The sequence below is a fragment of the Siphateles boraxobius genome, unplaced genomic scaffold (assembly GCF_051911475.1).
Source record: "Siphateles boraxobius isolate OS27281-9 unplaced genomic scaffold, OSU_SipBor_1 2, whole genome shotgun sequence".
Classification (NCBI taxonomy): domain Eukaryota; kingdom Metazoa; phylum Chordata; class Actinopteri; order Cypriniformes; family Leuciscidae; genus Siphateles; species Siphateles boraxobius.
The window spans coordinates 11,730,494-11,802,582 of record NW_027508810.1 but is presented as its reverse complement, the minus strand read 5'-3'; the positions used below and the strand labels follow the sequence as shown (position 1 = coordinate 11,802,582).

The window sequence follows — 72,089 nt, the reverse complement described above, 5'->3', positions numbered from 1 at the left end:
ACAAGGCTGTTCAGTGAATTTATTTGCAATAACTTTATATTCCATTTTGATTTTTCAGTGCTTTTTCCTTTTCTCCCTGAACGGACAATCTCGGTATTATGACATTAACAATAAAAATATAGATATAGCTGCCTGTTTTTTGTATGACTGACAACATAAATGCACATGACAATTTCAGTTGATTTGGGTTAAAGAGGGGCATCGATATTGTCTATTACCATTAAGTCTCTATTACGTCCAGTCAGACAGAATGAAGGGCAGCTTCACATTAATTTCATGCTTTTCAGTTCTCCTGGACCTTTGGATCGAACACAGACGGACATGAAATGGAGTGAGGCACGACTGATGACAGCTGGGATGAGGCTCTTCTCCACAGACACAGGTATTCAGATGGTTTGCTTTATACCCTCCAATCATCCATGCATGAGGGGGGAACCAGAAACAGTCTTCTCAGGGGTATCATTTACAAAGCCAAACCAGTGCTGACAACAATATCTATAGTTTTACTCAGTGCTATATATTTTTAGAGAATAATTTAATATAAATTAAGTAAATAAAATAGGTCAGCAACTATAGCTATATTGTATAATACAAACAGCTCAGACAGGGTTGCTTATTGACTGAACCTGTCTGACATACAGAGAAACTCCCTTTGCATGTCTCTGTATGGTGCAATATGCAAATATAGAATTTTCATATTCAAAAAAATGTTTGCTGACTGTCTTTTAAACCTTTCAGAAGTTCATGAATTCATGAACATGTATGAAATTTTATATATATATATATATATATATATATATATATATATATATATATATATAAAGTAGATACTGTGAATAAATAGATGCCATAGCAATTGCTGTTTTTTTCTTTCATTGTAATTAAGTTACAAAAGAAAATGCCAGTGATGACATTATATAAGTACAAATATGAAATTTTGAAGCACAATCAACTTGGATGTTTAAGTCATTTCAACTTAAATTACATTAAACTGAATCTTGTATAGGCTAAGTTATAAAAAAGTTCAATATTGCTTATATTGGGCTACTTATTTTGACGAGTTAAAGCAATGTAAAAACTTGTTATCATAACTTATTGATCATATAATTTTTTGACAGTGTATAAGAGGTTTTACACAAACCCCAAGAAGCAAAAAAAAAAGCACTGACTGCAACCTTCTTTGTAGCCTACTGCTTGGTGAATCATTCATAAAATAATTATGTATATTATAAAACTATTATCATTGTCAACAATATCTATTGGAAGCTATTTTAACATTTAAGAATTCTGTAATACTTAAAAAAAGATTAAAAACAGTATTTATACACAGGTTTAATTTTTCTTATTGAGGACTCAAAAAGACTTGCCTAATTTCTTTAAACTGCCCAAGAAGTTAAAGGCGAATGTTTTGCATTTAGGTCTAAAGATTCTCTAAAGACAGAACTCTTCTACTAAAGACTCTAACAGAGAGAAAGAGTGCTAAACTGAGTCTTATTCATGAGCAAGAATCAATGAGAGCAAATTAAGTGAGTCTTAAAAGGCATGAAAGCCAATGCAATTATCTCCCCTGACAACATACAGACTCTACTAATAAACTTTATAACTCAATTGTATCTCTTTGTCACTGGGGATATGGACCGTGTCTTAAAACCTAGAGAGCTGCTTACCTAGATAGCCTCGACTGCGTCCACACGGCCCAAAAATGCTGTCTAGGAGGGCAACTCGCTTGGATTGGAGACACAGCCACAGTTAATTCGTCGGCGGGCTCTGCATATCAATGAGGCGCTCGAGCGTGTGTTTATAGAAGCTCAGCGCGCCCGAGAGCGTCTCATCAGATTTAAAGAGCGCGTGCAACGCTGTGCCTGACGTCTCGCGGAGCACTTTCAACCTGCTACTGACATCAAAGAGACAGAGACCGGGTTTATCATCAAACTCACACTGTTTGAGGATCTCGATTATTGGATTTGAGTGGTACAAACAGACCGGAGGCTGCTGCTGGAGGTTCTCAACCAACTATCTGGGATGAATCGCTCTACGGCCGCTTTACTTTTGCTGGTGATCGCCGTTTATTCACTCAATACAGAGGGTGAGTGTGTGTGATGTTTTTTTTTGTTTTTTTTTAAAGTTATGTTTATTCATTGAGTTTGCGAATATGTGTTGCCTATACCAATACAGAATTCAATGTTTTAGCTTTTATCCAGAGTGAAGAGTAGCCTACATGGTTTTAGTATTTAACAAATATATATATATATATATATATATATATATATATATATATATATATATATATATATATATATTGTTCTATCAAATGTTTACAACTTTTCCCGCAGAATAACAGCGCATGTTGGTGCAACTATCAAACATCTCTTCTTTTCTGAGACAGTCTAGTTCATTCTAACTAGCAAAACTTGGCCAGTGATAGTAAATAGTGGCTCTTTGTGTTGCTGCTTGATGAGTCTTGTTGGCTTCTGTCCTGAGATGATGCTGAATGGAGATGAGAAGATTGATGAGGGTTTAGATGTGGGTCACACGTCTTTCAGCAGCTCACCTGCCTCTTAGCCAAAGGGTTGAAAGAGAGTGAAAACAGAAAATGCCACTTTAATGAATCACCACGGCAGTGATGTGCTGTTTGTTGATTTTGCACAACCTCGTTTGTCAGTTCAGTTTTGCAAGTGTTTAAAAGTTAGAGAATACTGGAACCTGTCAGAAAGCATCTCAGGAAGAAATGTCCATGTCACATTTCACAACACAAACTAAACAAGAATTATGGCTGTTTTCATTTCCCTCACAAATTCGCATTACTTTATTGCAAATAAAAAAAATACATTCTCTTTAATATGAAAGTCATTGCCTAAAAGTACCATGCATATTAAACAGTTGTAGTACTTACTTTACATTTTAAATAAATCACATGAATATTAGTAACAATTAATTTGTTTATAAAAATATATTTTGTTCTTATATTTGTAATAACATTTTATTAAAGAAGCACATGTATAAGTATGACACATTCAATTTGGTTTTAAATTTTTCTGTGTGTACACACGTTCCACTTTCTTTATGCAATTATACTGTTCTTTCTATTCTCTTTTCTTTTCAAATATAATTTTTGGGTGCAAAATGAACCAGAAATCTCTTGACAGTTGTTGTTGTTGTTGTTTTTGAGACTCACCTGTCTACTGCATGGTTTTTCTCAAGACTAAACCTTGCCTTTTTATTCATTTCTTAGCATACAAGTGCAGATGCACAAGAAAAGGCCCGAAGATCCGGTACAAAGATGTACAAAAGCTGGAGATCAAGCCTAAACATCCGTACTGCCAAGAAAAGATGATATTGTGAGTTGGAAAAATATCTATCTTTTATTTCCTTGTTTTGGGTCTGTAACGTAATTGTGTTACTATATTTATGACTTCCAATTGAAATAGGTTAGATAACTGGATAAGAAACAGTAATATTTCTTATGGGCTTTGATGGACTAGTTTAATAATAAGATTTTGCAAAGAAATGAATAATGTAGAGGAGAGCCATTTCAAGCATGTGTGTAGACGTTAAGCAATTGTCATTGCTGTAAAAATAAATAAAAAAATAAAGTGCCATCTGCTTCAGAACCTGCTTGAAAGGTCAAGCATGGTCATCCAGCTCAATCCAGTCCCGACCAGTTCAACCAGCTCGAACCAGGCTGTAGCTGTCTGGTAATGCAGCTGATTGGCCACCAAAACAATTTAGACTAGATAATGAACATAAATCACCATCTTAGATCAGCCAAATATCCAACACAATTAGCTGCCAACAGAAGATGTTTTAGCTGGATTTTCCAGGAGGATGCGTATGACAATTTAGTGGCGCACTTGCAGCGTAGGAGAGAGCTTAGTCAATATAGACTCAAAATTACTCAGCGTGGTTATGTTATGACAATGTATTCTGTCCATGAAGCCTATAAGATCCAAGCGTGATTTAGCCGATGTAAAGCAAACTTGTGTTTGTGATAAGCTTGTCTTTTTTATTGTCAACATCACTATACATTATTGCTCCATCTGCTGCTCATATTAGGTATTGCAGTGCATTTACAGAGCTGGAGATTTCTACACTTTAAAAATGATTGTTGGTTTAACTTAAAAAAGTAAGTTACCTGGTTACCTTAAAATTGAGTTCATTGAAATAAAAAAATTAAGTTAATACAACAAAGGCAATTGGTTTGATAAACAGAAACTAAAATAATTATGTTTTCTGAACCACATTAATTATACAAGTTGATTTGACAAAAGCTAAGTTTGTGATAAATCATGAAAATAATTTTTGTTTCAGTGTAGTAAGGTTGTGGGAATATTCTGAAATTCAATCAAGCATTACAACGTTCTTATTTGTAAAATTAAATATTTATTGCAATAAAATCTTGTAACATGGATCAGAGAGAGAGAGAGAGAGAGAGAGAGAGAGAGAGAGAGAGAGAGAGAGAGAGAGAGAGAGAGAGAGAGAGAGAGAGAGAGAGAGAGAGAGAGAGAGAGAGAGAGAGAGAGAGAGAGAGAGAGAGAGAGAGAGACTGGAGTAGTTTAGATCCAGAAATGTTGCTCTAAACTGTGAATTTCAAATCAAAGTGGTCGAATGTGAAACTTATTATTTGCTTTATTCCTTGAAGTGCACAGACATTCTTGATTCAAGTGCTGTACTGTTGTAATCATTTGAAGATTATGTAATATTATGTAATTATAGCCTAAACCTACTGTATATAATTAATATTTAGTGCAGAAATATATTTTACATATCAACTTTTTTGTTATCCTTTTACAAAAAAAGAAACAATTCTGCATTTATTAGATTGGCTCACTCAGGTTTATTTTAACCTCAAAGTTTTTGCTAACAATCCGTGGCCATTTAGCTCATTTGTCTGGATTTGCATTTGTGAGCTCTGACCTCAGAAAAAAACAAACCCAGTGGATTGTGCTGAGAATGTCCCTTCTCTCCAGTAAATGGCACTGGATTCTGAGTGTGAGTTTAACATTCTAGAAGCTTCTCCAGTCTCACAAGAGCTCCTGTGAGTTTAGAGACAACAAACATGTTCTTTTGGCTGCACAGGTGAATAATAAAGTCAAAGGAAAATCAAGAAAAAAAGACTAGGGACTCTTGGTCAGCGTGATTCAGTGACTCCAGCAATGTGGTAAACATCTCAATAGGAGAATTTGAATTGAATTCTGCTTTTTTTTGTTTGTTTTTTGTTTACTGGTCACGTGTTCAGCAGAGCATTCTGTGGTCATGATGATTCACCTCAGAACGTTTTGTTTGGATGTCTATTTTCTACCATCTACTAATAATTTGAGTGATGATTTTTCTAAAATCTCTAATTCGTACAGTGTTACATACATTTATTAACAAAAATGATGATGGATGAAATTCCATGCATAATGTGTTGCTGTTTGACTAATGATTTCCCCTTGTCTCATCCTGTTTACCCATCTTCCCCTCCCATCCACTCATCCATAATTTTCCCCATGTGTTTATAGTGTCACCATGGAGAATGTGTCCCGTTTCAAAGGTCAGGAGTATTGCCTGCACCCCAGACTCCAGAGCACTAAGAACCTTGTCAAGTGGTTCAAAATCTGGAAGGACAAACACAGGTATCGTTCAGCAGCAGACGATGTCATGAGATCTGAAACATCGCTTCTACATTGATATACACGATGACCTCCAGCACAGCGAAGTCAAAAACAGTTTCAAACCCAAATTACTCATATAAAATGAAAATTTTCCAAAGTTAAATATTAAACAGATATTCAGTGAGATGGATGGTTGTGGTTGTTGCAAAGGGAAAGAATAAGAGCAATTTGCATCGTCAGTTGAAAAGGAAAGCTCTTTCAGAGGAAGAGCAAAGTTATTATAGTTTGATTAAAAATTATAGACAAACTTTTTATTATTATTATTGAAATTAAATGCACTTTTTGTGTACAATAAGATAAGCAATTTTGATTTTATGTTGACTTTGAAGGTTTTTTGTTCTTTATTAAAAAGGTTTTATTAAAGCTGCAGTAGGGAGTTTTGAGAAAATGTTGACTTAGCCTGAAAGTTTGAACAAGCACAACTTACAGGTCCAACCCCCTTGCTCTCTGCTACGCTACAGCTCCTCCCCCACAGCTCCTCCCCCACAGCTCCTCCCCCACAGCGGAGCCTGCCGTGAACGCGCAGGCTAGTAAGCAGGACCACCGATGACGGCGGATTTTAAACAGTTATGGAACATTCACTAATAGGGACGAAACATCAACAATATGCTTTACATTGACTATGGCCTGCCCATACTTTGACTACAAGCTTGGTCCTCAAATCATTATGTATTTTGCAATACATGTAACTTTATAACGTTGCACTCTTTCTATAAGTTATAAATAGCTAGTAAGATAACGTTAAAGGATTAGTTCACTTTAAAAAAAACTTTTGCTGATAATTTACTCACCCCCATGTCATCCAAGATGTCCATGTCTTTCTTTCTTCAGTCGAAAAGAAATTAAGGTTTTTGATGAAAACATTCCTGGCTTTTTCTCCATAGAATTGACTTCAATAGGACACAAACATTTCAAGGACCAAATGACAGTTTCAGTGCAGCTTCAAAGGGTTTTAAACGATACCAGACGATGAATAAGGGTCTTATCTAGTGAAACGATCGGTCATTTCAAAAATAAATAAAAACCTTTAAGTTTTATAAGCACAAATGCTCGCCTTGCTCTGTTCTGTGATGCACGTTCGTGAATCTCCTGTTCGAACTCGTTCATCAAAATGAACAAATCTTTTTTCGAGTCATTTCGTTCATTGAATGAATGAAATGACTCAGAAAAAGACTCATTCAAAATGAACAAATCTTTTTTCGAGTCATTTCGTTCGTTGAATGAACGAAATGACTCGAAAAAAGATTTGTTCATTTGGATGAACGAGTTTGAACAGGAGAGTCACGAACGACGGTACGCGCTCGCGCTGTGCAAGAGAGGGGTGATCAGTGCGTACACGAGCGTGATTGACACTGCTAAGACATTCCTCCTGGCTCTGATTGGTTGTTGCTGACCGGGAGCGGTGTATTTCTGCAAATGGCAATAGGACCACAGGGAGGAGCCAGAGGAGCTTGATTTTTTCACAGATTATCTGTCTCATATTCTACTGTCAGGACATAATCACAGTTTTAACAAATATTTGTTTACAATAGCTACCTACTGAAGCTTTAAGAGGAAATTAAATGATACTCTTGAAAAATATGTTTACAGTCACCGTGAAATCATAACTGACATATTTCTTTTATGCTGCAGTGTTTATTATAAATAATACAGTGTTTATAGTGTTTAGTATACATTTTCACTCAGGTATACATCACAATAGGGGCTTTCACACCAGCAAACATTGGCAGAAGTAGCCGCTATTTGGCTTGTTCACACCTTAGGATCTAGGAACGATTTTAGTCATAGGAATGCCATTTGGAGGGACTAAATTAGCTTTTACTTCAGAGTAGGGTCTAACCCAGCATTATACGAACTACCAGTGCCGTAAGTGTACGCTGATTGGCTGACCGCATGCCATACGTAACACCAGCACCTGCCATTTTTTTAATATGCCGTGTGATCACACAGTTAACATCTACTTACTCCACGAACTAACTCCATGAATATAAAAAACAGCAATTAGACACAAACACACAGAAAGCTAATGGGTTCGTGTGTTCTTTTCTCAGCCTCTATGATATGTACGTAGCACGGCTAGTTGTCATCATTTCGTCTCTTAGCCTTCCTTTTTGCTATTTCAATAGCATAACTTTCGCATAAACCCATGACCCACAAAAAAAAAAAACATATCTCCGATCAGTGTCCTTTATATAAATAGGAAAATGGCCCTACTGGGAAAAATTTTTATTTGGGGACTGCCTTGGTGGCCTGTTCCTATAACTGAGCTCCTATAACTACCTGGTGCGAAAGCCCCTAATAAGGAAGAAAAGACTGTTTCTGTTTCAGGCTGACTTTAAAACCATGTACACTCACATGAGATGAAGACTCCACACCAGTAGGAGTCACTATAATCCCGAAACTACTGGCATATTTGACAGCACAACAGACAAAAAATAATTTATGCATCTTTAAAAAGGCCAGTATAACCCCTCACAAATGTTTGTTTCTCGTCCCTTTGTAGGGTGTACGAGGCCTAATCGCTCTACATTATTCACGAGGCTGAAACCGTTGTGGGATGCACAGCACTACCAGTGAACTGTGGATGACCAGAGGACCAATTTTTTCAAAGCATGACAAAGCATATACAAGACAAGCTTATAATAAAGCACATCAGTCCATTTTATTAAGTTATATCAATGTGGAATAATGTATAGTCATACGAAAATGTTTCTTATACAGTGTAATTATGAGCCAAATGTGCAGTTATGGCAGATAAACGTTTCTGTGAATCAGCGCCATCTATAAGAAGTGATCATTACATTTTGCATCGTGTAATGTTTTCTGAAGCATCGGTTTTTGGTCTGATTTATTGTGTTGTGGCATATAAAGGGGTCCTGACACTATATTTGGATACTGTCTGGTTTGAAACTACTGTGATATCCACAAGTGTCAAAAGTAGGTCTTAGAGTTGTCACAGTATAAAAAGAACAGAAATATAGAGGATGTGTAAATAATATCTTATTAGGGGAAGGAGACGACGCTATGTTCAATAATATAAACAATTCAAATCATATCATACCTTTACTTTATATTTACACATATTTTATTCCTCTGTGGACATGTACTGTCACGCGGTGAGCACATGAACCTTGGGGCCTGCAGTAGCTCATGTGTTTAAAATGAAGCTTTTTATTTAATATTGGCCCTCCTATCAGCACACTATATGTGCCTCCACTTTGAGGTGTGCAGGATTTGTAACCTATTGTTTGGTATGACTGTGTTTTTCTTTTTGGTAAATGGAATGTTTCTCATCTCTTCTTGCACACAGAATAGTTTGTTGTGTATTGACCACCTTGCCTGTAGTCTAGCTTGTTCAGAATTTATTAGTGAAGCATATGTATTATTATTGTATCACAGAATTGTTGTTTTACTATTTAAATAGTAAATAATAGAAATGTTTTAAGTCTTTATGTTTGGACTGACCCACCAAACGCAACTAAAGTCCAAGGAGTGTAATCGTCAAGCACAGCAATAAACATTTAAATAAATATTTACTGTCTTATTTACTGTATATAGAAATCCTTCTTTTTCACTGGTTCAAGGATGTTGGTTATGCACAACATCCGATAACGGATGTTTGGGGTAATGCATTTTAAGAAACTGTACGTGCTTATGTAATCAGATTATTTTTTAAAGTAACTAGTAAAGTAACATGTTACTTTAAAATTTACAACAAAGTATCCATTTTGTTTTCCCATTTATTTACTGACATCTGTCCCCATGTTGAGAGAAATCAGGAGTAAGTGCAGATGTGATGTGTGCGCTGAGTAAACATGATGGTTATTGTAGTTCTAGACTAAATGTGAGCGTGCATTTACTCATCTCACTTGCACAAAAACAGATTCAGTATTTTTCAGTACCTGCAATAACCAAACATTAAATAACACTAACATACTTTATGTATTTAATATCACTAATTTTCTTTGCTGCTGTCCTTAAATGATCCAATTTAACCAAATGAATAAGCAAAATGGAATTGAATTTAGAATAACATCATGCATGCACAAATGCATGACGAAGGAGAACATCTAAAGACAAACTGTCTTTATTAAAATCCACAGGAGAATAGGGAAAACACAACCACTTAACGACAAAAAATAAATAAAACAGAACAGAACAGGGAGTATATATACCAGACTAAACAAGGGAACTAATGAGTTAATCAATCAACAACAGGTGAACTGAATGAGACTGACACATATTTGGGAACTAGGTCAACTTAGAATGACGGGAACAAACACAATGAAACAAAACATAATACTGCCAGTACGCACCCAACCCAATGGTGGAGGCTTGGGAGATGGAACCAGAGATGCGATGGATCCAACCGTGGTGGAGACCCATGAGCTGAAGAGACAAAGAGCCAGGATGACACTGCAGGTCTGGAGGGCCAAGGTGGAGCTGACGGCTCATGGGATCGAGGCGGGGATCCGGAAGGCCACAGAGGAGCCAGTGCAACCGAGGATAACTGTGGAGCCGGAGGGAAGGAAGGCAGAAATGTATCCAGAAGTCAGGAATCCCGTAGTGGTACTCAGGCAGAGACGGTGGGACGAGAGATCCTGGTGGAATTGGTGGGATGACGGGCCACGGTGGAGCTGAGGGAGCATTGACCCAACGCGGAGCCGTATGGTCGGAGGACCAAGGTGGAGTCCGGGGCTCTGTGGCTGGAGGAGGAGACGGGGATCCTCATGCTGAGGCAGAGCTGAGGACTAGCAGACCTGAGCCGGATCCACCGGAACGCAGGGAACCAACTGTGGATGAGCCGCGGAACTGAAAAAGAGGAAAGACTGATGAACATGCTTGCTTATAGAGGAGGTGGGAAAGGAAGGCTGGGCAGACAAAGGAAGCTTAGGAAACTCAGAACTGGGCGGGACCAGCGGTAAAAGGGGAATTAAGGGTATTTACCTCCTTTAATTCATCCATTATATTGCTTGAGGCCAAGCAAAACACATTCACAGGGAGGGAAGCCCTCGAATTCCACTAGTATTCCCTCTTGGACGGGCCACTTGAACCACTTGATGGGCGTTGTTGTCGACTCGCGCACCTGTTTAGACGTATTGTTGTGCTCAGGCACCAGGGGGCGGAATATGTCTCAGTGGGACTCACTGGCACATTCTCCATGGCAGGCTCAGGCTCCTCGTCTGTGGTGGAATCAGGCTTTAGCTCCATTGGGGTGACTGGAGGGTGGAACTGGTGTCCAGTTATAGGTGGAACTGGTGTCCTCTGCTGGGCCAATGATGAATGCAGAGTAATTTACCAGTACTCACTCCACATATGTGGCGAAATGCTCAAATGGATATGAGTACGTATATGCACGCCAGCTCCAATATCTTAACAGAAACTGTCTTTATTAAATCCACAGGAAAATAGGGCAAACAAAACCACTTAACAAAAACGAGACAAGGCAAAGAACTGAACAGAACAGGGAGTGCACCAGACTAAACAAGGGAACTGTTTAGTCTGGTATAATTTAATGAACAACAGGTGAGCTGAATCAGACTGACACATTTGGGAGCTAGGCCAACTTGACAGGAACAAACACAATGAAACAAAACATAAACAAAACATAATCCAGCACATATGTTTTTCATTTTTGTTTTGTTTTTATTGCTGAAGTAAGATTGGTGAACATCTTTCTCCTATTCTGCGTCATATTCTTGTGCAATCCAGAATATCAGCACAGCGGAAAGGTTTGTTTGAGCTGTGCCCTCTATACTATGCAGGCATGATTTTGGAGGACCTTTACATTTGCCAACAATTAAACTTTTTTTGTTATTAAAAAACAAACCAACCACCAAGCCCAGCCCAGGTGAGAAAAAAATAGCTAAAAAGTAACAGCACATTACTTTCCATAAAAAGTAACAATGTAACGCAATAAATTATTTTTTAGGGAGTAACACAATACAGTAATGCATTACTTTTAAAAGTAACCGATCAGGGTGTGAAACAGACCAGTTCAAGCTCTATGCTATTTGTACTTATATCTCCAGGTCACCTTGTAAATACACCCAAATATCAGCTATATTAAATTATTATGCCAATGCAGGTAGGGCAATTTAAAAAAAAAAAAAGTATGTTACGTGTATATTTTGCCCCCTCACAGTTTTTAGATCTCCACCAGTGGTTCTCAACCAGTGGCTGGGATCAGGGTGTCTCCAGATGGCGTAAAATGATTAAAATAAGCAAATCAAATAAGCATACAATATATTGTAAGTTACCTTGTTCACTTTTTACATTTAGCTGAATGTCAACAAACACTGGGTGGCGCTACAGTTACATATAAAATATTATTATTAACTATTCTGTACGGCACAGCTTTAGGCTGTTTTGTAAAACAAACGAATAGGATCATTTCGTTTTTGTATTTAATGTAGTCTATTCAAATAATAACTTCCAGTCAAATTATGAAACACTGAATCTACTAAAACAGATCTGTGTTGCTTTACATAAAAAATTAAATAAAATATTTCATATCCTACTATGATTTCTATCTATGCTCAATCTGACACGTAAGATAAGAGCTACACAGTTTGATATACATATAATGTAATTCCATGGAATATTCTGGAAAACTGTGTTGAGAAGAATGCTGAGGAAACGCCGAGAGAGAGAGAGGGAGAGAGAGAGAGGGAGAGAGAGAGGGGCGGGGTCCGTTTTTGGCATCGTTGTGGGTGTAACTAACACTGTCTCCATTCCACCGAAACAACCATTCACATTAAAACTGGCCATGCCAGCTGAACACTGTAGCTAGTCTCTTTTATTATCATCTATCATATCGCCTCCTTTGGACCAGGGACTAGTAAATTTAATCAATTTGCTGTCGTTTATCGTCTGGTTTGACCTGGTAAGTTCGGATGGTTTCGATGGAGTGACTTTAGCGGATGCTAGCTGTCGCGTTAGCCAGCTCAGGGATCGCCTCATAGCGACTTATTGTATCATAGTATCAACTTATTGATTTTCACTCTCTTTGGATGTAGTATGATGTTAGTATTTCGTACTTGACATATTTAAATAATTTCTACCTTAATGCAATGTGCGTATAATGCCCGTATAGCGGATTTAAAGCTGTTTTGTGCCCTAAGTGATGTGTGCGGCTGCAGGAATGATGTTGACAGTGCTAAGCTATGAGGCTAACACGATAGCGTAGAAAGACGTTTATTTCTTACTAATGAGACTTATACATTCTGTTTCTTCTTTAGTGTTTGGTGTGCTTTAAGGCATTAATCACAAACAAAGCTGAGTCTTTTTTATAGTGGGTTCCTTTCATTTTTAATTTTAAATTTATCTATTTTTTTTCATTGCTATAAGATGCTGCTATCAGTTGGGTGAGATTGTTGACAGCTGAAGGTTCAACCTGTAACTGTCAGAATCACATTCTGTCTATAAAAATAAATATCATCTTAAACATATAATTTGAAATATAGGACAGTGCTCTTCGTCGTCTACGTCCTAAAATAGCTTCAGTTTCGTTTAATTGGGATGTGAAACCTGAATCCTGTATAGAGCTGTTTCTGGAACAGCAGCTGAGGGGGATTGTGCTGTTTAATAATAGATTAATTTTTTTAAATGTTTTAATGTCTTTGTTTCATTCGAATTGTATAAACAAGTGATTTTAAATGCTAAAATGTAGCATTTGGATTTTATTTCGAGTTTAGAAAGGATGAAACCGTTTTTGTTGTATATCCCATATATATTAGTTAGCTACACTTTTAAAAATCCTTTTCCAGTAGTCACGAAAAACTAGGCAAAGAAAGGCATAAGGATGTTATGGTGATGTTATGATTTTTTCTGAAGCTATATCCTATGCTTGCTTTTGACCTTGTAAGCAAAATAAATTTTCCAGGCGTACGCGAGTAATACAGAGGAAAGTCATTGACTGTTGTCCCTCCTGTTGATATAGATTGTTGTGATATCCACTTGTTTTGTAGTGCAGCAGGGCCAAGCAAAATCAAACGCATTAGATCTCCCAACGTGCTATGGAGAGGATGTCTGAAAGACTACACAAACCCTCTCATTCACACCAGCATGAAATCGGGCTGCTCGTGGCTTCCCAAAAACAGAAAAGTGGGCACTAGGATGATTTGTAGCCATTGGCATAGTGGATATGGCGATAAGTGACCTGGTTTTTCAAACCTGCTGAACATGTCTTGTTCAGATTACAGCTAAACCCAGCTGTCCTTGAGGAGATTTCAGCGCTGCTGCTGCTTGGCTCATCTCGAAGTGACAGACTCTCTTTAGATTCATCCAACCGCCTGTCATGAAAACAGTTGGAGCACCATATGGGTTGTGAGCTAGATTATGGTTAACTGCTTTCATTTGTAATGCCGTGCATGCCATTGGTCCTCTGTTGTTAAATGTGCTGTAATAAGTTTACTGTGCATCATAGCAGAATTATCATTCTGGAAATCAGATCTTAAACATTGCACTAAGTGATTATTGCTATGGTGAGCACAGTCATGTGATGAGCTGCTTTGAATTTTTTTCAGATAGCAAAAGTGAAAGTTTGCTTCCTGTTGGCGTTGTTAAGGATATGGTTTGTTTTTTTGTGGGAATCAGAGCTGAAGATTAGTTACACCGAAAAAAGATCTAAGCGGAAACATAACTCAGCTTCATCTAAATGCAATGCTGTCAGTTCCACAGAAACGACGCAATTACATCAGACGCCCTGAAGAAGTATTTGCATTTTGTAAATTAGCCTGATACTTTGCGTCCTATTTTTGTCAAATGGGCCTAGTTACATAATAATCATCTGGTATTTGTGACTGTGGTACATTATGAAACCATGGTGTGTCCACCTCATTTGTCTGCTTAGTCAATGTTACTTGCAAATTTAGAGAACAGAAAGTTTTTTCAAATGGAAATCCCTGCGTTAAACAAATCTACACAAAACATTTTCTTGTGTTTATCAACCCATGTTCATGAAACAAAAACAAAAAAAATCCCATAAACCTTAATTTAAGAAGGGACCAGAGTCATATGTAGAGACCAGAATATCTTAGAGACTTAAAGGGATAGTTCACCCAAAAATGAAAATTCTGAACTCTCCCTCATGTTGTTCAACCCCGTAAGACCTTCGTTCATTTTCGGAACAAGAATTAAGATATTTTTGATGAAATCTGAGAGCTGGATCACTCCTCCATAGGCTTCTTCAGGGATTGAAACTTGCTGGCCCCGAAAAGTTATTAAAGACATCGTTAAAATAGTCCAAGTGAATACAGTGGCTCAATCTTAAGTTTATCAAGCGACGAGAATACTTTTAAGGACTTAATTTCAACTATTCATTTCCTTCTCTGTGGGCCTCTAGTCAGTTAATGATTGCGTATAGCTACGTCACACGTAGGCTCACTATTGGCCGACGCTGGTCATGTGGGTAATGCGTGTGACGTACAACAACAGAAGCTTACGCTGTTACACTAGTGAACTGACTCGAGGCCCACAGAGAAGGACATGACTAGTTGAAATAAAGTCATTATTTTTGTGTGTTTTTTTGCGCACAAAAAGTATTCTCGTTGCTTGATAAACTTAAAAAGTTAATTGAAATGAAATAAATTAATTAATACAATGGAGAATGGATTAATCAAAAGATACTCTAAATATTAAGTTATCTGAACCACATAAATGATCTAAGTGGATTTGACGAATTAAAAAATGTGATAACAAATCATGAAAATAATTTTTTACAGTTCACTCGGCCAGAACTGAGCGGGATTTGAACTGGGGTCTCCAGCATGGGAGGCTTGCATGCTAACAAGAACTCTAAAGACCAAAGCTGCTAGTGCGCACGCACAACTCTTACTGGCCTACACTTGTTGTGCCTGCTTACTCCCAAGTCCCAATTTCAAGGGTTCTGCCCTTCTGAGTGAGTAGAGCATAGGGATGCTAACTTCTGATTGGAATTCACCCTATGTTTAGAGATCAATTTTATGGAATGAAATGTTTAACAGCAGCAATGCATTCTGCGTGAACAACCCCTTTGCCTGTCACTCGGAAGTCAGAAAATGTGGGTGGGTGACCTTTAAACGCTGCACAATTTTTTTCATTTTTGGTTTTTGACATCACAAAGTTGACCAGTATTTCATAAAGCCGCTCGTAAAGCCGTTTATTGTGTGAACAGCAGACATGGTGTATTTAACGGAAAAGTCAATCCAACAATTTTAGAATTATTTACAGCGCGTGAAAGCGGCTACTGCATTTGTATGCTATAAATATGCACATGTCGCTGTCTTTTAGGTCACTAGCAAAGACAGACGTAGGCTTGATGAAGTTGTCTTAAACAGATAATCTGCGCTCTGACCTCTGCTGCTCTTACTCATGGTCCCTTCAGAATGTTGTCAGCTAATCAGCCAAGTTTACAGTTTCTCTTGTTTCCATCTTAATGATTAGGGCTGCGTTCAGTGTTGCCAGGGACCACCACACTGCTAGATTGCCATTTTACTTCACGCTTGAACATTCAGTGGCTTAGTATAACCTTCTGGAAATTTCCATTCCCCGCATAGCTAGTTAGGACTCTTAATCAATAATGTCAAAGACAAGCTCAAGTTATTTTTTTTAAATGTCTCAGGACTCATCAGTTGTGTGGCCAGCTGGTTATTTATGAATAATTTATACTTGTCCTCCTTTATTTATTTATTTGTGGATCAGATCTTGTCTGTGATGGTCAGGCTTGATAGGATTTGTTCTTGAAAACGACATGGCGTTTTTGAAGTCACATGACGACTCTCCATCCAGCTTCTGCACAAGGTGGGAAACTTTCTTTTTCTTATATGTAATCCGTGGTATGACACATTTGCTTTGTGGCATATCGCCTCAGGGTTTTTCATTTGTCCGTTTGTCTTGTTATGCTTCTTATTATTAAGTTACTTTCTCCTGCATGACGCATTTCAAAACTGAAATCTGATTCTGATAATTAAACAAGACACAGTCTGGCAAACTAATCTAGATCTTCACTGAGACCTGTTCAACACCATATTGTATGTTCATTTGTGAAGACAGCAGTAGAATAGTGTTAAATCTTTAAGTGAACTTATGTTTTAGGTTTTGGTTCTGCATAAATGAAATGCTGCCGTTGTTGTCATGACACTCAACGCATGTTGTTTTCTGTCTGGAAGCAATACATAATGCAACACCATCTTTGCGGTCTAAAGGGGTCTATAGATGGCTAAATGGATTCAGTATTCAAATAAACGAAAGGAACTTCCGGCACATTTTTCAGTAGATTATCTCTGCTGGTTCAAAACAAGTTTGAATGGATTTTTTTGTAGTTTAAGGTTGAATTGCATCCAATTATGGAGAAGAAGAATAAAACTAATTTGCAAAACTGTAAAATTAGTTATCAAGGGTTTTTTACTACTTAGTGCCATAAAGTGTTATATCAGAATTTGAATTATTGCTTTTTCACCTCACTGATTGCCTGTTACTTCCAGTTTCCTGATTGCCAGGTTCCACCTACAATAAAGTGCTTTGCCTCAATTACAGGGAGAATGCTTAGATCTAGTGTTAACCTTGAGATCCTTGCCTAAGAAGACTTGCCAAAAGATATCCACTGTTATTAATTAATCATTGGCATTTGAGATTTGGCCTTTGTGTTGTAGGTGGTCTGATAATCTCCTTGTTAGGTCATCTTCAGGACGCTGTTGTTCCAAGGAATGTTCTGGAATTGTTGAAGCCGCTCTTTGTGTATCTATGGCATGCTTTTCTGTGACTGGATCTACAAACTCTCCTTGTGACACCAAATCAGTAATCAGTAACCATAGTGAGACAACTAAGCTTTGTAAACATCATGTCACCAAGGAGATGCGGAGAGATTTGCCTGCAGAAAATTCCAGCATCGTCCTTTATGTGTTCTCCAGAGCTCTGAGGAATGAGCCAAGGTCATACTGTGCGCTCTGGTAACAATCTAAGTGCTGAGCCGCGTTTAGCTTATCCAACAATGGTGAACATTGTGAGCGAAAGGTCATCATGTGTGATATGTGGGATTAGAAGCACATCTACTCTCAATTGTCTGCAAAATAAGACATCTGCTGTTAGGGCTCAATTCACGCATTATTCCAATTCGTTTTCGGGACATTTTGTTCCTGTCCCACATGCCTGGTGTCAAGCTGCTAGTCGTGCCTAAAATGTTAAAGAGGTCTACAATTTGGCACAGTGAAAATGCTCTTAACATTTCAAAAAGTCATTTGAGTAAGTGATAGTACAGGTAATGGAGTAGATCTAATGAACTGTAACATTGTGTACATTTCAGAGAAAATGTTCTTCCTGGAAAACGTGGAAGTTTTTTACGTGTATATAGAGGGGGTTGAGGGACTGTACTATTCAAAAGTTTTTGGGCCAATAGGATATATGTTTTTTTAGAAAATTAATACTTTTATTCAGAAAAAAGTGACAGTAAAAACATTCATAATAATTAGCCTACAAAATATTTCTATTTAGATGCTGTTTTTTTTTTAAAAACGTTCTATTCATTAAAGAATCCTGAAAAAATTGTATCATGGTTTCCAAAAAGTAGCACAACTGTTTTTAACATTGATGAATATTTTTGGAATTTTTATTTCCTTGTTTATACTCTTAGGACCAGGAAAGTTACTTTTGGAAGTAATGCATTACTCCCTAAAAAAGTAACTAATTGCATTACTTTTTTATGGAAAGTAATTCCTTAGATTACTTTTGCATTACATTTTCCTCACCTGGGGCCTGTACCATGATGGTAGTTGAACAAACTCAGAGTTGCAGGATTAGTTTCGAGTTGACATAACAAACCAATCCAACCAGGCTTTGTTAGTACCATGATGCTGATCATCAACTTTCTCTGTCAACTCAGGCTTTGATCTTGAGTTTAGGTGTGACATCATTAACAAACAGCCAATCACATGCTGAGAAAGAGTGAAACAGCAATTCATTTCTCACGAGAGAAACAGAGCTATTCACTTCTCTCTTCTGCAGGATATTACGAGATTGAAAAATAATAAGAATTTAAACAAATTTACACAGCAAGAAGAAAATAGCTGTCTATGAAATAGGACAAGAAAATTTCTTGCTTTACCAATGCAAGTAAAAGTTGTGACGTTAGTTTATACTGTTGATAAAGGTATAGAGAGAATAAGCTCACATGTAGTCGTTTTATAGCTTTATCTATTGATTCTAAAGCGTGTTTATGTTAACTTTATATATTTATTCATTTAAGCTGTGTAATAATAATTGGTAAACCAAAATTGTACATGTATCAATTAAGGGTGTAATAATAACATAAATAATATCTATATCATACAAAATTATTATTCTAAATAAGCGTTACTAAAAGCCAGAGGATTTTGTCTTTTAAAAATCATTTGCTATGCATTTACCTTTAATTTGGAGTAGTAACAGGTGGAGTCACTTTGCTCACAGCTGATTGGTCCAAGTTCGCTTTGCAACCTCTTACCTGAACATAACCTGCCCCGGACCAGGTTAGCCGTGGAGCATTAGTTACTATGGCAAAATACACTGCTAAAAGCCAAACTACTTCTATGGTGCCTAAAAACCAGGGTTGGCGCAAACTAAGCTAAAACATACCTGGCTAGCCACCTAAACCGGCTTCATGGTATAGGCCCCAGGTCTGGTCTTGCTTGTTTGTTTTTAATAACAAAGAAAAGTTCTATTTTTAGGCCTTTCATTCCAGAAGTGAAACGAATAAGTCTCAGCCTGAAAGAAATGCAAATTCACACCTGCACAGTAGAGGGCGCTGCTAAAACAAACCTTACAACTGTGCTGCCGTTCTGCAGAAGAATAGAAGAAAGTTCAACACTTACTTAAAAAGATAACCCAAATGTAATGTTTAACTGAAGTCATTTTGCTTATTAGTATAGCTAAATTGGATCCTCAAAGGTCAGCAGCAAAGACATTGCTTAATAAAGTGATATTAAATACATAAAGTATATTTGTATTATATAACATTCAATTATTGCAGGTTTGCGTGATTTTCTGAGTTTGCATTTCACAGTTTTTATTAATTTTGAGGAATACTGAATCTGTTTTTGTGCAAGTGAGACGAGTAAATGCCTGCTCACATTTAGTCTAGAAATACAATAAGCATCATGTTCACACAGTGCACACAACACATCTGCACTTACTCCATATTGCTCTCAACATGGGGTAAATTAGACAAAGTAACTTGCGTTACTTATTTGTAAAAGTAACTCAGATATTTTGTTATAAATGTGACTGTAATGCATTACTTTACTCTGTATTTGAAAAAAGTAATCAGATTATGTAACTCATGTTACTTGTAATGCGTTAACCACTTAGAAGTCATTGGAACATTCGTTAACATTCCTTTTTAAAGAAAAATTAAAGTGAAGCATAAAAGCTCTCAGTAGCATGATTGGAAACCTTGTTTGGATTAAAATTCGACTTCGTATTAAATGCTGTTCATGTGATGCCATATGGGGTGAGCAGATTGCTCACGGTTTCTCTTCTTAAATTGAGTTTTAAACTTCAGCAGATATGTTTTTCAGACCGCAGATGTCCATTAACTGAATAAGTGGTTTGTAAATTTGGCCCAGCTAATATTAATTAGTAGGATTATTCTCTGTTTTAATGCATTTGCTGATGCTGCTGTTTTCTTGTTTTTTTTCCTCCAGCTTAACCACTAACGTCCTGAACAGGATTTGCGGTCTGTCAATGAGGAACTACAGGCTCATCTTCTGCCACAACCTGAAGCAGCCATAGATGAATATTTATTTTACTACTAGTGAGTGGAGCAGGAGATAAAGTTAACTTCTGGGCGTTTGTACTACAAGGTGAGCCCGCTATGACAATTTTTTTAATTTATATCACAATTGTCTTCTGAAATACAATGTTGTTGTAATTAAAACTAAAATGATGTGAAACCATCAACTGTTTTCATGAAGACATCAGCTGTCTTGACAGAACAAGTTCAGATTGTGTGCATTTCTAAACCTACTGAATGCTAATCATTCAGTTGCAGAGTTTTTCCCTTTATGATATTAACAGCTTGTGCAGTGTGGCTGTATGGTTTTTGATGGCATGTTGAACGATATGACAGCCACCTGCTACCATCTTCACAATCGGCGTGCCGCATCTGACGCCTGTACGATCTTTGCGCATGACAAACGCTCTACTTTATTTATTTATTTATTTATTTATTTCAGGTTTATTTAACGGGGACAATGCACACTAATAATACATAAATAAATGAATAGTGTGCCAGAATTAGCCAAAAGGATATTTTACATCTGCTGTCCCTGGACAGATCTTAAAGGTGCTCTAAGCGATGTCACATGTTTTTTAGGCCAAAACATTTTTTGTCACATACAGCAAACATCTCCTCACTATCCGCTAGCTGCCTGTCCCCTGAACACACTGTGAAAAAACGCAGTCTCTGCAGACACCCCAGGCTCCACAAACGGCAACAAAAACAAACTGGGCTAACCCGCACCACCAAACATAACAAACTGTTCCAGCCAATAACCGACAAGAAGGATTTGGGGGTGGCGTTTGGGGGGGGTTAGTGCGCGGATGAGGAGGAGGGAGGGTCTAGTTAGCCTCCGTTTTGTTTGTCAATACTTCGAACGACAACAAGAAATGGCATCTCCCAACATCGCTTAGAGCACCTTTAATAGGTCACACGTAATAAAAAAAAAGGATTGAAATAGTACATACAGGTTAATATGAATGTGTAAAAAAAAAAAAAGTTACTAAACCAACATATAAAATAGAACAATTGGTCAATATCGACAACAACACACACATACACACACAAGCCAAACTGTCTGACCATATAACAAAATTTTTTTGGAGATGCACCAAAAAAACTATATAGCTGGGACAATGACGAACAACAAAGGTTTAACCTATCTACACACAAATAAGCCAGACAACCTCATCGGCATAGCACAAGATGCACAAACAAACAGGCAGGACAGAGAAGACGGGATAGCAGCAAGATGTCATGTCAAATGTAATGTTGACAGTCCTGATTACCTGTTAGCCACTTCTTTAAGTTAAATTTAAAACTTACGTACGCTCTCTTCATCTCTACGCTCACACATGATAAGATCCATCGCTTCCGTGATGGGAGAGAGGTCCCGCTTCAATTTTCAGTTTGTTTTGTTCTTGTTGTCCGGAGTTTGTTGTTGGAGTCCGCACCCCACCCATGATAGCGTGTTTGTACAGGGAGGTGACCTGGTTCCCGCCATCTCTCTCTGTAGACGGACTGAAGCAGCCAGGCTGTGGAGGCGATGAGGAAGAGCCTCTCTACTTCCCTCAGCGACTCCCTCAGCACGGCCAGAGTGTTTGGGATCCCCCTGGAGGAGGTGCAGAACAGCGGGCAGCCAGGACATGAGGTCCCCATACTGGTCAGGAGCATCGTAGAGTACATTGAAGAGCACGGTGAGTGAGGGGGGACCCTGATGATTTATGTTACTTTCTTTCTATCCTTTATTCATTCGTTTTTAGCTTTCATCAATAGCAGCATTATAGCCACTGACCCTCCAGGGATAAGATCGAAGACGGACCAGAAAGTACATATTTGCCAATGAAATCATGTTTTTTTCTGACTCATTTAGACAATAAATGTGAAATGTATTCCTGTGATGCGAAGCTGTTGCTTATTTCAGTATCATTACTCTAGTCTTCAGTGTCACATGATCCTTCAGAGATCATTATGATATGCTGATTATGAAACATTTCTTCAATGTTAAAAAAGAATTGTGCTGCTTAATATTTTTGTGGAAACTGAGATACTTTTTTCAGGATTTTAAAATATATTAAATTAGAAAAGTTATTTTATATTATAAAATTTCACAAAATTACTGGATTTTTGATCAAATTGATGTAGCCTTGGTCAGCTTAAGAGACTTATTTCAAAGACACTTACAACATACAGAAAACTATTAAATGGTAGTGTAATTGATATAATATGTTTTCGTATTAATTGTGTATAATACTTAAAAAATAACTTTTTTTACTATCATTATTATTATGAATCTTTATAATGATCATGTTAGCTGATCGATAACGCACGATGGGCACTACCATATTAGTTTGCACCGAAATTCAGAGACATCAATTCATCCACTCCCAAAATACATGAAAGTAAGTGGCCGGTGAGGTGGGAGAAGAATGGAATACATTTTAAAGTTACCTAATGCTAATACCTACACAATGGCTATAGTTAGTCTATATCTGATTAGAATAAAACATGTCAACAATTTAGTCTGTATGATGCACTGAACGTTCTGATCATAGTTGTGTGATCGTATGCAGGTCGTAAAGGGTTAAAGTAGTCATAAATGTGACAAAGTTGTGTAACAAATGAGTATATAGGATCAAAAGAGAATCTTAAGATTAAATTGACAAATAGTAAACCTATCTGGATAGCTTCTACATAAATGTTGTAACAACTCAAAGAAGCAGATCTTGCAGAGTATGACGTTTTCATCTGATAAAGTAAAAAATGTACTGTAGTTTGGCCTGTATGATAGGAGTGGCCTCTCTGAACTCCCTGACAAAAGATGGACTTCCTTTATTTTGCAATATTACAGAGTCAAAAGCGAAATGAGGAACATTATTCAGGCTGGGGCTTTTATAATGACACTATATCATTATAGTCTTTCACCTACTAATTAGCGTCCATACATAAAGGATACATAAATCCATACATGTATGCATAAATAAGTTGATGCATATATCCCAAGTCTTTCCTGTTTTTTTCTTTTTCAACTACTGGTATTAGCAAAGTGCTTACACATCAAGCAGACTGTGGATATATTTTTAATAATTGTATGCCCTTGTTTAAACCCTAGCACAGGCAGGATGTTGGAAATATGTGGGCAGTGTTGTTAAGTCATTGAAAGGGGTTTAGCCACCACTGTTGTTTCCAAACACCAGCTCTTCCTCTGTGAGTTCAGCATACTGGCATTTCTCCTCCACTTTTTCATTAGGAAGGATGTTTTTGATCTGAGGCTAATTTAGACATAACAGGGAGCGATGTGGTGGCTTCCCCTTATGCGGTTTAGACCTTATGTACACACGCAGAGCACCAGGGATGGGAACTGAGACAGACCAGCTAATGCTTATTTGCCAACAGAGCTGTTAGGAAGCTTCTGATCTGGCGAAAATCAGCAGTTTGTTTTAAAAGAACTTCAGTCAAGAAGTCAGCTGTAAAAAATATCCATTATTGGTTTTATTCAAAACATTTGGGCTGAAGAATGTAAACTAGTTCAGCAGGACTGTTTCATTAGCTCATAAATCGCAGACAGAGAGAACATAGCTTTTTTGTTGACAGAGCTGACTAAAGGGATTATTAGTTTAACCTGCAAGCTGCTCTGTGCAGTGATTCAGCGATTATAGTCTCTTGTGTGAAATGTCTATACATTGTTCTGTGAGCCTGTTTCTCTTATTGAGGTATGTGTTTGCGTTTTGTAGGAGGGCTGTACCTGAGTCTGTTTCTAGTGAACGGGAACGCAGAACGTGTGGAATGGCTCAGGCAACGCTACGACAGCGGCGTTGAAGTGAATCTGGAGAAAGAGGCCGACCTGGCGTCCGCCGTCAGCCTGTTACGCCTCTTCCTGCAGGAGCTCCCCGAGCCCGTCATTCCTGCAGGCTTACAGGCGCAAATCTTGCAGCTCTATCAGGGTGGGTGAAGCCCTCTTCTGCCGCTCTGTTTTTACCTTCTGGAATGTTCTGGACACTTTACAAACTTGTAATATAATTGCATCATCAAAGCACGGCCGTTCTTTCACACCTTTTCATCAGCCAGCTCACTATTCTCTTACCGTCACATCATCGTAATTGCACGTCCCTCTGAACTTTGTCCTCATTATGGCGGCTGATTTGATTGCTCTCTTTTAGACTACAGCAGTGAGGAAGAGCTGGGCAGAAACATGAAGTACTTCCTTCAACAGCTGCCGCAGGTCAATTACAGCTTGCTCCGCTTTCTGTGCCGATTTCTGTCCGGTGTGGCGTCCCTTCAGGAGGAGAGCTGGAGCATAGGGGCTCTCGCCGCAGTCTTCGGGCCAGACGTTTTCCAGTAAGACTCATTTGCATTTCCTGCCAATTCATGTTAGCTGTCTTGCTCACATTTTATAAAGAAGCTGCATTAGAGAAATTCATGTTGGAGGAGCAAACAGTCATTTTTTCCAGTACAACACATTTTGCCTTGTGTAGGCCTACACAGAATCTTTTTTTTTTCACACTTTCGATTGTGTTGGAAAACCTTAAAAATGGTGAAAAGCTAAACATAGCTAAGTCTAATTTAAATGGTAGGGTAGATGGTGTAAAGACGTTGACTGTCTCATAAATTCTGCAGAGATCCGTGAACAAAATTATAGCTGAAATGAGTAATTTCTGCAGCATTAGATTCACCAAATGGAATAATGAAAATATTGATTGTTTTGAAACTACTTCCTAAATGCTCGCCTCCTGTTTGTCATAGTGCCCTATACCCACACCAATGGTTAAGCCAATGTTTTAGAGTCATTCTGGCTGGATGCTCAAACAAATGGAGCAATGTTTTGATACCACCACAGAGTCAGTGTTTACACTATTGAGTAAATCAGTCTACAGACAAATTGAGCTGAAGAATTTTCTCTTAAAATGGCAAATTCACCTTTATAACGATACCTGCCTTCTACGTTCTGCAGTTTAGACACAGATGCGGAGGATCTGAAAGAGCAGGAGTCAGTCAGTCGTATTCTGGCAGAACTGCTAGAGAACCAGGAGGAATACTTTGACTCGGAGGACGACGATGACATCTCCAACACCAATGACTACAGCTCCATTAATGACCAGGTAAACTTTCTTGTAGCTGTCTTGACGATGCTATCATTGATATTAGTTTTGCTTATCTGTATTGTAGACTTGGAATTAAGCCTTTTTTCCCCGTTATTATTTGAGTCACGGAACCGGGCACCAGTTATCTTGCCAAGAAAAATCTTTAATCTTCACACGTGTCAGCATAAGAGAGAAACTTGAGAAGATGTTGTATTCGTGCCAGGTCTATGTGTTCCCGGTGTTTTTCGTCCCTCACCCATCGACAGAACTTGAACCCCCTCCTCTTTCGTTGAAGTCGCAGGTGTGGACGTTTTTGGGATTTCCAATGAGTTATGTTGACAACGTTCGCGCTTCAAAAAAGCCACAGTTTGCAGACATCCCAAGTCTCGCGGAAGTTCCGGGAGTCTCCCGCATATTGATAGCGGCCCCCTGATGCACGCAAATTAGTTAAAATCTCCCGGAATCTAGAGTGAGCGAGCAAGAGCGCGCATACGAGAAAGAATAAAACTGTGCTCCAAACCGTATAGCGCGCGCACGGCAGAGAGGGAGAGAGCGAGAGACTTTCGGCTTTAAAAAAAGCGAGAGACTTTCGGCTTTAAAAAAAAGTAAATGTAAAAATCGAGAATCGAATCGAACCGTGACCTTAGAATCGAAAATGTAATCGAATCGAGGATTTGGAGAATCGTGACACCCCTAGTCTAAAATATGATCCTTAAACACGTGTTCTTGCAATCTACGTATAGTCCAACTCATGCATTTTAAACTTCATAAGATAATACAACTGATTATGAATACTAATAAAGAATGATAATACAGATACATAATATTAAATAATGAAATGATGTGAAAAGATGACATTTTAGGCTTTGGTATTCTCACAGGATACTGTGAAAATCTGTTATTCATTCAAAGTTAAAGGGATAGTTCACCTAAAAATGACAATTCTGTCATTAATTACTCACCCTCATGTCATTCCAAACCCGTAAAACTTTCGTTCATCTTCGGAAAACAAATCAAGATCTTTTTGATAAAATCTGAGAGCTTTCTGTCTCTCCAATGACAGCTATGCAACTACCACTTTGACGCTTCAAAAAGTAATCCATATGAATTGAGTGGCCACTGGACGTGAATTGTTGGATTCAGATGTTTATAGCCTGTTTATTTTGGAAAATAAATATGAAATGCATATAATTTGTAGTAAGTCCACTTTTAAGTTGAATTATAGTAATTCGACTGAAGCGCTGTCCAATTAGACAAAGATGCAAACGAAATTGCAAACAGATGTAGCAGTGAATTAAACAACAAACAAATTTGTAATGGTAAATCTCAATGTAATTACAAGAGATATGTTCATGCAATAAGTTTTACCTGGAGTAATTTCACTGAGATTTATTGTAAGGCTTCATTGATAATGGTTTGTGTTACTTAACCTAAAGCAAGCCCTAAAGAGTGTAAACAAATAGCAGATGCTTATAATTATTTGGAGCTATTGGATAAAGTGTGGTGTGTGTGAAACAGGACCTATTGATGTTTATACTTTGGCAATGTTACACTATAACAAAGATTTTTGAGAGTGATGACAGAATATTCCCGTAAATGTTGACATTTCACATATTGTGCTTTGTAAAATTATGATAAAAGAGTCTCTTTTGAAAATATTAATGATTGGATCAGTTTCAACCTGTAACCATGTTAAAATATCAGTTATCAACCTCATATTTCCTGATCAGTGTGCTGCACTTACAAATGTGGCTTTGAGGGAAATTTATATATTTGTGTTCTAGATCAGCAGGATTAGCGTAAATCGGTATTAGCTTTGTTCCTCTCGAAATACTTGCACAAATCTTGCAAATGCGATATTGTGATTTGAGTTTTGAAAGACGATTATATACTTATGCTTTGTGTTTGTTTAAAACGTGTAAAATGTGTGCCACCCGCCCCAGTTCCAGGGGGAAGCAGCGCTTTACACAGGCCAAATCTGAATCAAAGAAAAAGGAGAAGCAGTGTTCGATGGTTATTATGTCTGTGGTGTTATGTAATACACTGAAAACCAACCAAAGGTGTGTCTCCTCTATTCAGTGCGTCTGTGAGTGTGTTTGCAGACTGCAGGTTTCCTCACACCAAAGGAACGACTGTGATTTTGTTTTCTTTGAAAGTGCAGATTGTTTTAAATCTCATTTGTGTGACACTCTACATCCTTTTAAGGATCTCAGGATTTCTGACCTCACAAGACTTTACATATCTGCTTTCTTCATATACACAGGAAATAGTCAATAATGGGCTGTAAATACTTTCCACAAGACATCTTGTGTCACAAATTCTTGCTTGTGTCAGACTTGCAGAAAAAGAGGAAACCGCCCTTTTGTACAATACAGTACTAACTGCAGTTACATAACTGAGTGATGTAAGCTTGGTACCGGCACCTGTGTTGGTTTCCAGGGATGTCTCGTTTTTTTTTACGAGCAGAATTCTACAGACTTCCCGGGTTATTTTAAAGACAACCTGGTGAGCTGCCTTGCTGTCTAATCTCTACATAGGCAGCTGGCAACATCCTTAACCCTTCATTAAACCGATCATTATAGATCTGAAATGCTTTATAGATATAACTCATAACTGATTCTAATAGTGCTGCAGGGATGGCATGTTTGTTGGCCAAAACGCAGAAACAAGTTAAAGGAACACTCCACCGTTTTTTGAAATAGGGCTTATTCACAGTCTCCCCTACATTAAGATTGGTGGGCAAAAGCATTTTTGAGAACGAGCAAAGGACATACACGAATGTAATGTTTCACAGACTTCCACCGAATGTGGAACTGAGAAATCGATGGCTAGCTGCTCTGGATATCTGTACTTCAACACCTCACTACAAAATTAGCCAGTATTGTGTTTGCGAAGAGCATTTTGCACCGGAGGGTTATGTTGAAAAAATGCTATATACGACCAAAAAGACTACGTCTGAAGGATATGGCCGTCCCATCCATTTAAAAAGAACAGCCAGAAAAAAGTCCACATATAAGTTGTCTTTTATTACGCTTCCTTACGTGAATCTGTGTCTCTATTCAGTTGTAAGAAAGATGGGTAGAAGCTGTATATAGAGTATGGTTCAAATTGCCTCATCTATTATAACCTCATGTTGAGTTCAACCTGTTTAGCATGAACAACATGATTGAAAAAAAAAAATCGCTGTTATCGTTACCTGTGAAAAATTGGCTCTCATCCTCATGTCCTCAGGCTGTTGAGCGATCGCAACCTCCTTCTGTCTGTGTATTTCCATTGCACGCAGCTCCTCTTCTGAAAACTCAGTGTTTAGAGGTATGGTTCTGTATCATGACTGTCTGAGAAGTCACCTTCTTCCTCTCGCACAAAATCCCAATGTCCATCGCCATTCACTATGTCTACTGTCGGAAAAATCCAGCTAATATTCACACAGGTATGTTGACAGAAGTTGGGGGATTTCAGGTGTTGCGTGATATGACTGCGCCCAAGTAACAGTGCTTCGCCTGTGATTCACCCTAATATAGTCCCAAGTCAATATCTGCCAAGGAAATCGCCTAGTCTTAACCTGAATTGCTATCTGCTATTTGCTATTTGGGGTGGTGATGGCGCAGTGGATAAGACACATGCCTTTGGTGTAGGAGACCTGGGTTCGAATCCACTGTGAGACACCAATGTGTCCCTGAGCAAGATACTTAACCCCTAGTTGCTCCAGAGGCGTGCGACCTCTGAAATATAGAAATTGTAAGTCGCTTTGGATAAAAGCGTCAGCTAAATGAATAAATGTAAATGTAGATTTGTACTTGTTGTGAATACGCAAGCCACAAGAGGTAATTAGGTGTTTTTTTGTTTGTTTTGTTTTTTATCACTTTTACTCAAGACATGCTACCTGACAACATAGGATTCCATTCCTTATGCTAAGCTAGCGTCGGCACTCCCAAACTAAGACAATGCATGCACTGAGACAAAAATGCTTTTGTAGGGGAGACTGTGAATAAGCCCTATTTCAAAAAACGGTGGAATGTTCCTTTAACCTCTTGGCACTTGGTACTACAGAGGTTATGAACTGTTATATCTTAAACTTTCAGAGAAAATGTTTTTTTCTTTCTTAAGAGTTGTTGGCAGTCGATTTATTTATAGCTTGCGTTTAATTTTTTTACTTCTGCCAATAGACCCCTTTTCAGTTAGTAAACATGGTGACGTCTTTTTGTGGGCGGAGCTTAGGTGGCGGCAGAACGATCCCTCTGGCCACTTCACTAACATTAGTTTGCAAGTTTTGTTAGCTTGTTTTTTAACAATGACTAGAGAGAATATCCGATTTTATCTTGATGTGCAAGGTCACTCACTGTCCAGGACCGCGATTGTTATTTGCAAAAGTTAATTTTAACGGACGGAACCAGATTGGCCGACCCGTACACGCTCACTCAATGGATGGACGATCTGACAGGATTAACGTTTACGCCAGGCTACCTCCGGTTGAGTGGCCTGACCTCTACACCTATCCGATAGAGAAACAGAGCGTAAAGAGAAACAGAGGGCATATAAATCTTTAGATGCCTATAACTATGTGCTGAATGGTCATGTACAAGACTTGTGTGGTACGATCTGCAGTTCTGCCTAGCCAGCGCCAAGAAGACGACAATGTAAGGAGTGACATTACGCAGCAATTTTAATGATGTGAATATTTTCTAGAAATAAAAATTCCAGATACAGCATATTCATTTTTCATTGATTCTAGCACCCAACAACACAACAAGATGACATTTAGTAATACTAATACTTATTTAAGCTCCTTATTATGTAGCCGAATCTGTGCTGGTTTGTATTTGCCGCCTCCAGTTTCCCCTTTGTTTTGCCTCCAGCTAGCGCCGTGACGTAATTGTGACGTCGGCGCAAAAGGGGTCTATTGTATTTAGTCTTCAAAATGCATAAAAGATTAAATGCAAATTGTTAGTCACAGAGCTAAATTTCCACAATAATCCAAAAGCCAATGGAAAAATCCTATTGGCTATTTGTGGAGGGAACCAGAGAGATTCTAAATACACCACAAAAATAACCCATCACTGTTGAACTCTTATGAGTTTGATGTTAATATGTTACTAAGTTAACAATATAGGACTCTATGCATAAAAACATAGTATTCACAAATGTTTTGTAAAATAGTACATATTAAATGAGGTCCAGCTCACACAGAAGTCATTTTCAAACCAAGCAGCTTAGTGTCGGTAAACACAGTGAATTATCGTGACCAGCTTTCGCTCGAACATGAAAGTCCAGAATGCTTGAATTTCTATTGAAATTCTTAGATTCACCATTAGTACCAATAGTCTGGACCAGCCTTTCACACCAATGATGACTTAAAATGCTCTCTAGTTAGGATCGCCCAGAGCTCTAGTCTGCTTGTAGCTGAGCCACAGGCTCCCTTGAAGCATAGAACAGGTTGATACTGAGGATCTTATCTGCTCCAGTAGGCTCCTCTGCAGACATGCTCGGAGGTACTAGACGTTTCAGTCATCCGCCTGCTGAGAAGGTCCGCCCAACTGTAAAAGACAGCTTGGGAAGCATAAGAAACAGAAGGGGCAGAAACAAATTTGAGCAGCAGGGTGAAGGTACTGGCTGGGTGACCTATCTGGATTCGGGCCAGTGCTCCAGGAGCTGGCATGCTGAAATGAATATGAGCATATATAAGGGTTTCTCGCTTGAGAGCCTCTTCCACTCTCTAATCACATGTCTCACCCAGGGCTCACTGAGATGAGACGGAGCTGACTTGTGTAAATGTTTGGCCCTTGTCAAGGTTGGTGTGCTTTAGTGTTGAATAAAGTGTTTGGGCTCAGCAGGGTTTGTTACATTAGTTTGTTATGTGCCTAAGATTTTGTAATTTTGATAATTGCACATTACTAAGAGATGGACCATGTCCTGCCCGTCTAAGGAAAACGACTTATTATCTATGACTGGTTATTGACCATGACCTAATCTCCATCGCAACACTGGTTGTTATGCGTTTTATCATTTAAACTCTGATGACAGCCCTTTTGTTCTTCAAATTCCTGTTTCTGCCCATAAGTGTTCAGACCTGTTGTGGACCGACACAAAAATAAAGCAGGTCATCTTTCAAAAAAAAAAAACACGTTCCCGAGCCTGTTTTTGCTGTTTGTTTCGTGCGCTTGACAGCTTTTTTTTACGAATTAATGAAGAGCGCCTTTAATTAAAGTCTCAGTCAGCTCTCTGCTGTTGTATTTTGGATGCAGATGTTGTTGTATAATCTGTAGACCACGCATTAACAAAGCCTCTGTGGCCAAGCAAAGGCTGAGTTTCTGCATGCTTCAGCTTTTTTGTAGGTATCATCATGGATGAACGCGGGAGGATGTTTCCCCCATCCTGGCTTCAGCATCCATACTTAAGACTACATGGTTGTTTTTTGACAGCATAAGACGCTAATGAAGTCCGTGTTCGGCAGTGACCGTTTGAGCCACTCAATGTTACTTGTTCTTTCCACCGCAAGACTGATGCAAACAACACCGGAGTCCTTTCATCTGTCAAGTTTTGCATTGCTGATTTTATTATAACACCATTATTTAATTATTAATAATCATTTAATTGTTAATAATACTTATTTAATAATTACCATTATTTATGCTTTTTTTTTTAACTGTTGTACAAGTCCACAAATTCATGCTGTATCTTTACACAGAGGCACCTCAATGAGCTATGCTATTGATATTTTTTTGCATTGTCATTTCCTCAATTCAATTGACATTTATTTGTATAACACGTTTCATAATACATATCGTTTCAAAGCAGCTTCACAGAAAATGTATGCGTCCGCATTACAATTTAGAGTGATCTTGCTATCAGATTTGAAATCAGATCAAATTAAATGTGTGCTGCCTAAAGATCCACACCTCTTAGTGAGGAGAAATATAGTGTGAATGGCTTAAAATTGCAAAGTCTAGAGCTTGTCCAAAAGACAATCGAGAGGGAACGGTGGCTGTAGGCATATAGAGATTGGGAAAATACAGTCATTCTCGGCAGCCATTCTGCACACCGCATGTGACTCATATCTGCATGGTCACTGAACAGCAGCCCCGCTCGGCCAATCAGATGTAGAGGGAAATGGTTGCTATGGCAACATGGCACCGATACTGCAGCAGATGCAGTGTTCATTTGATCATGTGCTAGTGCCAAAGTTTGTCTGATATTAAATACTGTTTGGTAGATCTACTCATGGATGTGTAGTAAATCTCCTGAACAGCAATGGCAATGGTTTGATTTCCTCTAGGTGACTGTTTGGCACGTTTTTCATACGTACTGTAGACTCTTGCGTTATCTAAATCTAATGTCTCCGGGAAAACCACACTAGTAATACAAACGAGCAATTAGATACATAACGATAAGGGGATGTGACTTCACTGAAAGTCAGGTGCTGTAATGCACCGGATGAATTAATTGTCTCATATTAGATTCAACTTGTAACATTTATTAAATAAAAAAGTAAAAAACAATAACTTAAAAGATTGTAGCTACTTCATAACTGCACCCACAGCATGTGTGTGATTTGTGTGTAAATTAGGCTCCCTGCAGATAATCAGCATAGGTGCTGCATAATGCATAATGCCTGAATTTTGCAGGGGTGTTAGATGTTGGCATGTAATATAATACTTATGATGAATTAGAAATAAATGCTGTTGAAGTAGTGGTAACATGGATATGGTATTTAAATTTCCCCTTTTCTCCCCCTCACAGATCACTGAGCTCCTGGAAGAAGAGAAGTTGGAAGCTTGCGAGGAGCTCCCACGAGACGGAGAGGATGGTCCGTCCTCCCTGTCCCCTAAACATGCCCACGTCGCCCCCTCCTCCAGGTAAAAGCAACCCCAGTTTTAGAAATGTCTTCATCTGGGATTGGTCTAGTCTGTGCTGTGGTCCCTCTCAGGCATCTCCCTGTAATAGTTAGTATGAGCATGTATACGAATGTGTATGTGTAGGTAAATATATTTAAGGGTATAGTAACACGAGTTACCATTACACACCCCCTAATGACATGTTTTTGCACTTGATTGTGTTTTCAATGGTTTGGGTTAAGGGTGCTCTGATCAGGATTTTCGGGGCAGATTACTGATCACTGGTTTTTAATAACTCTTTTTTTTTTTTTTTTTTTTTTTATCACCGAGCTAGAGGTGGGCGATATATCGGTTAGACGATTATATCCAAATTGTTGTCTGGACGATATGCAAAATTGGGATATCGAATATTTCATAATTTGTACAATCCGACCCCCCAAACATGAAAAGAGCTGAAGAAGTTAAAGAGAAAACAAATAACGCACACTATAACCTTCTAAACAATTATATGTAGCGAGTTTAATACTATAGTAGGGGTTTGTTTGACTGTTTTATTTTTTGTACAAAATCACGATCGTTCCTCAATTGCACGAGAGTAAGCTGCTAAAGTTACTAATTTGCAATATACAACTACAAAGTTCTTACCTGTGTGTTATGACGTTTAGGTTGAAGCAACAATCTAAAATCGTAAAGAGAAGGCAAAATATGCGTTGTTTGTGGAAAAATGATCTTAAGTTAAAAAGTTTTTCTTACATGTCTGTGGTGTCCTCGAGTGGCGCGCTTCGTGATTGCATCATTAGAAAAGTGCGTTGTATGAGTCCAAAAGATGGAATACATTTTCCCAAGAGATCGGTTCCGTACACATTACAAACCGAACCATTCCGGTGGTTGGACCATTTTTCCTGACGACCAAAATCCGCGTTGGAGCGAACACCACAATGTTACGCAACATCAACTGGCAAATGTTATGAAAGCGGAACGAAACTCATAATTTATGTGCTTTACGGACCATTTATCATTTCGGACAAATATCAGTGCAGCGCGAGCCGATCTTGAAGCAACACCGTTACTACATAAGAGATCCAGTAAACAAAGCATTAGAATTCGCCACTTACGTAATAACATCGCTACAAGATCTAGTGAGAAACTTTAAAATTTCTCCATTATTAACTGATCAAACAGCACTGATGTGGAAACCAGGAGAAACATCGTTCCATGAATGAACTAGTTATAGGTTTTAAGTCCACAGATCATTCACCATGGATTTAATGTAGTAACACTAACTTGTAACCATGGAAGTTTGGCAGAAATATTAAAATGCTTTCAAGTACGTCACACATCTTTTTCCAGCACTACAAAACTCAAATGTTATATGTTATTTAAATTTTATTTTTAAAGTGATGACCAAAACATTATTTGTTCATCCTTCAAAGATTACCCCCGTTTATAAAACAAAGTTTCAAGATGTAGGAAAACTCACAATTATTTAAAAATAATTTTTCTATTATTAAATAGGAAATTTCTATGGCATTTCTTTATTTTTGCTGTATCGAAAACGTACCGAACCGTGACACCACTGTATCGTATCAAAACAAACCGTGAATTTTGTGAACCGCTACACCCATATTAAAAATATAAAAGATCAACAAAAACTTTGAATAATAAATGACTATTGAATAATATATTATTATTTTAAAAAGTGAATATCTTAGGAGTCTTTAAATCAATAATGTCTCATATCTTTATGTACTAGTAATTCTATACAATAATAGGTCAAATGCAGCAAGTCAAAAGACCAACTGGACCTTCTTTACCAGTTTGCACACATTTCTTTGAAGGATTGCAAAAATATCGTCTGAATATCGATATCGAGATATTGAAAAAAAATATTGAGATATTCATTTTTGTCAATATCTCCCACCCCTACACCGAGCACATCCTGCAGTTTAGCAACAGTAGACTGTATATTAGCCTGATCTAGCTGATTTGGACATTAAATTTGGGTTTTTAGGGAGAAAAGAAAGCGCACCGCTGTAAAGGAAAGAGATGTACTAAAATCGCACCACTCTAGTTTCTTGCTGTCATTGCTGTAGGTTTGCTGTTCGTTGCATTGTCTCCGCTCTTCGCAAAAACGGTGCAAATGTATTGTCCTTTTCAGACACCTGGTAGAACTGCCAGACCAGTGAATGTAATGAAGCAATTTTAGCTGCGCATAGAGCTGTGAGTTTTGCGTCATCTGATCGGCTCTTCTGATTGGCCTTTATAGAGACCACCGATCAAACTATATAAAGCTGTTATCGGCTTTGCATCACAGGAGTAAATTACATTCTAAAAATATTCAAGCAAATCAGTTATTTTAAATTAGGAAAATATTTAGAAATTTTTTTATCAAATATATGTATCCTTTGTGGACATAAAATACTAAAAACAATAATTCGTATCAACGTTAAACTTTTTACGGTGTTGTACAATAATGACTAAAATTTCAGTGTTAAACTTTTGAGAATTGACTTACTAAAAGTAACAATGTAACAATTTTTTTGTTAGTCTGACTCAGTGTTAAGTTTCAGGAACGTGACAAGCTAATTAGTAAATTTTATTATTGGGCTGGGCAATATGAAAAAAATATTATATCACAATATAAGTACTTTTATTTCATGATTACGGTATCACGATATAGTTATTTTTCAGGTAAGAGCGGGCAAGGCCATTTGTAATTTTAATATGTCTGGCTTCCTGTGTCATTTGCTTCCTGTTATTTTTAGCTGTACAATATCGAATAGTTATGGTTATATTTTTTACTTGAGTAGCTTCAGTGTATTTAGCTACTTTTTGTTTGTAGATCAGATAATTACTTTCCCTAATGAGTAGATTGACTGTAGCTTAACTGCTTTAAATTCTGAAAAGCTTATAGCTTCTTCAACACTTTATCTGTGCGAGGAACTCATGGCATAGCTGGTCTGGTGTCGTCTCTGTGTCAAAGCTTCTGTGATCTCCATCAGCCCGCTGTGTTGAGACCCATAACTGACCTATCCGCCATCTGAGCAGTGATCTCTCTTGGCCTTTGTTCCTCTGCACCTCGATCGGGACACAATTTCCAAGGGTGAACTCAAATTCCAGTGTCCTTAATGTCAGATGGCCTTACCTTGATGTCAGGTTATAAAGCTAGTACTTCGGAGCCATATCAAGTAGGGATGAGTCACAATTTTCGAATGTTTGATTAGTTGATTTTATTACAGAATATCGAATAGGTTGTGCGAGTATTGGGTTTTTTTTTTTACTTTAAAAAAATCCCCATGTTTTTGGTTTGATGCAATGGTCACCAGAGGATGGCGCTGCCAATAGCGCATCTAAAAGCTGTCAATCAACTCTCAGACAACAGAAGAAGAAACATTGTCTGACACCAGAACATGTGAGTGGAGTGGTAATATTTCCTCCAGAGCGCTCTGCTCGCTCAACCCAGAATAATGCCCTTTGTGACATGCTGGTTCGAAATATGTAAAAAATAAGTAGGGCTGCCCGTGCACGACTAAAGTTTTAAGCCATTAGTCTAATTGCATATTTATATTAATTTAATTACTTAAATATATATGGGAGAGAATAAACCACAATGAGCATTTTCGTAATATTGCCCATTCCTCATCTCAAGCGCACACGCATAAAGCTTGCCACAAAGAACCGGGCAAAAGTAATGATTATGCGTGAGACATTTTAATTGTTTATTAATTAACTAGTGTTTTCTGTGTCAGTGTCGGCTGCAAAGATAAAGTTTACGATGCTGACTCGCCATCTTCACAGTAGGGAACGTGCCTTTAGAGAGAAATGCACACTTCAAGTGGCCTACACAAGCAGAGAGTAGCCCGTTTCATTCGTTTTGAATTTTGTTTAAATTGATTAAAATTAAGATACAATTTATACAAAACGAAACTTAATTAAGTGGTCAAAATCATGTCTGACCCACTCCAAATGTCTCACGATATATTGGGCTATGATCCTATCTTACTCATCTCATGCGGTTCCCTTTTCATATAATCAACGTAGATGAAATAATAAAAACCCATTATATTATTTAAACATAAATATGAAACTTTTATATTTAAGCGTCACACCGCTCCGTTTCGATCACATGCTCTGGTGTGTAGCCTTTACATGCGTGTGTGCATGCATGTGGGGGAGGAGTGCGATCTTCGAATATTTTTTTGCTTGAAATGCCCATCCCTAATATTAAGTCAATGCGCCTTTTTTATGTGTAGCTGTTATAGACATGCTCTAGATTTTAAACATGGTATGTAAGGGTGTGGAGCTCTTCCCACAAGACATTGGACAGTCTGCTGAGAGGTGTCTGGTTAGGTAACACAAAATTGATTGGTAGCTTATTTCTGTCTGACACAAGCTGAATTGGATAGATGTTTTGGATTAAGACTAAATGAAGAGAATGTGAAACATTCGTAACTCAAATAATTGACATTGACAATAAGGTAACAGTGTTTGGCCCATTCGCTCCTTGTTTAAGGTGATTAAATGCTTTAACCTTTAATCCTAATAAACAGACGGCCGTGAGAGTTGGCATGTGTCAAAACAACATGCACAGTTTAGAAATCCTTGACATTGCTGAAGCGAGACAAAGATTTGTATTTTTTGGAAAGAATGCAAGAAACTGTTTGATTTGTTTTGGCTCAGCCAATGTCATTGGTTTTGTTTCCTTGACCGCTCCCTTCTAAGGGTCTTTAGAAGTGAATGATATGAAATGCTCATAGGCATCAACTTTATGCACCACAGTAATAGCACACAAGAACCTTTACTCATAATTGATTTATGATTTTGACATGTTGCCCCCAGACCTCCCTAGAGAGACCAAGGTCCACCCACCACAGTCTCACAAAACCCTGTGGGAAACACTGTATACGATCATGTTATCAAAATAAAATTTGATTTTTCTTATAATTAAAATACCTAAATGTGATTTATTCTTCAGCCAGTTGAAAAAAACCCAAATAATATGTTGATTTGGTGCTCAAGAAACATTTCTTATTTTCAATGCTGAAAACAATTGTGATGCTTAATATTTTTGTTGAAACAGTGATCATTTTTTGGATTCTTTGATTAATAGTAAGTTCAAAAGAACAATTTATAATGAATTAATGACTTAATTTTTTTTGTAATAATGTAAAATATTTTACTGTATATTTAATGCATTCTTGCTGAATGAAACAGGTTTTTTAAAAATAAATGTATTGTCTTAGTGTCCCCAAACTTTTGAAAGGTAGTGTATATTTTTAGTCCGCTTTCTTTTTATTTCACTTGTTGCTATGCATTCTGGTATTACCTTTTTTTTTTATGAAGGATACATGCCCTGCTGGCTTACAATTTGACCAAGATGAGGTCTTATAAAGCAGCATGATTCACTGACTATTCAAACAACCTTCGTGTCAGTATAAAGTCTTGATAGGCAGCACACTAGGTTATGAAACAGAGCTGTCGTGTGCATTTTGCATAAAACGTGAACCCCACCAAAACAAGTTCAGACCATATTCTGTTTGAGCCAAAGCTCCAGACGTCCTGTCTACTAGAATAATATCTTGGGTACACTTTGCTAATCCTACCCACTTTGAAGTGTTTAGTCTCTGCATGAGCAGCTTGGGATGGCAGCTGCTGCAGTAATTTCAAGTCAGATGCAAACAAACACTATGATCAGCAGGGAAATGGGCGGAGCAAAGCTGCTAATTAATATGAGCACATTCAAATGCTCTGGATGTAACAAGCTCTTCATTAGTGTCAGGTTAAGAGATTTTGTCCACAGCTCTTTTCAGCAAAAAAAACCCATAACATTTTCTATTTTGGACGTTTTTACCAGCATTTCTTTCCACTAGTTGCACCAAGTATATTATGAAACCATTTGCACATTGATTTTTTCCCTTCCAATTCACCATGCATAAAGGGCACTATTAGGCCTGTCACGATTATTTAATTGAGTTACTTGATTATTTTGTCATTTATTTTCTTTGCAGTGGTGGTTTACTGTTTTAAAGAAAAAGCAGCAACAAAACCACACATTTCATTCAAATGGTCATAAGACAGCAAAACATTGTACATGTATTACTAAATTGTATGTCATGTCAAAAAGTATGTAATGTCACTTATAAGGCCAAGAAAGCTTTCAAATCGTGAATCCCCTTAAGGACATGAGCCTTGTCAAGACAGAGGCATACAGAAGCATTGTTATTTTTTGATGCTGTGATGCTATCTCTAATGGCCTGTCATTCACAACAGTTGCAAATAACATTTTATGGCTTTTATGATATGTTACAAGGAACTCAAATGGCATTTTTGCTGTGTCAGGATAGCAAATAATCAATGATTAACTTCAGTGAATGCAATTTACTTTGACCTATGCTATAAATACTTTCCTAGCTGCATTTTGGAATTTCCAATTATATAGTTAATTATCATGTTTTTTTTTAAATTGCTTTATTGCTGTATAATTTGACATGTTTATCAAATCACCAGTGGAGATATGGTCTCATATACTTGGAGTCAGAACAGGTTAACCAGAAGTCATGTGTGTTTAAAGATGATAAAATGTCGAAACCAGTCAAAGCGTCTGTATTTGGTGGTTTCTCGAGAAAGAGCAGCAGGACGTGTTTTCGTTGGGGTCCTGCAGTGATTATACTTGCCCCCATTGTGCCCCAGTGGAATCTGAAAGGGTGTCGCACATTCAGCTAAATATAAGCGCTGCAATGTATCCTTCACCAGCAATGGAAAATACTTTTCACACAGCTCTAAAATAAGCGGCAGTAGATTGAGGTTCTTGAGACATGTTGTTCAAGCTTTGGAATGTATGAACAGTTTTTGACAACGCTGGTCTGGTGTAGGTGTGGAAGTGTCAGTGACTAATTTCAGGCCCCTTATGAGTGCACTTCCTAATGACTGCAGTTACAGTGCTTACACAGCTTTATATTATAGATAAAGAGAGGCATTCATAGATACTTTACAGATGACTGTAATTTAGTCTGTAGTTTGAAATAAGGGATGTTCGCTCTGATATTGATTTACAGCGACATTTTTTAAGAGAGTTGGCAATTTCAGGTGAAAATTGAGTTTTGTAGATTTTAGAACATGTTTACTAAGCCTGGAACACTGCGATGTAAATGTATTCATAATGAAATTGTAGGATAAGGGCTTTTAAAATCTGAACACTGGGCATTAAACAGTTGCTTACTTTTTAACATGCTTCTTGCTATGAGACGCATGACAAATGAAAAAAAAATTGTTCTAAAATCAGTTCAAAATATCAAACATATTTGAAGTCTTCCAACTGGGTGGCTTCATAGTCTGCAGCTTAAAAAATGTGTGTCTGTGCCTATCACACACTATGCAATTTTCTGTTCCAGCTTTCCAAAGTCTTAGACTGGCTCTGACTGAGGGCAATTAGCATTAACTCCTCAACAATGACAAAAGAAAATGACAACAGAACAAAAGAAAATCTGGCTAATGGTCGTTTAGCATTGAGACTATCTATATGCTAATTACTCCTAAAAGTTAATGATTGGGATGTCGGCATTTAATAACTATCAGCCCAGTCCAAACTTTGTCTTTCTAAAAGAAATTATAGTTTTATTGGGGACTTTTAATAAATATGACATTTCCGGAGACATGATCTAGTCTAGTGGTTAGTGTCTGTTGGCCTTTGTGGGATTCAAGCATACAACCTTTAGGTTTCAAGCTTAGATCTTAAGTCGGCAGTGATTGCCTCGTGGGTAGTGCGCCGACATATAGTGCCATTGCGCTCCGGGCAACCCAAGTTCAAGACCCGGCTCGTGGACCTTTCCCAATCCCGGCCCCCTCCCCTCTCTCTCCCACTTCGCTTCCTGTCTGCATACTCCCTTATCATAAAAAAAAAAAACTTTAAGCTTCGATCTTCTATGGCACTCTGCCACACATAGTTTGAAGGCTGTGGTATATTCTGGCATTGGAGACGCTAGGACCTCCTGGTCAGATCTGTGTCTATGCATTTAAGAGTCTCCCCTCTGTATCAAGTTGTCTCATTTTCCCATGCACTCTTATACTGAGCCATCAAAACAAGTGCAGTGTTGACTCAACGTGAACTCCTGGCCTGCATGGATGCCAATACATGGAAAGTGCAATAACTCATTTCCACTCCTCTTTTTAAGCGTTACCCAGGCATCCAGCTACATTTATTGGGTTTCACCCTTCTTTTGACATCCTACCACCTGGGTATGTCAAGCAGCACCCATAACACGCTGGGAAATTTGATACTCCCTGTGACCAATCTATTAAAGTACTTGCCATGAGGACAACGTCTGTATTACTCTGCCATTCTCTGTGACTCTCATGTTTAAAGGGGTTTCTCATTCTCATCTCATCAAAATTACATTGGGGAAGACAACTGAGTCATTGCATTGGTTCTTGAAGTTGCTTCTTATTTTGTTTCCTGCTAATTGATACACTTGCTCATCCTTAAAACACCAGGAAGTGTGATATGTACTCCCATCTGGCAGAGACCAGCCTCTGACCGGTCTGGGATTGGTAGTTGAGAGAGTGTACTGCTTAAAGGGATAGCTCACCCAAAAATGACATTTGTCATTCACTCTTTGGTGGTAGTGATGAGGATAATTATTTTTTACCTACATTTAAACTGAGTTTAAGTTGCACTTAAGGAAGTTTAAGGTCACATCCATAGATATGGTTACAGAGATCTGTCACAACACATTAAAGAGCGTCAAAACAACATTTTTTGTTTGAATTTTGTTATAAAATTAACAGAATTTACTAACTTTATTTCATATAAAAATAAACCAAGCTTATTGCGATTATTGGATGAGAGGCATGCTACTGATAAAGTGATAATGATTAGCAAATTTTTGTCACGCATCAACTTAATACAGCATAGACTAAAAGATCTCAGATAATCTAAATGAAGATCGACAGTTGACATGTTTAGTTGTAGCTTATCCATGTCGTGTGCTCAAAATAGATGGCGACGGCTAAAACGTGCCATCGGAGAACTGTTATGACACCATTTAAGGTAAATGATTATAGTTTCAACTAAAACTAAAAATTCATTTTCTGCCAAATATTATCAGACAAAGAAATTTCAATGCATCATTATTCAGTGGGAGACTGTTTTCATGCTTTTCTCCATCCCATAACCAAAGATTTCAATTCCCAAAAGCCCCATAAAAGTGTTCTAAATGATTTTCATGCTATATTTAAAGTGTTCTGAAGCCTTTTGACTGAAATATCTACAGGTCCTTCTCAAAAAATTAGCATATTGTGATAAAGTTCATTATTTTCCATAATGTAATGATAAAAATTAAACTTTCATATATTTTAGATTCATTGCACACCAACTGAAGTATTTCAGGTCTTTTATTGTTTTAATACTGATGATTTTGGCATACAGCTCATGAAAACCCAAAATTCCTATCTCAAAAAATTAGCATATTTCATCCGACCAATAAAAGAAGGGTTTTTAATACAAAAAAAAGTCAACCTTCAAATAATTATGTTCAGTTATGCACTCAATACTTGGTTGGGAATCCTTTTTGCAGAAATGACTGCTTCAATGCGGCGTGGCATGGAGGCAATCAGCCTGTGGCACTGCTGAGGTGTTATGGAGGCCCAGGATGCTTCGATAGCGGCCTTAAGCTCATCCAGAGTGTTGGGTCTTGTGTCTCTCAACTTTCTCTTCACAATATCCCACAGATTCTCTATGGGGTTCAGGTCAGGAGAGTTGGCAGGCCAATTGAGCACAGTAATACCATTGTCAGTAAACCATTTACCAGTGGTTTTGGCACTGTGAGCAGGTGCCAGGTGGTGCTGAAAAATGAAATCTTCATCTCCATAAAGCTTTTCAGCAGATGGAAGCATGAAGTAGTCCAAAATCTCCTGATAGCTAGCTGCATTGACCCTGCCCTTGATAAAATACAGTGGACCAACACCAGCAGCTGACATGCCAGACCATCACTGATGGACCCCAGTCTTCCTCCAGACTCTGGCACCTTGATTTCCGAATGACATGCAACATTTGCTTTCATCCGAAAAAAGTACTTTGGACCACTGAGCAACAGTCCAGTGCTGCTTCTCTGTAGCCCAGGTCAGGCCCTTCTGCCGCTGTTTCTGGTTCAAAAGTGGCTTGACCTGGGGAATGCGGCACCTGTAGCCCATTTCCTGCACACGCCTGTGCACGGTGGCTCTGGATGTTTCTACTCCAGACTCAGTCCACTGCTTCCGCAGGTTTCCCAAGGTCTGGAATCGGTCCTTCTCCACAATCTTCCTCAGGGTCCGGTCACCTCTTCTCGTTGTGCAGCGTTTTTTGCCACACTTTTTCCTTCCCACAGACTTCCCACTGACAGTCTTACCCATGATTGCGGTTTTTTAGTAATGAAACAGGCTGGGAGTTTTTAAAAGCCTCAGGAATCTTTTGCATGTGTTTAGAGTTAATTAGTTGATTCAGATGATTAGGTTAATAGCTCGTTTAGAGACCCTTTTCATGATATGCTAATTTTTTGAGATAGGAATTTTGGGTTTTCATGAGCTGTATGCCAAAATCATCAGTATTAAAACAATAAAAGTCCTGAAATATTTCAGTTGGTGTGCAATGAATCTAAAATATATGAAAGTTTAATTTTTATCATTACATTATGGAAAATAATGAACTTCATCACAATATGCTAATTTTTTGAGAAGGACCTGTATTTAGGGTGGCATCCATGTCTGTATTCATGTGTTTACGTGTATTTTTGTCCGACAATGTGTCCCCTAACTGTAAACGGCAGTGCAGTAAGCGTTGAAGACTGTCTGATGTTTGGACTGTGACAGGGTTATATAAAAGTCTAACAGGTGTTTGAGTGTGCAGGCTTGACTTTAATTTGGGGGGGAGGGAGTTCTCTGTCTTGTGTGTGTGTGTGTGTGTGTGTATGGAGAGGCGATTGGCCCAGAGCACTAGCGACAAGACTGCGTCAGATGGCCGTGTATTTAAGCGAGGATCCAGCTCTTCCACTGCAGCACTTTTTAACAGAGTGCCGAATCCTACACAGAGGCAGACAGCACATACAGGACTCCGCAGAATGAGCTCCGGCAGCCTGTGTTTGCTCTTTGACCTGCTCATTCAGACTTTAGCACCACAAAGTGCCCAATCAGGATAACCATACGCCCAACGTTAACAACCAAAACGGCTCATCGAGAACCAAACTGAAGAACATGGCTTGTCAAGTCCTTCTCCACAGGTAATGAATCTAGCGATTCAGTGGAAAAAGAGCTGTGAATGTGGTAGAAAAAGCTTTCATTCAGAGTGAAACTCCTGAAGTGGATTGATTTGTTCCCGATGGAGTGCTGTTTATTGGTTTTCGACCAAGGCTGCGTGTGACAGTCAGATAAGATCTGACTCTCAGATCGCATGATGAAAAAGCACTAATAACTTATTTAACACTGCTGATGAGTTCAAATGTTTATATGGTGAAAACGAGAGATGTAGACTCGGGCAGGATTTTAAATTGATGAATCACTGCATGATGCAGCATTTAATTCACACACAATTCCATTCAAGTGTGTGTGTGGGAGGGAAAGACTGCCCTGACTGTGTGTGTTTGCCGCTGCTGATAAGATAAAGTGCCGAGTCAGAGGAAGCCGTCTGTATGTAATCCTCTTAAAGCCTCTTACAATGACACAGCATATTACTTTTAGCTTTGTCCACCACACTTTATTTTTGGCTCCTTTATTAATCACACTTATTATTCACAGCCATGGTGAATTTCTTTTTTTTTTTTCTTCTCTTCAAAGATAACATGAAATGTGTCGAAATGTGTTCCTTTTTGTGTGACTAAATGCATTAGGATCTGTCCATTCACACTGGAAACCCATTGAAAAATCCAGATACTATCCGGAAATGAAATGCATGTAAATATGTAAAGAGTGACATTGGCCAAAGATTATGAAGACAATTTTTTTTTTTATGTCCGTTTCACATTAAGACCAGGAATTTTGATTTGTGATAAACTAATATATTGGTTACAATGTAGATTTAAGCCATATCTGTACTGCACTTTTCGTCCTTAAAATAAACCTCTTCTCTCAGTATCAGCCAGACGGTCTACATCATCAATCTATAGTTTTGATTTGTTTCTCAAGCTAAATCATCGACATTAGAGTTTAGGTGAGGTGTTGCAGCAGAGTAAATGAATGGAAAGATGTTACAGAAGGTTCTTTATTCGAGTGCTTCATACTGAGTAATGTACAGTCAGTGTGGACGCATTACTGGAACTGATCTCATTTACTGCTTCTAGAGCTTTGTGTGGGCAAGATACCGAATCTCTCTTAAACAAGGCTCGCTTTGTTCTCTCTTGCAATATCGAGCGATGCACTTTTCAGTGCTAAGAAAAAAACACTCAAGGACATTTTTCAAAAAGTGCTTCCTTTAGTCTAGTTGCCCCAGCAGCAGTTTCCTTCCTCTGTGACCATTCTTCTTTCAATGGCCATACTATTTTTAAATAGGCAAAGTCAATTTAATGTATCTAAATTAATATATCTTAGATTAATTATTTTAGCCTAGTAGTTTTGTTGCTGTGTTGCCATGTATAATTTATTTATTTTTGTTGTTTCTGCTGTGGCTATGGGGCCTTATACAGTTGTAATGAATCATAATAGGTTAATTGAGCACACATTTGTCACACCTGTGGCCAGTTACATAAACTTAACCATTATGTTAAGACTCTGTCTTAAGATCTAGCTTGACCCACTAGCATTTAGTCAAGTTAGTCTTACTTTTCGGTATCAAATTAGGCCAATGTACGTTTTTATGTTACTGACTTAAAAAAAGGTTATGAACAGTCATAAACAAAAAACAATTGATGGTTAACTTGTTAGCGGTTTATGCAACCGGCCCCAGGGTGTAGGACCAAATAATTCACTTGTAATTAGTATATATAAAATTACAAGCTAATATCTGTGTGTGTATATATATTGCAGTAGAAAATCTAAGTGGAAAGAGGTCAATTATAAAATCTTAGTCATGAAATTTGACATTTAACAACTGATATAATTAAATTAACAGCTGACAAATTAGGTTTATTAATTTAACAAAATTAATAAACCTAAAGTTAACGCATCTGATTCAGTGCTCATTTCTTTTTGATGCTCAAAGAAATGCTCAAGAAATCATTTGATCATTTGTTGTAACCTTGACTGTCATGGGTTACATAGACTGTAGTTTCTAGAAAAAGGTGCTTTTCCATTTTCATGGGATGACTGGTTGAACACAAGCCTTCTTAGCAGCCTAAACAGCTTTATGGGTCAAGACATTTCACCATAGATCAAACAGCTGTCACCGAATGACACGGAGGACTTAAAAAAGCTGATCTTGAACTTCACTCTTGTCCTGTTTCTGTTTGTGAGCTGATGTGGCCTTGCGTGTGAGAACGCATGGCGAAGCACCTGTTGTATCAATCAGGGCCCTATTTGTTCCTACCCCAGAACCAGACACGGGTGTTAACAAGCAGTGGTCAACTAGTGTTATATAAGCAAGCGTTCCTAACGTGTCTGAGTTTGTTTATGGGTCTGCATGTCACCCTGCCCTGAATTTCTCTCAGATGCCCAAGTACGTAACTTAGGAAATGAATGCTAAATTATACTTCTTTTCCCTGATGGCACATACAGGCGTTATTGTACAAAGTGGCTGAGTATCATAAAGTTAATATCCTCCTAATTTTTGCTTCCTTTTCTTCTCTTTCCAGTTCACACATTTCTTCCATCAACATTCTTCCAGGATCTGCCGAGTAAGTGTCTTATACTCTTTTTTTTTTTAACAGTCACCATGGTAACTATATATACATTTTCTTATCTTGAATCATATGATTTGCTTTGAGTCTTGTTTGTTTGCTATTATGAAACCTTGACATAAACAGCATACAAAGCCTTTCTTTGACCAATAGGTCCATTTTCATTGTCTATTTGAAGTTAATTTAGCTGACATTAATTTGGGCTGTATGCAATTATCTTCTGGTCTAAATCAGATTTGTTCATTCAAAGGGCCACAGTATGCACTAAACAGACCTTTTAGATGGACAGAAGGCAAAATAAAGCTGAACGAATGTGATTATGTTCTTAAAAGCAGATAACTAAGGGATGCTGTCTTGCAGACAAAGACACCGATTTGCTTTGCGACTTTGCAACTCAGAAAAATAGAATTGAAAGTAGAATTCTGCAATTATACCCTGCCAAATTGATGTCCAATGCTGAGATTCCACTATTTGTATTCATAATAAAATGAAACCCACAATCACATTAAGAATAATTAATAAATTACATTCAATTGCTTCTAGTTTTCTACTGGTAAATGGCTTTTCAACTGAAGCCTTGACTAGCAGCAGCAAATTGTGGCAACAGGAAGAATATTACCCATTTCTAACAGAGACCTCCACATCACAACAACGCCATCTTCTAATGATTTGCTGTTCGAAATATTTAGCATGCAGAGGCGGCGTAACCCAACGTGCCTTTTGGCCCAGTTGGGCACGTGGAGGTTAGTTAGGAAGGCATGCTTGGGGGTCTATCGTTCCACACAAAACATGTGAATTCAACATAGCCAGTCCCCCAGTACAGAACACAGGAGCTGTGTCGACATAAGAGACTTGGCTGTTATAATTCTGAAAGTCTTAGTAAGATCAAAACATGTCTATTTTCAGACACAAGAATGTGTGGTGCTCATGATTGAGGGCTATTTGTTAGAAAGATGAGCTTGCAGCGAAAACTTCTTGGATGACCTTGTTTTAATAGGTCAAACAATGATTAATAGGGGTACTGCGTGCTTCGGCCTCAATGTGAAACCATTTTGAATACTTATGTCAGACGGCTTGAATGTGTTTATTTGCAGTATAATCCAGAGGACCATCCGTGCTGCAGTGGAACAGCACTTGTTGGACCTACAGACATCTATTGACAAGGAGCTCGGCAGCTATGAGAGTCAGGTGTTGGACTCCCAACCCATTCAAGGGTGAGTTTGACAATAAACGCAGTACATGCGGACACTGACCCGGGCATTTATTTGTTTGTATCTGAACTTTGCAGGTGTTTGGAGAGAAGTTTGAATATGTATGTTTGGTTTGAAAGGTTTTTTGATGTGTTGATGTGAATCTATATATTTTTCCTCCACAGAAACAGCCCTACTCAGAAGACACCAGGGCCTGAGAACCATGAAGATGTGCAGTCTGAATCTGAGGCAGAGATTGAGACTCTCCCAGAGGTTACAGAGGAGAGCCTGCCATCAGAGAATAGTGAGGTAAGCAATTAGAGAGTTAAACTTTGATTGTTATTTATCTTATACAACATAACTAAGAAAGCCAGAGGAACAAACAGTAGTTCTCAAGCAGGGGGTCTTGGCAAACTTACAAAAGGGAGCTTTAGATGACTTAAAATGTCTTAAAAAAAGACAAAACAAGCATTGAAATAAGCTAAAACAACAGAAAATCAACACACAACAATCACCCCCTCAAAAACGTCTAGCTTGCTTTGAAAAATCAGAATTCACACATTCTTGGAAAACCTGAATATATGAGATAGCCCTATTTTAAATGTGTGTTTTGTAGATGTCAGGTTAGGTAATTAAATCTTAAAAAGCCATGGGCATTTTTATATCTAATATACATTTTTACTAGTTATCTTGCACTGAAATATATTATTGGTAAAAAAAATAATTTTACTTTTATTTTTTGTTTATACCAATGGCTATGCTTAGTCCTTATCCATTAAATCACAAACGACTGGAAAGTCATGTAAATTCAATAAATAATGAAAACAAACAGGATGCGCTTTCTGGCGTCTCGACCTCCGTGAACTTCTATCTGGAGCATGTGATAAAATTTAACCAAAACACACTGAATACTTGTAGCACAGAACTTAAGAAATAATTCTATAAAAACCTTTAAGTGTCTACTTTTTGCTTATTTGACACTAAATGCATAATATAAGCCACTTTGGAATATAAGTAAAAGCACGTTTTAGATTATTAAAAAAAACATGATTTATAGTCCGGAAAACACGGTAGCCTATGGCAGATTATTTTACGGACCCCCCGCCAATGTGTCACGGGCCCCACTTTGAGAACCGCTGCCCTACAGAACATTCAGCTCTAAAACCCTTGTGTGATTAATTATTTTAATTGTATTTTCATTTTAATTGTAAATATATTTCACTTATTTTTTTTAATTTACAGAAGCTAAGCCCATAGATTAAAATTGGTTTTCAAAACAGAACTGGGGTTTGGATATCTTTGAATATTGTTGTGGACAATGGAGTCCTTGGAGTCAAAAAGGTCGAGCACCACTGTCTTAGACCATTTCTTTAGTCTACATCTGGCTTTGAATATGATTAGTATTTCTGCTATCAGCAAGGTTTGTAATACACGGCAGAGCTGCTCCTCCTCAGGAGAGTGAGAAACAAAGGCCTTCCTGTCAGATAAGCAGACCATCAACTGTTCTCACAGGCACAAGCAATATTCCCCCATTTAACACTTTTCCAGAGCGAATTAAACATTTCAGATAAAGCACTTTCCTCAAGTAGCTAATTAAGTAACAAGATGAGGATTGTTCAGAAGACGCATCACCATAGCTGACACTAAAGGTTTGTGTCTCTTGTCTTGACACTCTTTAGCTGCTCAACCAAGAGGTGTAATAAAATGACGAATGTGTCTGGGATCCTGGCTTACTGACGACTCTGATTAACAGTCTCTTGTGGAGGCTTCTCTTCCCTCCACTCGTGCCTAAAGTTCTTGTGGCCTGGCAACAGGTTAGGAACATATGAACCGGGTTACCTTCTTTTAATAGCCAACTCTGAGGAATGACAGCGCCACCTGGTCAACCCAAACACACCCTCCCACCGAGAGCCACCCCATTCCTCAGTCTTATCAGCTGCCGACCTTGAGATGCAATCATCAATAAACACGCACAAGGCCTAGATATGTTTGAGTGTTCAGATGGCTTCGAGAACATTTGGCATTGTGCGATATCTCCAGCATAATGCCAAGACATATTATCTTTTTCACTTCTAAACTCAGTCAGTGGTAATTACCCTCCTTTTCCCCGCAGGAATCTCAAGGTTCTCAGCTCAGCAGCCCTGTCACGGAAGAAAGTTCTGGGATGGACCTTGACACAGAGACTCTCATAGATGCTGAGAATCTCACCATAGAAAGGTTAGAATGGAGGTGTTAAGTTGCGGTCACCATTACTGTTGTTCAGCTAATTTTTAAGGGCGAAATCCAGTCGTTTCAATAGGAATTCACGCGAATTCAGGAGTTTTGCGTGAGGGCAAAAGATTTCTCAATGCAGATTTTGCTGCAATTTTACTAATGCTGCCACACCTTGAGACCTGAAGCTCACTTTTCAAGTACATGAACACAAATGCTCTAGCTATGTTCAATATCGTGTTGTTGCCTTAAAAAATGTGCCAAACGAATGCATTGTAGCGCTGTTATAGTGAGCATTACCGTAAACTCATCTTTCGTAGTCAGTTTTCTCTTTCAGGTTATTTGCTGTCATGGTGAAATGTCAGATTGAGTAATGTGTGCTGTTAAACTGTTATGTTTAAAGCTAGCTGCCTGAATAATATTTGTAGTGGCATGGGCATTTGAATGGCACAGACATTTCGACTCCTTGAGTTTAGGCACGCAAGAATGTACATTGAGTACGAACAATGAGACCGCACATGTGAAAGCGCTGGCCAGGCATTGCGTTTGTGTACTCACGTGGAGTGTATTTCTGAACAAGCTTCCAAGAATAACATTTTACAAGAAAACATTCAAAATGGTTCTGTTCTTTTAATGGAAAATAATAATAGAAATGCCTAGCTATAAATAGCTTGTAAATTTCAAATTGTGTTCTTGTAAAACTTTTGTAAGCCTGTTACATCTTACATCTGATAAGCTTAGTGTCCTAGTTTCCTTAGTCTGCTTAATTAGCCTTTATAATATGTGTGGGTGTGACTAGTAAAGTTTGGATACACTTTAAACTAGCACTGTATCTCATTCAGCCTGAATTCTCTTTGCTTGTTTTACGCCCCTATTCATAAATATGACTCTTTTTTTTTTTTTTCTTTCTTGCAAGACATTTTAAGAGCATGCATAGTATAGCTCTATAATTGACATGCGTGAAGGGAACATATCACACAGTTTTCATCACCTCACTCAGGAGTTCATAGTCATTTGTTTCCATCTTCACACAGACTGGAGAAGTACCCGGACTACGAGCAGATGGACCAGGCTGATGTTATCACCTGTGTGAGTATATCTGGATACCACTAGGCTTCTGTCTGTTTTCCTACGCTGTGAGACTGAAGCATCTAACTAAACCTATCCAATGACACACAGGAGCCTGGGGACTGTGACCTGAATGCTAATACTGAATCCACTGAGCCTGTCAGCGGCCCTCAGTCTTTGACCAGAAGCGTTTTCTCAGACAGCGAACAAGAAGGTAACTTTCTGTTATGTCTCTATAAAAGATTACAAGGCGCTCTGCATATTAACTGCTAATGTTTCCTGTGGGAACAAATGCTGCAACATAGCCTTGTGCATTCAAATTTAATTCATTAATAAACAGGACACATCATGAAAACGGTGTGCTTTTATGCATCCGTTTATCCGACCAGTGGAAAATGGTGAGGGTTTAGGAAACCTGTTTGAAATCAGTCATTATTTTTACATTTTTACAAATTGTGTTGTACAAACTTCACATTTAAGCTCATATATAAGACTGATAGGATGTGCTAATGAATGTATGCAGTGGCTGAATGTTGACAGTGCCCTTGACTCTGAAATTTTAGAGAATTTAATAGATCACAGAGCTTTAAATGGGGAATGTAAACCATTATTATTCATAAATCACCAACATGCACTGGTTTGTTTTCTCGTGTATGTGTAGATGTACGTGAACCATAAATATGGCTTATGTGGAGTGAATGAATGCTAGTTATGACTCATTTGCATTTCAGCCATAGATCCACAGCATTACGTGTGAGTGTGTATATGTATGTCTCTGTGTGTGAGGCTCATAGCTCACCGCACTCTTCTGTGCTATCTCTCTTTCCGCCCATGCCTGGTCAGCATCATGCCCCATCAATTTCCCACCCATTGACTTCACATGTATGCACCTGCAGAGAGAAGGGAGCGGTAAGTAGCTTCTCCACAGCTCGTCCATCGCCCGCTGCTCTTCTCAGTCACACTCCTTTCACACTTGTTTCGAACCAGAGTTTGACTCCACCCCCTCACCTTTACCCCACAGCTCTCTTCTCACACTGCATTATTTTTACCTCAAACCACAGTACACTTTCAACATCAACCACCAAGTTCCACTTTTAGTACCTATCAGGTGCTAAAATGAAGTGTGTACTACCAAAACTTGTGCACCCAGAACACTTGTGGAAGCGATTTCTTTCAAGACAAGTAGCATTTAGCAGGCCCTGATTGTATAAGTTGACCTTTTATTGTATTATTATACAAAAGTAATTTACTTCAGCAAAATTAGGCCGTATTGACTAGACCCTTTCACACCAAGGATGATAACTATGGAGTTTTAATAATTGTTTTAATTCTGAGAATAGGGAAGTCCACACTCCAACCATAATGATAAACACATAGATGAATGATATCATTGGAATCGCTTTCAGAACAATTTCTTTTCCCCTGCTGATGAACGATAAAAACATTGACAGCCAATCAGAATCTATCCTACTTTAAAGAGCTTGAGCATTCAAAGCAGCAGATGGCATAACTCTTATAATAAACATAACATTGTCATTCGTTGGTTTGGATGTTATCATTATCTTTATAGGTATCATTCTTGGTGTGAACAAGCCTTAACTGTCCAATAACTTTAATTCACTGTACCCCAGATCCCCATTTTCTAACAAACTCTAGCTTTCACACCTACCCAGTTCACAAATACCCCTTTTCCACCAAAAAAGAACGGGTTCGGAACTGGTGCTGGTTCAAAGTTGGTTCGGAGTTGGTTCAATTTGCGAACCTCCTCAGAACCTGTTTGTTTTTCCACTTCTAGAGCGCCCAGCGAACGACGTCGTTACGTCACTGTGTACGTCGCTTTACGTCTCAGCTAGAAACGCTTGCAAGTACTGTACAACATTACTTTGGGATTATCTCTAACTCGTGAACCAAGAAGGCTTTAAAAACAATTGAAATATGTAAGTCTTTTAATCTTTTCCTTTGATATGTAATCTTTTCTGATTAGTTATGTACACCTGTCTTGTCTTTTTTTTCTCTCCGTTTATTTGTTCTATTTTGTGACTGTTTTCTTCTTTGCTTACATAATGTTTTCAATAAAAAATAAAATAAAAAAAAGCTAGAAACGCTTGCGCCAACTTCAAGCATAACAATTACAATGGCGGACTACATCGTGTTTCTGCAAATGTTTCTCCTGGCTTTGCGGTCAGAAAAGATGTTTAGGACACATCTAAACCCGCCCCCAGCCCCCGACATAAAAAGAACGGTTCTCTGGTTCTAGTCCAGCAAAGAGTTGGTGCCGCTTTGGAACCAGTTTTCCTGGCCGAGAACCGGTTCTTTGGCTGTCGAAACACAAAGAACTGGTTCGCGCGCAGGCACCGGCTCCGAACCGGCTCTCAAAACGCTTTGGTGGAAAAGGGGTAAATGACCAAGACTGTGGTCTGCGCTAAAAGTTCAGTGGTGTGAAAACGCCTTCAGTTTGAGTCCCCTCCCCCCAGAACACACACACACACACACACAACCGCCGACTCTGACTAACCATTTGGCTCATCACACGCACCCAGTTGGACCTGCTGACTCCCACTATTTACCATCTGCCATCAGCAAGTGCATCAGCTTTCTCCTAATCAACCACCATGTCAGACATCTATGCAGTGTAAATTTGATCAGCTTTCAAGTTTCCATATCAGGCCCAGGTCCAGTACATTCAATGTGGGCAATGTGACTTCTGCTCTGAGCTGCTCTTCTGTTTCCTTGCATTAAGCACGGTTGCTGATGTAGCAGCAAGTAAGCTCTTTAAATGTTTTGGCTCCAAAATGTGTGTGTGTGAATGTTTGCCAGAGTGGATGACATTTAAACTGTGCACTATTACCCAGAATAGTCACCTGCCAAATAACACAGTGTTTTCCTGCTCGCTCACTATGTATCAGAGCAGCTCACCCATTTAGACCTCAGGTTAATATCACAAAGCAACCTAGGGCTGTTTGTGAACTTCTAAGTCTGTTTTGAAATGTATTTAATTGAAAAACAAACATTGTGATGATGTTGGTTGCATTACAGCGTATGTGTCTGTGTCTTTGGCAGACCCTGTGCCAGTGTTCATGCCATGGCAAGAGGAGATTGATTCAGGGGAGGCCCAACTGTCCCCGCTGGCGGGCCGCATGATGCCCCTGCCTCTAGAAGAGGATGCTCAGCCACTACTGGCCCGGCGGTTCCTGGACTTTGGCCACAGTCAGCGGTTCTTGCAGCAGGACCACGATAGCACCTCCTCCACCAAAACTCTGTCCTGTGGGAGGTGAGCAGAGTAACCACAATCACTTATGAATACTCGGATACACTGACAATCAAACTCATGCTTATGTCATGTCTCACAGGCCTCGCCGTGCCTCCCTCTCTTCCAAAGACAGTCTGAAAGGAGACACTGTCTCCCATCAGCTCACCAAGAAACTCCAGAACCTCAAGAAGAAAATTAAGCACTTTGAGGAACAGTTCGAAAAAGAGAGAAACTACAAGGTTAGAAAGACCTAGTCATACACAAGCAACATCCTAATTAACCTCCCAGAACACACTAGCAACCATATAGCAAAACCCTTCACTTGCTCTCACACTGCTTGCTCTTGACAAGTACCTCCCAAAAGCACATGCATTGTCATACATGAATAATTTCAGAGATTATAGATTAAATTAATTATGCTGTTTGTCATTTGCAGCCCTCTCACGCTGATAAGGCAGCTGATCCAAAGGTGTTGAAGTGGATGACTGATCTTACCAAAATCCGCAAGCAGCTCAAAGGTAAGAGTGGCTGTGTGAGCAGGGGAGCGATTTGGCTGTGGAGTGTGTGATTGTCAGTGTCATACCGTTATTGGGTATACTTGGTCCGGGCCTGCTCCCCTGTCCCCTGTAGGGCAGAGTGGAGAAGTGTGGAGTTGTACTGCATGTCTGTAGAGGCTCAGGGGCTCTCTCTCATGGGACCACCCTCATACTCTACCAGAGACCCCTCCGCTCACTGTGTTGGGCCCCCACACTTCCCATCATCCATTTCCATTTGATGCCCCCCATCAGAGGTGCACTGTCGTATAAAGTCTCTCTTTCTCTTTAACTAAATCCACTCGGATGGCCCGCATCGGCAGGACGACAGCACCTCTTCCCAAAAGGTTCCTTGAGGCACCAGGCCGTGCTTCAATCATACAGATGCCACTCGTCCTCTTCCTCCGTCCCGAACACACCCCATTTTACACTGTCACGCCCCCTCAATGCCTCTAGACAGGCGCCCCACTTCTGTAAGTACATATAAGCAGCAGTAAGTAGACTTCACCACTTGAGTTTGACACTCTCTGCTCTCCTCTCTCTCTCACTGTCTCTCTGACCGTGGTCTCGCAGATGCATTCCCCGTACGGGACGCTCTCAGCCACGTGTCTCAGCTTCTTTAATCATCTAAAGTGTATGTTTATGAGGGTTAACATTTGATAGGTGCTGAGGTTCAAGGGCTCACAGGATGTTCTCAGTCACCGAGCTCCCTGTGCTTCCTCTGCTCCTTTTGAGTACACTGAAAATGAAAAATGGCCGTCTGATATTGTACATGGTGAGGACGTCAGTGCACTACTGGTGGACTTTTTCTCAGATCTTGGTGATGCTGAGTAGGGTTCATCAATGACCTTGTTTTTCTTTCAGTTAGGGTTACCAACTCCACCCTAAATGTCCGCAGCGACCAGCAAACCTTCTAGCCTCCTAAATCTGTCTTTCTCTCTGTGTCTCCTTCTGTTACCCAGATGCCAAACACAAGGCTGAGAGTGAGCTGACTCCACAGACGCGTCCACGCAGTAACACTCTGCCCAAGAGCTTTGGATCCACACTGGATCAGTCGGCTCACGAGGACCCTGTGGAGAGTGAGGCACGGGAACACCGACCCACCCGAGAAGAGACACTGGAGCTCATTCAGCGCTGCATCCAAACCAAAAGAGACGAGGACGGCTGGCCGGAGGACGTCAGAGTGAGTTCTAGCTTCTTCAACTTTAATTAGTAGCTTTGATTTATTTAGAACTCATCGAATCAAAAGTTCTCAAGAAGGTATATTTGTAACATTTAATGGCTGGAATACACTACTTTACTTTTGCACAAAATATTACCCCTGATATAAGGCCCTTTCACACTGCTAATTCACGGCCGCACGATAGGTGAATACATTTTTCCTCATATATGCATCTCTTAGGTATTCCCATTTTGACTTTAACCTCGTCCACTGCACAACATACATCAGTAAATTAAAGATAAACATTGGTACTACACAGAATCATCAAGTGTGATCTAAAGTGGATTTTTCTTTTCTTTATTTTTTTTATTTTTTTATTTATTATACAGGAAAATTTAAGAGCAACAATTTAGTTACAGTAAACGGGCCTGACTCAGTTTAAAAACTGGTTTACAGCAGGTTCCTGTTCTGCAGCAACATAGAACAATAAACACAATTTCAACACATTTAAACAAGACATTATTATTGACTAGACAGATACAAACAAGTAAAACATAAAATACGGAAAAACAAGACTAAAAACAGTACATAAGCAATTAGTGTGTACAAGTATGACTATTAAGAAGAAACAGTTTATATGACTTTTTGAAATATGTGAAGGACGATAATGTTCGAATGTGATAGGGAAAATCATTCCAAATTTTAGTGTAAATATAAAAAAACGACTTCTGACCATAGTTATTTTTGTATGGTGGAACTGGAATAAGTGCCTGTGAGACTGACCTAGTGAGGCGTAGTTGTCTCATATTGTGTGTCGGAAGAAGATCTGTAAGTGCCGGTGAAGAGCTATTTTGAATATGAAAATAAAATGCAATAGCATGACTGTTTACGTAGTTCTGATAAGTCAAAGCATTTGTGCGTGTGAGCGCACTGCAATGATGAGACCATTTTGGAAGGTTACTGTGGATCTTAAGTGCTCTGTAATACAGTCGTGCTATTGGTTCAGTAATGTCCTTAGTGGTAAGACACAAGATTGGAAGACAGTAGGACATTGTTGAGAACGCAAATGCATGTAGATACGTTTCAGAAACCGAAAAAGAGAGATATGGTCTGATTTTGTTATATACATAGAGTTTCTGATTCAACTTTTTTGTTAATTTAGAAATATGTTCCCGATATGTAAGATGTGGATCAAGTAGCACACCAAGGTAGTTGTAGGTCTTTGTGACAACAAGATCTTGGTTTGCAAAAGTAATAAAATCAGTAAAAGAAAGACTTTTTCTGGGTGAATGAAAATACATACATTCCGTTTTCTTTACATTGATGGTCAGATGGTTCATTTTCAACCAATCATGTATCAGGTGAAGGTCAGTTTGTAGTGTGGAATTTATGACATTAGGATTTGAATCAGAGAGGAAAATCGCAGTATCATCAGCGTACAGTAAACATTTTGAGTGTTTGCACACTCGACGAAAATCATTGATGTATAGAAGAAAAAGTAAGGGTCCAAGAATACTGCCTTGTGGAACGCCCATGTCACAAACTAAAGGTTGCGATATGACATGATTAATTTTGACTGTCTGCGACCTGTTCGTCAAATAAGAAGAGAGCATTTCTATCACAGATGAAGACAGTTTAAATTAATTAAGTTTATTTAGTAAGACCTGGTTGTTCACTGTAACGAAAGCTTTACGGAAATCAATAAAAATAGCTCCAGTGATGTGACCTTTATTAAGAGAGTTACATAGTTGCTCAGTGAGGAGTAATAACGCCGACATTGTTGATCTCTTAGCACGAAAACCGTGTTGAAAATCACTGAGCCATTTATTTGTTTCCAGGTAAGAGCTTAGTTGATTATGCACGACTTTTTCCAGCAACTTAGACATTGCTGGAAGTATTGAGATAGGTCTGTAATTTGAAAGAAGAGTGTGATCATCAGATTTAAAAATTGGAGTAATCTGTGCTGTTTTCCAGTCAGTAGGAAAAATAGAAAACCTGATACAAAGATTGGTTAAGTGCAGAAAAAGAGGTATGAGGCTATCAATATCAAGAGCCTTTAAAAATAAGGTATTTAAAACATAAATATCATGGACATGAGAATTTTTTAACAGTTGTAATATTTGTATCACCTCGTTCTGTGAGATCTCAGTAAATGAGAACTGATCAGATGTTGAGAGGAGATCAGGTGAGGACAAGGAGGGAATACCAAAATGCATAGCCAAATCTTTAACAGATGATAAAAAATAATCATTAAAAGCACTTGCAATTTTTTCTGAATCTGAAATAAGAGTACCCCGTATGGAAATTTGAATATTACAATTTTTTTTCTTCTCATTTTCATTATCACCGGTGATGACCTTAAGGGTCTGCCATAGTGTCTTTTGGTTGTTAGCGGATTGAATAATTTGCTGTTGAATATAGACCGCCTTAGCCATACGCAGTTCCAAATTACATTTATTTCTAATTTGTTTAAAATTATTTTTACTCTCAAATGTTTGACTTAACCTATACAATTTAAAAAGAGAGGCCTTTAATTTTAGAAGTTGAAGTATTTCAGAATTTATCCAAGGTAGTTTATTTTTTCTTGGTCGAATCTTGCTGGCAGAGATATATTTATTCTGTATTTTATGTAATTTAGTATGAAATTGCTTTAAAATCTGTTCTGGATCTTCTAGTGAGAGCTCATCACTCCAATCAATAGCCCTAAAATCAGCATTGAATTGTGGTAGTTTTGAGATTGGTATTTTTGGTACAGAATGGGGAGCGTGAGTTTTTGTTTATTTTAAAATTGTTCTAACTGCATAGATAAGCGAATGATCTGAAATAGCCACATCTATGACAACAGACATTGTATATTTTGAAGGCTGATTTGTGAAAAAAAGATCCAGAATAGAGCTGCGTGTTTTACTAATTCTTGTTGGATCCTTAATTAATTGATATAATCCAAGTTTCATAGCAGTAGCTTTTAAAAAATTTGATGAGCTATCATTCCAGTCAAGGTTGATATCACCCAGAATTACGAGCTCCTTCGATGTAACAGATTTAATTATGTCAGAAAGCTGAGATAGATAAAAACTTTCACTGACATTAGGAGGCTTGTAGGTGACAATAATAGTAATTGAATGTAGGCTTGGTCGGTATCCAAATTTTGATACCGTCAAACCTCCTCCCTATTTTACCGGGGTATACGGTATTACCGTGACTAATTAAAAATTATGACATAAGGCTCAGACAGTCACCAAACTGTTGGCTTGTGCCTACACCGTTCAGAAACTGAATACCAGATCGGGCAAAAATAAAAAAAAATCAAGGCCAACCCGTGCACGTTGTCTGATCCCGGCTGACGGCATTAAATGTAATTATGAGCCGGAGTCCTATTTAGACTCGACTATTTTTAATACGTGGGCCGTTATAATATGGTGGCGCCAAATAATTTTTTAACCCAGGTGCTGAAGGGGGGGTAGATATAAATACTATTTATAAATGAGCAAAAATGGGACAATTAATAATATTTTATTATTTTAATTATGACAATTAAAGTATTCATTTTATTAATTAATTTAAATTAACAACCAACAAGCAACAAGTGCATTTGTTAATCTGGTGACACGCGTCCATTGATTTTTATTAATACAACTTTTCTGTCAGTGCTGCGAAGATTAAGTTGACGATCGCCATCTCCTAGTGAACGCGCATATATAGAGAAAAATGCAAATCATGGATTACATAATCAGAAGGTATAGGCTAGCCTTTTTCTTTTCGTTTTGAATTGTTTCGTTTAAAGAAATTGACGATTGATATCTCCGTAGTGAACGCGCCTATAGAGAGAAATGCACATCATGGATTAATCAGAGAGTATGCTATATTTCTTTTCCTTTTGAATTGTTTCGTTTAAAGAAATTGACGAATCGCCATCTCCATAGTGAACGATAGAGAGAAATGCACATCATGGATTACATAATCAGAGAGTAGGCTAGCCTATTTCTTTTCGTTTTTAATAGTTTCGTTTAATGAATTTGATGATCGCCATTTCCGTATGAACGCGCATAGAGAGAAATGCACACCATGGATTAAATAATCAGCGAGTGGCCCATTTCTTTTCGTTTTGAATTGTTTCGTTTAATGAAATTTCAAGCTTTTTTAGATATCTGTCATGTCTGTGAGACATACACTGAGTTTCGGTTAATATATGATGAGATTTCAATGCAAGTGACCGCGGCGCGCCAGCGCACGATCATGTCATGATTATGTTGTCTGCTTTATTTGATTCTTATTCATTAAATCCAGGCAATTGGTTGATAAAAAAATTATTAAAATTAAGATACAATTGATACAAAACGAAATTCACTTTAAAGAAAGGCCTTTTACAAAATGAAACTTAATTAAGTGGTCAATGTCTGACTCCCGATGCATCCCATCTTACTCGTGCTGTTCAGTTTTCATTATCAACGTAAAAAAAAATAACATTATAATATTTTAACAAATATAAACTAATGCGCTTATTTAATGAACTCGGGGCAAAATGCATCCTCGCAGCAGTGAGTGGGTGGTTGTTTCGGAGAGTTTCGGAGAGGTTAGAGGTGTTTCCATCTCTCGCGGTCACCTTTTTTATTGCAACATTTACAAATTGCCTCGTCAGTATTTACCGCCTCTCTCTCTCTCTCTTTCTCCTCCACACTGTCATTTGATGACAACTACATAAGCATTTTTAAGCATTGAATAAATTATATTTATATATTATATATAAGTGCCGGCAATGACAGTATTGAAACTGATACCGTTGCTATTTTAAGACCCCGCGGTATACGACATTACCGTAATACCGCCCAACCCTAATTGCTTGTTGAGGTGTAAAATGTACGACCAGTTTCAATATTTCAGTTTCAGTTTCAACTTTTGATATTAAGTGTGCATATTTCTGACTAACATAGAAAGCCACTCCGCCGCCGGTCTTGCTAATGCGGTCTTTACGATACAATTCATATTTTTCAACTGAAAGAAAAGAATCAGGGATATTGGGAGTGAACCATGATTCAGAAATTGCCATTACAAGTGCTTTTGACTGCGCAAGCAAGATTTTAAATTCGTCTAGTTTTGGAACAAGGCTTCAGGTATTTAGATGGCAGATTTTAAAGCCTCTGGTACTGCAGAGTTGGCTTAAATTTTTTGGACATTTTCTTGGATAAGGTGTTCTTCTTTGTAATTTATCTGTTTTGACTAAAAGACTAGAAGAGGATATTTCAGAAGGTAAAATCGGAAAAGATGAGGGAGTGAAGGTAATCGGAGCTGAAAATCTAGAGTAGGGAGAATAGTCGTGAGTTATAGGTAAAAACATACGCTGTTGCTGTGGTAGCGATACAGCAATAAAAAATCTGCTATAGTTTGCATATGTATATAATCCCTACAAATGCAATATGCCTAGAGTTGTCAAGAAAATATTTGAGTCAGGCCCGGGATTGAGCTCAACTCCGATAAATAGAAGAATAGTTAATAAAAGTCTTGATGTACTTAAAACATAATTGCACTTACTTTCGTTTTCATCAGAGTCATTTGGTTTAAAGTCAGTTACCCACCGGTGAAAAATAATAGTTCGGATGGAGAAAGACAAAGGCTGATGAAAAACTGGTTGGCCAGAATTTTTGAACACAGATATCAGGGCAGGACAGTGTAGATTGTTAACCGGGGGACTAGTCCGTAGTGCAGAAAACTCTGTTTGTACGGGAAACTCCGCTGACGATCGGATACGTGGTAGTTGGGCACACCCGTACAGAGCAACCGCCCCGGGGGGCCAAAAACTATCCATCCCGGAGGCCGCGCGGCACCTCGAGGCAGATCTCAACACAGCGCAGCTCCAGAATCGTCCACAGCCCCCCGTCCTGACTCCAGCATAGCAGGACCTCCAGGCATGGCTCCCCGATGGGCAGCAGCCCAGCTCCTGGAGAACCCCCTCCAGTACAATCGGCAGCGCCGTAAACCATCCATCCAGCCAGCCCAGGCAACCCGGCTCATCCCCTCCCAGGCAGCCGGGCAGGCAACAAGGGAGACCGCGATCAGGAGCAGGGATTCCAACAGTATGCAAGCCCACCATGAGGAGAAAAATCACACCGACAGGACCGCCCAAATAGATGGGCAAAAACCCAGACTTTGATGGAGTTTGCGTTGGTTTGCAAGAAGTTTTTGGAGTCCAGGACTAGTCCTTTGTTTGTTTATTGTCCATGCAAATCGGCCCTGACAGGCAGCCATGTGGCACAATCGGAGCCAGTAGAATGTCAATATCGCAGCATACTTGACAATCAGACCTGCAGACGCCTGAGTTGTCACATATTTGTTGTTTGTTTGCCATAGTATTTCACAGCCACCTGCGACAGCTGCCGCCGCCGCCATATTTTGATTTAATAATGGGCAGATGTGCATTTTTTGTAGTGTTTTATAATAAAGTGAATTAAGCATTTGTCATGTAAGCATTTCTTATTCTTTATTGTTATAAAAATACACAGAGCTGCATAAAAAACACAAACAGAGCATAATTTATTTGGCTTTATTTTTCATCTGTAGAAATGTTTCTCTCAGTTTTTTAAGTGTGGGAACCTATGCAGAACTCAAATGAGGAAATGAACAGCTTCGTCATTCGGAAGGGCAGGAGTTATGATCACATATTATGATTGACAACTCTAGAGCGAATGAGCTCTTAGACTCCTAACAGACATGCGTGGAAGAAAACAGCGCTCTGTATGCCGTTTCAAGCTCTTCAGATCGCATAATTCAACGGAAATTTAATAGAAATGATAATCTGTATAAAGAACATGTGAATAAATCTGTTCTCAGTCACCAATGATAACAAGAACTCAACATTCTGGAATCTTCTGAGTACTTTTCTTCGGTGTTTACACAGGTTATCAAAACTTTTGATCACGCCTGCTGTGAACAGCTTCATAGGGATCTATTGCTGAGTGTAACGCAGTTCATTGTTATGGAAAGGAGGAGGCGGGAACCGGCGACCTTTTTCAAAGATTTTAATATAAAAATAAAACCAATACAAAACGAAAGTAAAGACAATAAAACAAATAAAATCCAGAACTGGCCTCTCTCGATCTCCACTGTCGTCACTCCTCCTTTTATGCTTCCGTTCCTCCGTGAGAGATACAAGACCGGTGCGTCGCGCAGGTGGCGCTCATCAGTAATCAAGCCACCGGCCTCGCGCCACTCTCTCACGGCCCTCGGCCTCGTCCTGCTCGCCACAAAGAGCGCCATCGCATCGTATATTCGTGCTCTTTGATCACACTCAGTGTGAAAGGTTCTTTGCAGCCGAATGCTAGTTGCAGAGAGTCAGAGCTTGTCTACAGATTATGGGCAGCTGGAGTTGACCGATTTCACAGAACATTGAGTAGTGTATGTTTCTTTAACTTCAGACCAGGGTCAGAAATTGATCTTAAAATTAAAAAACAAACATTCATGCACTCAACCGATATCTGTGATTTTGTTTTTAATGGTCAACACTGCAAAAATGGAGCGTAAAAAGAAAAATAAACACTTTTTATTCATTTTCAGATTTTACTTTGACTGCAACAGTCGTAATCTATTTTGGGGCATTTTTTGCCCCAAGCCCCCATTGATTTACTACCCTGCTTCAGACAATGATTTCATACAGTTGGAGAATATCAAACATGTTCGATATTTTCTGTTGATTTTAGAACACATTGTTTTCATTTGTCATGTGTCTCCTGGAAAGGAGTCTGGTAGTGTGCCAGTCGTTTAGTGTATTGATACGGTTTGTAAATAGTTAAAGAAAAAAAACTGAGTATGATGCCTAGCGTTTTAAAATCTGTTCAGATATTAAAAGTTGTGTAGTTTATCCAGTCTTAACATCTAATTTGAGAATTCTGCTTTAATTCTGCTCTCACAGAAAATGACCAAGGAGCAGCTTGCTAGTGAGAAAACTGGACTGCAGAAGAACCTTCTGTACTATGAGGGACTTCATGGGCGCCCAGTAGGTGTCACACACACACACACGCACGCAGGAAGGTTGTCCTAATGTACACAATGTTCTGACAAAAGTCTTCCCTACAGGTGACCCGAGAAGAGCGTTGCACTGTAAAGCCCTTGTATGACAGATATCGTCTTGTCAAGCAGATGCTCACCCGTGTCAGCATCACCCCCATCATAGTAAGACACTGTTCCTCTTTCTCACCACACCCACATTAACCTTTATTACAGACTTTATATATAAATAATATATAATTAGTGTTTGCAATATGAAACCAAGTCTGGAGTGTCTATATATTCTGTATATTCTATTCTATGATTTATACTGAAAGGGGCTGAAATCTGATAGGATAGTGAAATTAAAGCTGATACTGCTTTGCTGTGCTGAAACAGGAACTAGTGTTGTTTTTGGGTTGTATGACATTCATGCGTGTTTGACACAGAGAAAGCAGAATAACCAGGTTCTTCTCTCTCACACAGGCTTCTCCCTCCAGCAAACGCCGCAATCAAATGTTACAGCCCATTATTGAGGGCGAAACTGCTCACTTTTGTGGTGAGATCGAAGAAGAAGAGGAGGAGGAGGGCAGGGGCCAGCAGGAAAATGTAGAGATGCAGAGCGAGAGCTCAGAAATCATCATGGACCCAGTAGCCCAGCCCAGCTCCCAGCAGCCCACTCAGGAGGACGTCCTCAACTCTGGGAAGCTCAATCTCGATCTGCGTCTGTCCAGTTCCAACGCCTCCTCAATGTGAGTGTTGACCAGAAAATCGAAATTGAGTTTTACTTCCTCACTAAACACTCCTTGAACAGTATGGAGGTCAAAAGGAAATGCAGTTTCATCTGAATTGTCCTCAGTCTGGAGTTTCCCAGCAGGACTTTGGTTTAAAGTTTAACCTACATTGGCAGAATTAATGAGAACTTGATTTCTACACCCTTGTTTGTGTATGCGCATGCATGCACATAGTCCCCCAGGTAATCAGGTAGGAGCAGCAATCGGCTCATGCTCTCATTATATAAAAGGTCTATTAAAAGAGCTTGGCAGGTGCCTGGAAATCTGCAGGAGTCAGTGGCCTGAAAGCCTCGAGCTGGATCATGCCGTAATCTGGTATGAAGTAAAACAACTGCTCAGGCAGCCAGATCTAAGTCTAGCATACTGTATTGGGTGCCGCTGAGATCCATGTCACTAACTTTTACCAACCTGAGTTGACCTCAGCTTGTGCGCTTGTCATGCTGTGAAAAGGTTGTTTCCTGTTCAGGAGTGTTTTGAGTACACAGTTTCCTGTTGCTATAGAATCAGGAGAGCTCCATATATAGAAATCCAGCAACTTAACACCACTTGTATCCCACAGGCCTGAGCTCCTGGAACAGCTATGGAAGGCCAGGGCAGAGAAGAAGAAACTGAGGAGGACCATCAGAGAGTTTGAAGATGAATTCTATCAACAGAATGGCAGGTAGGCCTCCCAGTTCATTTCATGTTCTTAAGATCAAACTCACCTAGACAGGAGTGATATACTGACTGAATTGGCAAACCAGTAGAAATGTGTGATGTTTTCAAGCAGGGAACATGAAGTACTTGTCCTAAGGCACATTATTGTCCAGCCTGCTGAGCATCAGCCTCTTATTGTTTACTCTATTGTACTCTCCTACTAGCACCTGTTAAATATTCTTTGAGATGTGGTCAAATTGAGTGAATTACTATAGAAATCATGCCAAAAGATGAACAGTTTTCAGACGTTGGGATCCTGTACTTTATTTATTTATATGTATATATATATATATATATATATATATATATATGTATATATTAGGGCTGACAACGTTAAAGCGTTAGCTGATCCGAGTAATTCAAAATCCTAACACATTAAAATAATTGAACGCAATAAATTAAATACACAGTTCAAACTAAAGAGCTAACAAGATAATTAATGAGAACACAGGTGAATGGGATTGCTGATTACGCAAACAATCTGAGAAATTGGGTCAGATGACAGGTTTAGGGAAAACAGAACCAAAACACATACATGTAACAGTCTCCCCCCTCCTGAAAAGGCACGTCCTCACGCCGTAAATAGTCCAACTGAGAAGGGAGGGTGAGGAACTGGAGAGGGGAGTGACAAAACCAAGTCCTACGAGCCAGGACGAAGCTCTAGGGCGAAGTCGATGGAGGAAGGAGCCAAGTTAGAAACTTGGCAGACAACTCCCTGGGGACGACTGATGGAGAAGGAGCTGTTAAGAGATGGAGACCCAGATGGAGCTGACGAGCCAAAGAGCCCACGTGACTGCTGGCACCGGAGACCAAGGCCATCCGAGGTGGAACCAGGAAACTTGAAGACTGAGGCCGAGCCAGTCGGACTGAGGACGAAAGGCAAAGCTGGGGGAAAGACTGAGCCGAAGGTGCATGCAGGACGATGTCTGACCAAGGCGGAGCCGGTGGGACGAGAGATGATAGTTTCTGGTAGAACCGAGGGAGGGAGAAGCCAAGGCGGAGCCGGTGGGACGAGAGATGATAGTTTCTGGTAGAGCCGAGGGAGGGAGGAGCCAAGGCGGAGCCGGTGGGACGAGAGATAATGGTTTCTGGTAGAGCCGAGGGAGGGAGGAGCCATGGCGGAGCCGGTGGGACGAGAGATGATGGTTTCTGGTAGAGCCGAGGGAGGGAGGAGCCAAGACGGAGCTGGTGGGACGAGAGATGATAGTTTCTGGTAGAGCCGAGGGAGGGAGGAGCCAAGACGGAGCTGGTGGGACGAGAGATGATAGTTTCTGGTAGAGCCGAGGGAGGGAGGAGCCAAGACGGAGCCGGTGGGACGAGAGATGATAGTTTCTGGTAGAGCCGAGGGAGGGAGGAGCCAAGGCGGAGCCGGTGGGACGAGAGATGATGGTTTCTGGTAGAGCCGAGGGAGGGAGGAGCCGAGGCGGAGCCGGTGGGACGAGAGATGATGGTTTCTGGTAGAGCCGAGGGAGGGAGGAGCCAAGGCGGAGCCGGTGGGACGAGAGATGATGGTTTCTGGTAGAGCCGAGGGAGGGAGGAGCCGAGGCGGAGCCGGTGGGACGAGAGATGATGGTTTCTGGTAGAGCCGAGGGAGGGAGGAGCCAAGGCAGAGCCGATGGGTTCCCAGGCGTGAGGCAGAGCCAGGGAATCCCTCCTACTGGGCGGAGCTGCTGTGGTCTTCAGCCAAGCCGATGGTAAACCGAGAATCCTTGTTCATCAGCACCCACTCCACGAATGCGGCGAAGTCTTCCTTAGGACTGTCCCACGTGTGGTCTTCCCCAGGCAGAGCAGCCAAACAGCTGGCAGGTCCATAGAAGGGCTAAAAACAAAGAAAAAAGGGAAGAAAAACAGCGATATAATAAACTGTTTAGGTCCAGTATAATGTCACATGTAGTAATGAGTCGGAGAAATAAAAGAGAGTCTTTTTAATGAAAAAGGAGAGCACTTAGGAGAAACAGTCAAAACTACATATTAACAAATCATAACGGACAGGGAAACGAACTCAAACTGAGGACTTAAATACACAGAGCAAACTAAAGAGCTAACAAGATAATTAACGACAACACGGGTGAACGAGAGGATTAAACAAACTGAGAAACTGGCAGGCACAAGGAAAACAGAACCAAAACGCATGCATGTAACAATTGCGGTGACATACACGAGTTGTACAGTAAGCATGTGTGAGTCTGTTATATTGATGCACAAACAGTCCGTGCATGTGCACTTTCTTGACATTGTATATATCCGCAGATACATTTCAATACATTCACGTTGTTTCCACACACATTCAGGATATTTGTTTTATCTGTGTTTAGTAATCCTGAATGGATCAGTGTACTGTAGTAGGGATATTCAGTCAGGTCAAGGCAGTCGTTTTAGTTTTTTTGGCATCTCCATGCGGTTCGGTATCACAACTTGACTTGTCAAAAATGTAAACACGCTGTACACATACTATAGACTGAATTCTGAAAGGTTTTTTTGTTTTTTTTTATGGGTGCTTTGGTGTGCATACATTGACGAATTGTATGGACTCCTTATATCATTTGGTTATTTGTCGTCCTTTTTGAGTCTCCGAGTGAAAATATGGTTTTGTGAGAATCACTCTTCAATCTGATGGTTTACTTTGCTGAATATATAGCAAATGATGACAAAATGAGCATGTTAAACAAGATAAATGGTGTATGCTTATTTAATCAAGATTTTAAAAAATCACTTTCAACCAAGATTTTGAAGACACTGATTAAACAAAATTTTGCTTATATCGTTTCCCCCGAAACAAATCACAGTGGCACTGGAAAACAGAAAGGAATTTAAAATGTTTTGTTGTTAAGTGTTTTTGTTTTGTTAAACTTTGACTTGTGGAACATATCATTAAGAAACCTACAACAACCAGAGTAATCAGAAACTGCCATGATAGTTTCTGTCTCCTCTGACATTGTTTGCAGTAACAACTGTAACATTTATCTTGTACACTGCATGTAACATATAAAAATGACACTGTAAAATAGTGTTCACTAATTAAAGACTTCTCATTACACAAACAGACAAAGTTTTATTTTGGACAAAAGCATCATGTTAGCTTTGCTCTCAACCAAAATGTTTTTCCCCCCGCAGGAATGCTCAGAAGGAAGATCGCATGCCTATGATGGACGAATACAAGGAGTACAAGCGCATTAAAGCCAAACTGCGGCTTCTGGAGGTCCTCATCAGTAAGCAGGATTCATCCAAGTCCATCTAAAGCGCCCAGTTCCAGGAGCCAATCAGATCAGGCCCAACCAACTTCACATCTTGACTGTGTAGTTCATCAACTTCCACTGTCGTTCCTCCTCACTCAGCCACTGAAGAAGATTAAACCCTTGTACTCTGTCATGTAAAAAATGACATACTGGAAGAATGAAATTCTTTCCGTCTCCTGAGTTTGATATTCAGACTTTTGTTTTTCTTTTACATTGACTGAGCTTTCTCATACTGAGAATCCACAAAGGACTGAGTGATGGCATCAGTATGTGTATGTGGACATCAAGCACTGAACTCTTCCTCAGACCACAGAGATGGTTGTCATATTTCAAACACCCACATCATACTCCTCTCCCTAATTCATGGGGCTCCTTATGCTATTTGAGGGTTTGATTTGGGTTCCGTGTATGTATACTTGTACATATCTATACTATATTGTATGTAGGCATAAATATTTCAGTGTTTTTCTTGATTTAAGACTTATCGGCACAGTGAATTATCAAATAAGGTTTTTCGCCCCCTCACCTTTTGGTTACAAATCGGAGGACTCCTGTATCAAGCTGGTGCTCTTTTTTTTTTTTTTTATGTCATTTGGATCACTTGATCAGACTGACAAAAGCAACTCCAGCTGAATTGTCACACACTCTTCCTGATTCATATGTAAATGACACATCTGTATGTCTTCTCTATTACTGTGGTCACACCTCTAATATACATTTGACTAACGGCTGCTGCAATGAAAGTGAATATATGCCAAACGGACAAACGGTTTTTCAATGTTAGATCACAGTTGTACATGGTAGATCACTTCTGACACTATAGATAGTTTTTTTTTTTATATATGCTAATGTGTCCTTATCAGTTTTTCTCACCTCCTAGACTCATGGTTTGCAAGTGTGTACACATTCAACAAAGCATCCGGTCATAACCAGTAATGCTGCAAGTCAGAAGAACCTCTTCAAACATAACTTCAGACTCTGTATTGGACTTTTTAGGAAGTTTCAGTGTCACCGTGACTCCAGATGTGGCGTATATGCTGTCATAATCATATGTTTGCATATGATGGCTTTCTTCAGCATCACTCTTCAGCATATCATCTGATCTCATCTGTCATGGTCACTTTACAGCTGCCAGCTTAAATCCTGCTGGCATTGAGCTGAACTGATAGGGAACTGCACAACAACTGCGTAATAAAGTCTTATCGAAGAGATAAGGGAGGAGGGATACGGGATTTACATGGGGTTGCTGGGATGGAGAGTGTTGCATGGTTTGAGGGGGTCAGATGGGTGGTTTGTTGTCGAGGTGAGATATGTATCAAGTGTATGATAGTTATGAATGTCAGCTTTCAAAGAGAAGAGGTGATCGTGACAGAAGGAGGTGATGGAGATTATTTGCACAGCATTCTGGGAATGCAGCCTGTTTTTTTTTTTCTTTCTAGTGTTTCTCGATTGTTCAAACACTACTTGCACGTGAAGGCTGGGAGTGCAGGTTCTTATTTGACGCATTCTGCCCCATCTATCACTCACTGTGTGGTGGTGTCCTTTTTTATTACCATTATTTTGTACTGGTTTTTTATTGTCTCGCTTCCTGCAGTTCATCTAAACAGTGTGGTTCCTCTGTAATAGTGAAGCACCTACTTCGTCCTGTTTTGTAAAAGCTTGTCAGTAGTAGGTTTGCATGGCAAAAATTTGTATTTCTATTTTTGTGCCATGAAAATTAAGCAATAAATTAGCATTGAGGCCTGTATCAGTGGAATGAGAGGCCTCTTGTATCCAGTATGTGCATTTTCAATAAACAGCTTGTGAGTATTATTGCCTGCTTGTGTTGATGCCTTTTTTTGTGCCTGTAGGGGTTACAAATATTAGACTAATGCCGCAAAAAACGTCAATATATACCATAATGACACCACAGAAGAAGTCTGTAAAGCTACAATCCAGTCATAGTTTGCACAAGATGTCACACTCTTATAAGGACGCCCACCTGGGCAAAACAAGGCTTTCCTTCATTGCCTGCCAGCCATTTTTTATCAGGTTTGTTCTAAGTACTTTTAAAGGGGTCATGAATTAAGAAATACATTTTTATTAAAATAAATATCCTGCAAGTTTTGGAACTCAAAATTTCCTCGCTTTGAAACCAAGCTCAGAAAATGCCGCCTCAGAAGAAAACCAACGCCTACTTTACGTCATTGCCTCTTTAGCTCCTCCCACCCAAGTCACGTGGGAAGGGACAGGTTTACTCCCGCACAAAACGACAGAGTTTTCTCTGAGGATTCAAAATCAAGATGTTTTGAAGTGCTAAGTTGTGGAAAACTGTCTTTGCATTTCCATCCTTGTGATCCTAACATTAAAAAAGCATGACAATGACAACATGGCAAGTGTTACATTCATACGACACACATTCATACATACATTTTTAACATTTGCGAAGTAAGCTCAAATTCAAATAGCATCTACTAAGACAGTAACGTTACATTTCGGACGCACTGTGTGTCTCATTTAATAATAATTGCGTAGATTATTTTGTATTTGTATGCACAGCAGGAGAACTGCCTTCACGTGCTGTCGGAAATGTCCTACTTCCCACTTCTGAAGTGATCATCGCATTCAAATTTTGACTTGAGAAGGGCGTTCATGTCCAATTTTGTTTAACTAGGGAACTAGTGTTTACGATAATTGGGATAGCATGTGAAGGCAGCATAATTCACAACACGTATGCTCGCCACGTGCAGAGGTCATTTGCCTAAAACACGCCCAACAAACCATCTCCATTGATTTTAGGCTTGTTCGACTTGAACCGGCGCTGCGCAGACCGATCGGTTGATGACATCAAAGTACCGCGAGAGCGATTCAAAAGCATAAGGAGCCGTCCGCTCTCTAA

General features: G+C 39.0%; 2 protein-coding genes across 13 annotated transcripts; both read left to right on the top strand.

The window, feature by feature from the left end:
* Positions 1-1,744: 1,744 nt before the first annotated feature.
* On the top strand, positions 1,745-9,184 carry cxcl14 (chemokine (C-X-C motif) ligand 14). The gene is made up of 4 exons (XM_077235950.1): positions 1,745-2,086; positions 3,233-3,338; positions 5,502-5,615; positions 8,158-9,184. The coding sequence occupies exons 1-4, from the start codon at positions 2,023-2,025 to the stop codon at positions 8,171-8,173; spliced, it is 300 nt and encodes a 99-aa protein (XP_077092065.1). The 5' UTR covers positions 1,745-2,022; the 3' UTR covers positions 8,174-9,184.
* A 3,153-nt stretch (positions 9,185-12,337) lies between these two features.
* Positions 12,338-71,023, top strand: fam13b (family with sequence similarity 13 member B). 12 transcript variants are annotated; one of them, XM_077235926.1, is made up of 25 exons: positions 12,371-12,540; positions 16,338-16,436; positions 20,312-20,470; positions 21,867-22,082; positions 24,120-24,329; positions 24,546-24,723; positions 25,337-25,484; positions 33,204-33,319; positions 47,050-47,091; positions 48,189-48,308; positions 48,470-48,593; positions 50,398-50,501; positions 51,530-51,584; positions 51,675-51,777; positions 52,407-52,472; positions 54,624-54,834; positions 54,914-55,052; positions 55,250-55,331; positions 55,670-55,819; positions 56,309-56,529; positions 64,412-64,495; positions 64,576-64,671; positions 64,972-65,237; positions 65,839-65,940; positions 69,090-71,023. In XM_077235926.1, exons 4-25 carry the CDS (start codon positions 21,932-21,934, stop codon positions 69,211-69,213), a joined length of 2,892 nt encoding a protein of 963 aa, XP_077092041.1. In that variant the 5' UTR covers positions 12,371-12,540; positions 16,338-16,436; positions 20,312-20,470; positions 21,867-21,931; the 3' UTR covers positions 69,214-71,023. The 12 variants fall into 12 exon arrangements, with proteins under 12 accessions (XP_077092045.1, XP_077092047.1, XP_077092044.1 ...); XM_077235924.1 differs by having other exon boundaries at positions 12,372-12,540; positions 21,902-22,082; XM_077235930.1 differs by lacking the exon at positions 55,670-55,819 and having other exon boundaries at positions 12,338-12,540.
* Positions 71,024-72,089: the final 1,066 nt, after the last annotated feature.

Excerpts from the sequence above, each read along its gene's own strand:
- cxcl14 (XM_077235950.1), top strand. The coding sequence starts at position 2,023 with ATGAATCGCTCTACGGCCGCTTTACTTTTGCTGGTGATCGCCGTTTAT. Across the intron at positions 2,087-3,232 it reads TTATTCACTCAATACAGAGG|CATACAAGTGCAGATGCACA; the intron begins GTGAGTGTGTGT and ends TTCATTTCTTAG. Across the intron at positions 3,339-5,501 it reads TGCCAAGAAAAGATGATATT|TGTCACCATGGAGAATGTGT; the intron begins GTGAGTTGGAAA and ends ATGTGTTTATAG.
- fam13b (XM_077235926.1), top strand. The coding sequence starts at position 21,932 with ATGAGGAAGAGCCTCTCTACTTCCCTCAGCGACTCCCTCAGCACGGCC. Across the intron at positions 51,778-52,406 it reads CTCAGACAGCGAACAAGAAG|CATCATGCCCCATCAATTTC; the intron begins GTAACTTTCTGT and ends ATGCCTGGTCAG. Across the intron at positions 54,835-54,913 it reads AAAACTCTGTCCTGTGGGAG|GCCTCGCCGTGCCTCCCTCT; the intron begins GTGAGCAGAGTA and ends CATGTCTCACAG.